The 72,089-nt window shown below is 41.7% G+C and overlaps 2 long non-coding RNA genes and 1 pseudogene across 3 annotated transcripts; 2 read left to right on the forward strand and 1 right to left on the reverse strand.

The window, feature by feature from the left end:
• The first annotated feature begins 6,461 nt into the window (after positions 1-6,461).
• Positions 6,462-29,589, forward strand: LOC311606449 (large ribosomal subunit protein eL15-like; annotated as a pseudogene). The gene is made up of 2 exons: positions 6,462-6,589; positions 28,827-29,589. The product of its transcript is annotated as a large ribosomal subunit protein eL15-like (transcript).
• A 184-nt stretch (positions 29,590-29,773) lies between these two features.
• On the reverse strand, positions 29,774-38,176 carry LOC311607242. Its single transcript, XR_014782568.1, has 3 exons — positions 37,841-38,176; positions 34,578-34,635; positions 29,774-30,179 (listed from the first exon to the last, which is right to left on the reverse strand). It is a non-coding gene; the product is annotated as an uncharacterized lncRNA (long non-coding RNA).
• On the forward strand, positions 35,860-53,974 carry LOC311607243. Its single transcript, XR_014782569.1, has 3 exons — positions 35,860-36,334; positions 49,264-49,365; positions 52,599-53,974. It is a non-coding gene; the product is annotated as an uncharacterized lncRNA (long non-coding RNA).
• Positions 53,975-72,089: the final 18,115 nt, after the last annotated feature.

Genomic DNA, 72,089 nt, shown 5'->3' on the forward strand with positions numbered 1-72,089 from the left:
AAGACAGAGAGAAACAGAGAGAACTGTGAGTTTTCCAAGGGCAGGAATCACTTCTCAACTATTTTCCTGTCCACAGTGCCTAACTCCGTTCCCAACACAAAGAAAATCTTATGGATATTTACTAGTGGATTGATGGATAGATAGATTTAAAAAATAGGGGAGATGATTGAAGGGTATGGCTCTGGTGTTACAAAAATTAAAACTAAAATAATAATAATAATAATAATAATAATAATAATAATAATAATAATAATAATAATAATGAAAAGCTACCCCAAAGTCCATGTAAAACTAAAATCTGTATTCAAAGCTACTTCATTGTGTACTTTTTTTACAATATTATCTAAATGATTCCACTCACTCATTTGAAATAATTTCTGCCTTCTCTTTGGAGGAAAATTACTTTGATTACATCCTTAACAAGATCCACATATCCCACAAGCTTTTTTTGGTGAATTCTTGTGGCTGAAAAGGCAGAAACCCATTTTCGTCTCAACTGTTACTGTGTCCAGTCAAAGCCAGGAAATGTGATTCCTATCAGGACTGTGGAGGCAGCAAAGGTACTTAGCTAACAGAGGAGCAGTCTGGGCCATTTAATTAGCTTGCCACAGTTTCCTTTTCTAGTGATAAAGTAAACTCATAGAAAGTAATTTAGATGATGGGGGGGGCAGTGTTTGGCTTACAATTCCAGGGTACAGTCTATCCCTATGGACAAGTCAAGGCAGAAACTTGAGGATTCAAACCATATCTAAGAGCAGAGAGAATAAATGTGTACATGTGGAATAGTAAGCTGGCCTCCCTTAGCCTCATCCTTATCCTCATACAGCCCAGGACCCCAAACCAGGAATGGTGGTACCCATTATTCAGGCTAGGACTTCCCATATCCATAAGACAATGCCAGGAAGATATGCCCATAGGACATCCTGGTCTAGATGTCCTTATTGAGAATCCTGGAGAGATTCTAGGTTGAATCAAGCTGGCAGTGATAACTAACCACGCCACAGTCTCCTGCCAATCATTGTGACCACCCCTGCCCGTGACATGAGGGAGTGTTCTTCATCTGGGAGGACCGTTTCTTAAGCTCTGCCCACTCAAGGCGTCTCATTGTTTGCATTAATCTCCTTTCATTCATAGAGGATAAAACTATAAGAATATTCTGGCATCTTTATAAGTCCCAAGTCCATTTTGCGTGGAAAAGTCGTAAGAATCCTACCCTAAAGTCAACGATCACAATTTAACCCAAAGAAAGTTGGTTAAAATGACTACTAGTTCAATCTCACATAGGCAGTTTCTTCTCCCTCTTCTCTACTCCATTTCTCCCGATGCCCTATGCCTTTGTCTCACCATCAGCCCCCCCCCCTAGACATTTCTTAACGCGTTAACAGCCCTCAGAACTAAAACAGTGTTCTGACCAATGGTCTAACTACATGAGTATCCATTATGAGTTATTTCCACAGTTGTCTTTCTGAAGGGTTTCACACATTCCACCACGGCTCAAGTATGTGCCATGAATCTCAAAAAAAAAAAAAAAAATCAAAATACAGGGAACCATACCGGCCAACATTTCAGTCACAGTTTCTCAACCTCCCAAAGTCCATCACCATCAACTCCCAAACTGTGTGTAGGGCCCCCCAGGTACCATAACTTAGAAAGAAAATGTGGTTTCTATTAAGAAGAACTGTGGTCTTGTGTTTGGAAACATTGTTTTTCCTTCCCCTTCTCCCTAGGTTCAAATTAAATCTGTGTTCTCTGGGTGTGGGGAGAAAAGGCCATTTCCATTTGAAGAGAAGAGACACAAATGATGGCATTACCACCCACGTGTGAGCCTAGACCTCATCTGCACTGCCTTGTGGCTAAGGGAGAAAGGACAATGGAGACACAAAGCCAATAGTGCTTTACTGGAAAAACATTCTTGCAATATGTCTCCTATGTCCTGAACTAAGAAGATAAAAAATAGACTGCCAGGGCCCTCATTTTTTTATAGCAGTTTAAAACTATTTATTCCTATAAACAGGCATTGAAAGAAAAACATGTGACACAGCAGAGTGCTCAGATTGTGGGGCAGGTGTTTTTTTGTTTGTTTGTTTGTTTGTTTGTTTTCTGATATATTTTTTTATTTAATTAATTTATTCAGATTACAACTCAGTAACAGAAATTTAAGAATAGCATAGAAGAAAGAAATTTCTTTAATTAATAGGAAGCTGTTCCAGTGATTCATCCTAAGATGCATGACTCTGACATGAACTCTGGTGTGCCATATTTAACCACTTCCTCTTGGTGGAGAGGCCTGGTGGCACTCAGAGAAAGTATAAGCAGGCTGCCAAGATGAGACTTGATAGCCTATGACCATATAGTGGGAGAGAAGGTCCCCCTTGGTCATAGGCCTAGGGGAGGGGAGTAGGGTGAAAGCAGGAGGGAGGAAGGAATGGGAAGATACAAGTGATGGGATAACATTTTAGAAGTAATCTGAATAAATAAATAGAAAAGACGCATGTACCTGAATTTCATATTACTCAGGTACCCATCACAGCATCAAAGGAGTCAGTCTCCTCCATCAGCTCCTGCCTTGAGCCATTTTATATGTTGTATTGGAATCTGGTTTGTGGTCAAGTAACCCATAACACAGACAGTTGGAAGACAAGTAGGAGGTTGGCAGGGCACACTGACCTTTTCAGCAACCAACTAAAGTCCCATGTTTTTGAGGAAACCTTTCTTAACAACTCCATTAAATCAGATTCCAACTACATCAAAACCAATTTAACACAATTAGAATTTAATGCGCCTCCAAGTGCTTGCCATCTGGGTTGCTTATCTCTTAACTATTTTTGGAAACCTTACACAGGACAGAGATCAACAATTTTATATTTCTAGCACAGCTTAATTGACCAGGTTTGTCTACAAAGAAAGTAAACCATTTTTTACCAAATTATTAGAACAAGGTTGACCAGAAATAATCAAAGTATCTGTTTTATACTCATGATGAAATTCCATTGTCATATTAAAAGGAACTTAATGGAAATGTGTATATTGGAATACCTCAAGGGACTTTGACCAGAAGAAACTACACCTCTGTATAGATGATGAAGTCCCTTTGGGCTCTTATATTTTTCTGTATGCACATCAAACATTTTAGAACTCAATATTGTTCAAAATTGTCACATTATTTCAATTATACTTCCTTTGATTCCACCCCAGTGTTTGAGTCATGCTTTGGAGTAAACGTATTCGAATGTTTTTGGCACAGATACAAGAATGCTGAGATTGCATGTCTATGGATCTCAGAAACTAACCTGAGGAGTTGAAAATCACTAGCCTTTCCTTCCAGCTAGCTTCAGAGGTGGAAAATTAGAAGCATGCGTGGGGTTTCAGCTCCAGCAGACCACAGGTGGCAGCACAGAAGTGGGCCCAAAACCAGGAGGAAGCCAAGCTGCTTCAGCCTGGGAGAGTATCGCTTTCTCTCCCAGCACCGAACCCAAGAAACAGCCAGCTAAGAAGCAAAAGGATTTATCCCCTAGAAATATTGAAATCAGCTGGTATCAAAAACTGTCTAAAGCCAAAATTTCAGAATGTATAATGTATCTGCGTGTGATGGCTCTCCTTGGTTTTTGACTTGACTACATCTGGAATTAACTAAAACCCAAAAAAATGGAAGGTACAGTTATGAGGGATTTGTGCTTAATTTGAAGTGGTGGTGGGGGATCTACTTCTGGTTCGGATATTTGAGGCAGGAAGACATGCCTTTAATCCAGATCTTTTGAGATGGAAAAAGGCATCTCTAAACTGGGCCACACCTCTGCTGGAAATGTGTGTGTGTGGGGGGGGTGTGGGTGTGAGTGTGTGGGTGTGGGTGTGAGTGTGAGTGTGTGTGTGTGAGTGTGTGTGGGTGTGTGAAGAACACTTTTGCTCTTTGCCTGCTTGCCCTTCCTTGCCTTACATGCAACTCCATTATTTCACTGGCATTAGAGCCTACTTCTTTAGGATTCTAACATCTACTGAAGACCAGCTAAGACCTTCAACCTCATAGATTGAGAATGTATTAGATTCTTGTACAGAGCCAGACATCATTACATTGGCTGGACCATAGTCTGTAAGTCATTATAATAAGTCTTACATACAAACATACATACATACATACATACATACATACACACACACACACAATCACACACACATACATGGGGGGGGGAGAGAGAGAGAATGTAGGATTCCACAGTGTTAGTAACCATAATAGGATAGGGTCTATTCTCTTTGTCAAAGGTGCACGCATGATCTTAAACTAAAAATGCACAGGAATGTAATTCTCCACAATCCTCATAAAAATAAGTAGAGGCCTTGCTAACAAATCCCTAACCATTTCTTAGTACCGGGAAAACACACCATCTGTGAAAGCCATGCTTTCCTGCTGCAGGTTATGAAGACTTGTCTTCACTCTTGTTGTTGGCTATGAGTTTTGGCTCCAAATTCACAACTTTTGAACTCATATGCTCACTTACAGCGGTTCACTTACTCAGAGCTTGGAGGTCAAAATCAAATTAAGAGAGTTGTTTCCACCTGAGGCCTGAGGTTGACGCTATTAATGCCTTCCCTTCTAGATTCTAGTGTTTACTGGCAAACTTTGATTTTCCTTGACTTGTAACATTGACTTGCTGTGTGCCTTCATCTGCAGGCATTATTTATCTATGTCCTTTCCACTTCTGAGTCTATATCCCCTATGATAAAGATAGCAGTTACATTGGATTGAGGTCCACTCTAATGACTCCATTTCAACTTGATTATCTTTTTATTTTTACTTTTTTGATTATCTTTTTAAATACTACCTTTAAATGCCACGTTCTGAAGTACTTTGAAATATGTCTTTAATATATTGGAAGGAAGAACACCAGTCTGCTAATAAAAGACAAAACTGAAAACCTGTGTCAGGAAGATATTAGAGTAGAGCCCAAGGACTTTGGTAGAGAAAAATCCAGAAACAACAGTTATGGAAACCATGGTCTGAGCCTGGGAAATGTCTCCGTGGTGGAAACCTTGCCTAGCACATCCCAGAACCACGCAACAGTTCCTTAATTAGTCCTTTACTCACCCTTCTTTCTCTCATTTACTTCAACCCTCAACATATTGCTAGGTTTCTTACCACATACACAGGTAATCATAGTTACCCTTACGCTCAGAATCTCCCATGGCCAAGCTGCTGTCACTGTGTAGGGACAGGATATAGGAAGTTCTGGGACAGGGGCCACTGTCCACATTCTGCCCATCAGGATGCTCAAGCCTGATGATGTCAGTTAACTCGGCTAAGGTCTCATTTGCCAAGCATGCGTCACTCAAGCCTCAGTTTTCTCCCTTGTCTCTCTTAATCCTTGATTTCTAACTGAAAGAGAATTCTAAGTCAGAATGGTCAGAATTATTCAGTAAAATTAAGGAATCAAAGGGCAGTAGTACTAAGTTTACCTAGCAAGATGAACCGAGGCATCAAGGAACAAAAAAAAAAAAAAACAAAAAACAAAAAACAAAACAAAACAAAACAAAAAGGCATCACAGGACACTGCCTTCCTGATCTTGGGTTATGTTTCCGTTAGACCAACTGCCCCATGGAGTATCACCAGGGTAGGTAGGTGTGTGCTACCTGGTTGCTAATAGAAAGAGAAAAATGGAGACATGAGGTCCAGTTGTGATTTACTGGGAAAACATCTGTGCAAATTGGAGACTAGGAATGTGTCTTCTATGTCCCTCACCAAAAAATAAATAAATAAATAATAAAGAAAGAAAGAAAGAAAGAAAGAAAGAAAGAAAGAAAGAAAGAAAAGCCTTCATTAAATTTTCTTTATATCTCAGAAGTTTGAGGATGATGTAGAAAATAGAAACAACCTTGACTAACTGGAAGCTGTTATCGTAATGACTTTTTAGTGTCATCGATTTGAATCTCAGGTAGGCAGGAATAAGAAGCAGTGCTTGTGGTTCAGCCTCAGCACCACAATCCACATCCATGCAGCTCAGCTCCATTGGCTTCTAAGCGCAAATAAATGCTGGAGACAAATGCTGCTTTGTGACGCCGCCAGGTGCATAACCCACACTGAGAACAAAGCCTGAGTTTCTTCTGCATCATTCAGCGTTTGTCATAATTGGGGGGGGAGGGGCATAACATTTCCAGTTTGCTTATCTTTCTTTTGTACACCCCTTCCTCCTTTTTTTTTTGCTCTTTTCCTCTGTTTTTGCCTCAGTAACACCATTTTTTTTTCTTGAATCAAAACTTAAGACATCTATTTGGGTCAGCAGTGCTTCTACTCGGTTAACTTGTTCCCACATAAAAATCTCACCTGGAGATTTAAGGCAAACTTCATAGCACAACTAATGGCTCAAACTCATGGAACAGCAAACAGGAAAGCTATGAGAACCTAAGCCAAAAGCCTGCTTCTGGTCATGGATTCCATTTGCTTTTGTGCGCGCCTACAGCCTTCAAAGGAATGCCGCACACTAGCAAGGCAGGCCCAGAGAGAAACCTAGAACAGCTGCAGGGACTACCCTACTGTAAGGCCAAATTCAGCCAAAGGTCAATCAACACATTTGTCTCTTGTTCACCTGCTCCGGGAAGGTGAGTGCATCACGTCAGACAAATGATTCTGCTGTGCTGACTACGCTCCGCTGCTGTCTCCATTTAGAGGCGATAATTAGGCCAGCTAGTCTTTTAATGTCAAAATTGGAAAACATGACTTCATGTGGATCTTTAAATGTTAATGACCAATAAAACCAGCACCACATTTGGTTCAGCTTATTAATGGGCTAAGTTAGATGAGCTGAAGTGAAAAGGGATTCCATTACCCAGCTTGCGGAGCTCTTCCCTGAATAAAATGTTTGTATCCAAGTAGAAACACATTCTCAATTTATTGAGCCATTTTAGGTCTTTGTGGGATTGTGGTTACTTTTTTGTTTGTGTTTAGTTGGGTGATTTGATTTGAATGTGAATTTTTTTCTTAGGTGATTTGTGTGTGTGTGTGTGTGTGTGTGTGTGTGTGTGTGTGTGTGTGTGTGTGTGATTATTTTTACAAAGACACAAGTCAAGATTCTGAGGCTCCTCCCTAATACCTCCACCTCATCTTGTTTCACCTGATCGTGGCCTCCAGGAACCCAGGCATACATGTATACTTCATGCTAAAGGGCCTACAGTTTTAGCTGAGTGTGGAGACACACAACAGAAATAGTAACACTCAGGAACTGAGGCAGGAGAATAGCAGGTTTGGGGTCATCCAGGCCTACATAGTTTGAAGATAGCCTAGGCTACATCGCAATATCCTATCTCAAAAGCTGATCTGTGTTTTCCAATCAATGATATCTATTTGCATGATTTACAGAAAACAAAACAGTTGATGTGCATTAAAGTTACCCAGGGACTAACATTTAAAGAGCCAACACAGAGTTACCTGACAAGTGCTTAGAAGTTCTCACTCTATTAGACATGAAAAATACAACGCAATTTAGTAAATGCAAATGGTTTGATTGTTTTTTAACTGAGCAAATATCTAAAGACCTATTGCCATCATCAGTGTTAATTATTAGTGTTATGAACTCGACAGTCAGCTGGGATATGAACCTCTGAGTCTTACAACACGTGAGAGGATCATCGTAATTAATGAATGTGAAAATATCTACTTTATTGGTGGACAGGACCTGTTGCTTGGGCTGGAGATCCTGGACTGTATGAGTGGAGAAAGGGTACTAGGGCAAACTCCGCCTTTATCTTTCAGCTGTTGATTGTGATGTGACCGGCTGCTTCGAGATCCCTCTGCCTTAATTTCTTTGCCATGATGAGCAGGACCTTGAGCTGCAAGCTAACATGAAGCCTTTCTCTCTTAAGTTGCTTTTGTCATGGTATTTTATTGTAGAAACAGGAAGAGGAACTGGGATGTCTATTGGGTCCAGCAATGCTCAGATGCTGACAGTGAGGAGAATAAGACAGATGACCTTCTGCTTCAAGGAGCTTATTCCTAGCCCATAGAAAGTCACAGACAACACATAAACACAAGGCAGAAAGTTAGGTGGTAATACACACACACACACACACACACACACACACACACACACACACACACCAATTAATCTGGGTAAAAGGTGAGAGAGTGCGGAGTTACTACCTTAAGTAGAAAAGCTGAAAAGAAGAAGCCACATAAAATTATAGAGTGTTCTGTGTGCTCATACAAGGAAAAAGTGAAAGGCTCAAGGGGGTAAGAGCATAACAGTGGTGGCTGGGACCACACTGGCTCAGCCACTGCAAGCTCCCGAAGAGTGAAGAGAGCTTCAGAAATGACTTGCACTGTGACTAGGTGAAGGGAGACAAGAATAAAAGCAGGAGAATAATTGAGATTATCTATAAGCAAGAGATGACAGAGCTGCTGTGGTCTGAATGTTTATGCTCCACTATGCTCTCAGTTCATATGCCGAAACCCTAATTACCAAAGTGATAACATTGTGAAATGGCGCCACTGAGAAACGACTGGGTGATTAAAGTGAAGCCACCATAAATGGAATTACTACAGCCATATGCAAGACTTTATGAAAAAAAATTGACAAATGACGCCACATGGAATTAAAAGCCTTATTCTCAAAGGGAACAATCAGCAGGTTAGAAACAGCCCACAGCATGGCAGAAACTCTTACCAATTACCCATCAAGAGTAGTTTAATATCTAGAATCTAGAAAGATCTTCAAAATTATATGCTGAAATGCAAAATCATCAAATTAATAAATGAGCTAATAAACCAAGTAGATTGTTATCAAAGGAAGAAGTGCAAACTTTTAACATCCTAAACCATTAGGAAAATACTGATTAAAACATAACTGAGCTGGGCAGTGGTGACAGACACTTGTATTCCCAGCACTCAGGAGGCAGAGACAGGTGGGTCTCTCTGTGAGTTCAACGCCAGCCTGGTCTACAGAGTGAGTCTAGGACAGCCAATGCAACACAGAGAAACCCTGTCTCAGAAAATAAAAATAAAAATCATTCTATCAACTGAGAACTCTACCAACTATCAACTAAGAAAGATTTTTTTAAAAGATCTTAAAAACTTTACTGAACTCCCGTCTTACCCTAGACAGAGTGGCTATTACCAGAAAAACAACAAACATTGGCCTTGATGTGGGTTTAAAAAAAAATTAACCCTTATCCACCACAGGTGGGAACATAAAGTGAACTGTACAGCCACTATGAAAATCAGGATTGATATCCCTCCCAAAACTAAAATAAATGTACCATATGAACAATATATGAAAATCCTGAGTATACCCCCTTGAGCCATGGGTATACATCAGTAACCATGGAGATACCTGGATGCCCACCTTCACTGCTGTACTATGGACAATAAATGAGACACGAAACCAGCTTAGAAGTCCATCCACAGGTGAATAGGTACTGAAAATGTGGTAGCTATACACGATGAGATTTACTACAGTTTAACATTTTCAGGAAAATAGATAAACCATAAATCATTATGTTAGGTAAAATAAGCCAAATTAAGACAACAACAACATTTCATCTCCTATGCATAATATAGATTTAAATATATATGGAGTATGTATAACATGTATAGATGTAAATAGAGAGAGTTTGCATGTGTATATATCACATACATGTTCAGGTTCAGAAAAAAGAAAGGGAACTATGAGAGGAAAGAAAGACGCCAGAAATAAGGACAAGGAACAATTGAGAATAACAAAATTCATGGCATGTAAAGAACTATTTTGAGCATGAGGGAACCAGCAAGAGAGATAGAGGGAGGTGGGAGAGCAGTCTGGAGGTGAAATAAGAACAAAATATAATTATATGCATATATATGCGTATGTGTGTACATTCACATGAGTGATGATGTGTGCACACATACTCCTTAGTTTTTGTTAGCTTCATACAAACCTAGACCTATCTGGGAGGGCAGCGATCTTGAAAAAAATGTCCTCCTAAGGGAATGCCTGTGGGCAAGTCTTTAAAGCATCGTCTTGAGTGAAGACTGAAGTGGGAGGCCTCAGCTCACTGTGGGTGGCGCCATCCCTGGACCCCGCTGAAGCTCGCAGATCAAACCAGCAAGCAGCATTCCATGACCTCTACTTAGTTCTGGCCTACAGGTCCCTGTCCTGCCTTCTCTCAGTGATGGAGTGTCACCTGAGAGTCGTAAGCTGAAGTAAACCCTTTCCTCCCCAAGCTGCTTTTGGCCATGGTCCTTAGTACAGCAATAGAAACACCAACTAAGACTATGTGTGTAAAAATATAGCCATGAAATTATGCTAACAAAAAGCATCGATTCAAAAGAGACCTCACAGAGCTCAGTTGTCCCATCTACCCTCCTGAGACAACAACAAAATGTCTGCTGAGAAATGGCGCTCAGCAGACCTCGACAATTGCTGGCATCTTGACCTTGACCTTCTACAATCACGAAGAGCAGTTTCTGTTCAGTTCATGCTACCCAGTGCGTCGTGTTCAGTTATAGCTATATGGCAGACTGAGGCAGTGGCTTAGCCAGGGTGGACAGGATCATAAACAACTGGGATAAATATGCCTTTCCGTAGTAACGCCAATGAGTGGTGCTGCTAAATTGAAAACGGGGCTAAAGAGTGGAATCTTCTCCTGGAAGTAAACAAGGATAATCTAAGATTTATCAGTGATCTGGTACCTCTTAGTTTACCATTTATTTTCCCATGAATTACTTCATTTCAAGTCATAATGACCTCCCTTCTCAAACTGTGACACTCAGATGAACATCATCAAAACTGCCCGGGGGCCTGTTAGAAATAGGGACTCAGGCTCACTCCAACCCCCACTACCTACCTGAGTGTTTTTCCAGGAAAGATGATGACCATGATGGTGAAAGCATTAATGATGAAAAAAATGGCATTATAATCTCCACAGATGAAATAGTTTTCTTGAAGCTACATTGTCATTGTCGCCATTCAGAAATTACACAGACCGATGCTCCTTCCATGCCTCGATGTTCCTCCGGCGAGAAAGGCCTGGAGGCCTCATTCCCTCTCAAGGAAGCAGATCGTGCACCATGCGACAATTCTCTTCAGTACCGTCCCACTTCATATAGAGGTACAATTTAGGAATTAAAGAATGTGCTTCTCCGAGGACACCAAATTCATCAACACTATGAAAGTAGCTAAATTTTAGATGAGGAAAAAAACAGAGAAAGAATTGCAGGAATAAATCAATCTCTCTCTCTCTCTCTCTCTCTCTCTCTCTCTCTCTCTCTCTCTCTGTGTGTGTGTGTGTGTGTGTGTGTGTGTGTGTCTGTGTGTGTGTGTGTGTCTGTGTGTGTGTGTGTACTTACATACTAGGGAGAGGAGAACCACATCAAACAAAGGCCACCCTCTGACACTGATAAATCACTCTCCCCATCACGTTCTGCCCACAGACATATTGATCCTGAACTAATCAAGTAGAAAGAGCCATTGGGGGAAAAAAAAATAACAGGCTTAAAACAATGAATCCTCTTTCACACAACTACTGTTTCTGGAGCAGCAAGCTGTGCCCAGTTGAGGGCAATTTTCTCAAAGGGCTGGGTGGACACACTGAATGGGAAAGGTGTGACTAGGAAGTGGTGGGAAGACAAAGCCTACTCCAACCGACCTGGTACTCCCTCATGTTTGTTTTTCAGCATGCATGCGCTGCACTTGGAGCCAGGGTAACATCTGGGCTCTGTGCAGGCCTGATTTAATAATGTGTTGGGAGCTGGCATTTGCTTCAGTCCCCCAGCAGCAGTAAATAGTATCGGGAAGACGTGTACCAGACCTAATTTGCCCCCTTCTTTCACTGAGAGAGGCACATTAATATTTAATAGAAGAAAAATAATTCATGCAGATTTGAAAGCAAACCCCATGAAAAGGCACATTAAAAAAAAACTGGGGGGGGGCAGGGAGAGGAACAGGTTTGTTTCAGGAAGGTTCTATTTTTCCCCTAAATGAACTAGAGCTCACAATTTATTCATACAGAGGCAATCGTTGCAGATTCTCCCTCCTGTCTCCTCTTGCATTTTGGTTCCACGGCTATAAACAGCTCCTAACTTTCCACCCAGGCTACGTGTTTATGTCCCCTCAATGATGCTGGAAAGTCAGCAGCCAGGCCGAGGGTGGGGCTCAGCATGCTAGACAGAGTGTCAATAGGAGCTGTGTCTTCCTGTCTCTGAGCTTCTCAAGATGGCTTTAGAGTCTGTGGTTGGGCCTCATGTCTGTTAACTAGAAAAAGGAATTAAGAAAACTGGGTGCTTGGGGTTGGTCCTCTTAGAAGTACGCTATGTGGGGACACTAGTCTGGGAGTTAAATGGCAGTACTCCAGCTAGCCATGTGCTAAGGAGAGACTAAAATGTGTTTCCAATGGTTCTTATATTTCTCAGCTGTCTGTTCTGCAGCTATATGGTGGCCTAGGCCCTCCAACTGAGACTTTCAGGTACACATCAGGGCCTTGGTATCTTTGGAATTCTACCATGTCACTGTCCCTGACTCCCAGAAGCACATCCTACATTAGGTTGCAAAGAGTCTCATGTGAGACATCCCCTTCTGCCTCTTCCCAACTCACATTGGTTGACAGAGGCGGTTCCATTCCTCTGCCACACCACTTCCTAGAAATCGCCTTCACAGAGTGCCCTTTGAGCCAGGCATGGTTGCATGTGCCCATGATCCCAGCACTTTGGAAATGAAGGGAGGAGGATCAAGAGTTCAAGGTCACGCGTGGCTACATAGCCACTTCAAGGCCAGCCTTTGTTACATGAGGCCCTGCGTCTAAACTTAAACCAAACCGAACTAAAAAGTACTGCTCAGTTCTACAGCTTAGAACTTCATTACACCAGTTAGTAGTGTCTACTGTATGTGTTTGGGAAGAAGAGGGCCTACTTTAATCTTTGAGTCAGAGAGCGAATCTCCTAGGCTGAGAGTGGAAACTAAACCTAACAGGCACTAATGGTAGAGTGTTCTGTCCTTTCTCAAGTGTGCAGGGTAGTCCTCGGTCCACCTCAGCACATCACCAACCTGGTTTCTGGAAACTGAGGTCCAGTCCTCTCAAAGAGCAGCGAGCACTCTTAAACTGCTGAGCTGAGGCATCTTGCGGGCACCCAGTAGTTCCTCACAAGCTCTGTTTTACCTCATTTCCTATAAAGCAGTTACTGTAGTGAGTTTATGTTCAGGCCTGAGAACAAGACATCTCCTTTCTCTCTCTTTCTGCAGGCCACCTTCCCTTGGGACATAACTGAAATTGCACCATGGTGGCCCAAAACTGCCTGAATAATCCCAGGGCAACAGGGCGTCACAGGGCAAACATATGGCTATGTCCTTCCCATGTAATTTTGTGAGGTATGGGCCTTGGACGCAGTTTTCTTCTGAATAGGCCCACTATAAGCTGCACCTGACCAAGAGTGATTTTCTTTCTGGAGCTTTCTACTTAGCAAATATTTCCTGGTACTAAATCACTATAAGCCACATTTTATGTCACTGTGAATTTGCTCAAAATAGGTCCCTCCCTACTTGCTTAGGTTCTACATGGACAGACTCTAAGCAGGAACTGGCTATTGAATGGTTAGTTCATTCATTTGTTTGTTAGTTACTTCATTATTTACTCTTTAAATCTAGGGTAATGTTAAAAGAAATCACTTAGGAACATAAAATATAAAGGAAATTCAGGATCCCCATTGGAGGTTTTTGCCATTAAAGCAACCCTTACTTGAAGTTTACTTATTTTTTGAAAGCTAACAAGAAAAAATTGTGCTTACAGAACGGGCTGCTGTCCAGCCTGGAGGCCCAATGGAACAATTTGCTAGGAGACTACACCATCTCAGCTTATCTCTGCCTCTACACAAATATTCAAGTGAGCCATAGATTCTCTAGGGCCCAATGTTAGCAGACAGAATGGAAATAGAGTATTAATTATCCCTTCCTGTGTTTTATACTATCAGATTTAATAGACATTGGAAGTCCAGACATTGATGAAAATGACAGGATGTCAGGTCTCACATCTGTTCTCTGCACCCTGCAGGAATGCATAGCATTAATATTTAATAAAAAATAATAGCTGTGATTTAGACTCACTAGCCATTTCACACTGTTCTTCCGGGACACTCATTTCAGACTGTAGACTTGCAAACCTTAAATGCATATGCCTCTCCCATGAGCCACACTCTTCAGCATTTGTAGGAAGCTTGACTTTTACTCTTGCTGGACTGCATCCTTTCTGGTCACATGACATTCATCACTGCCCTATGCTCAATGAAAGCGATATCACAGATTGCCAATGGACCACATGAACCTCTTAGAATGACAGCTCAAGAGAAGACCATGAGCTGTGTATGTGCAGGACGTTGCCATGCCAACTGTTCCTTGTTCTTATAATTGTGAGTTCTGATTTGGAAAGGGCTGGTCCACCAGTTTGTCTCTCAAACAATCCCTTCCATCTCTATCCAAGTCATTGTGGTGACCCACAAAAGATTCCAGTGGGGGTACTTGTCACCAATGAGCCCCTGTTCCTATTATAGATCCACTTTAGGATGTTCCTCTCAGTAAGTATAATATAATGGCAACTCTAAGCAAAATCCACTGATAAATAAATAAGATAAATAATTTAAAAGAAAATGAATTATTATAGGGGGATATGAGAATTGATTGCATCCAAATATCACATGCATCTATGAATAGTAAATAAAATAGTTAATAAAATACTAAATAAAGGAAATAAAGAGCCCTGTTAAGAAGATGTAACTGTTTCCCATAGGGCCATTGCCCTCCCCTTTCTTTCTTTCTTTCTTTCTTTATTTATTTATTTATGTCTGTCTGTCTTTTCTGAGATTTATGTTGCTGGGCAAATTTAGGTTCAGCCTTATGTTATACCTAACCCCAGAATCTTCTAATAAAATTCCCTACTTTCCAGAAAAAGTGTGAATATCTTTCTCCTTCAGAGCATGCTCTGGTAAAGTTATTCCTCCAGTAGCTAACCTTTTGCCTCTCTTGAGTCAATCATATTTTCCAAAGTCTAAGCCATGGCTGCATGTCACGCTGAAGCGGGAAGAGATAGACCTGCCAAGGTCATCGCCTTGTCTTTGAACAACAGCACACAGTTCCATTCGCTGAAAGCCTGCCTGGGCCTGGCTCTCCTCTGGTGCCGTTGAGAAGGAAGTGACGCTGGCTGGGTTCTTACATTGCTGGCAGAGTCTGAACGGTGACTTGAGCTCCCCTTTTCCTTCCCCCACCCTTGTTCTGACCAACTGAACTCACCTCTGATCATGAGTGCAAAGAATGACAGGGTAGCCATTGTATTAACATCTAAAGTCATGTCTATCAGCATCCACTCCCAGGCCAGCCTCTATGACAAACTGGACAAAGCATCATGGCTTGAATATAAACTAGCAGGTTGCTTCTCCATCTTCCACTCTAACTCTTAGGGACCATCAATAAAGAGAGAGTCTCGTCTAAGGAAGCCATTCTAACACATGGCCCAAGAGGGAGCAGAGATTCCTACCTGAACCCTGGATGTAATAAGGTTCTAGGCCCTTTGCTTGTTTGTTGAAACAAGATCTTACTGTATTTATTACTCAGACTGTCCCAGAACTTCCAGGCTCAAGAGGCCTCTCACCTCAGCCTCCAAAGCAGGTGGTACTACAGGCCTCATGCCGTCGCATCTGGCTTTGATAAGGTCTGGATCTCACATTTATTCTTCAACAACAGAAGAAAATGCCGTGTTCTTGGTTCCTAATTGATGTAAGAGGGCCCACCCCTCTGTGGGTGCTGCCACTCCTGAGCACAGAGGCTGAGGCTACAAAAGGGAAGTTCACAAGGCGCCAAGAAGCCTTCGCCATGGCCTCTGCCTCAGCTCCTGCCCTCAACTTCCCTCAGGGATGACTGTAACCCTGTAAGCCGAAAGCATGCTTTTCCCCCAAGCCTGCTTTGGCTACTGTGTTGACCACAGCAAGCAAAAGTAAACTAGAACGACACTGATCTTGATTGGCTCACAAGTGACAGACACCTGGTTGCTCAGCAGGAAGTGGCAGACACTTGAAAGAGACTAGAGACTAAATGGTTGTTTCAAGTCTGAAAAAGCTAGGGGAGGAGGCGTTTGCTTACAATCTTTCTTTTTCCCTTCCAGGGAAACTATAAATATGCTGCCCATCAAAACATTTTCCCTCACAGGTGAGGATTAGACAGAAGACTGAGGGGAGAGTGAGGGTAAGGGGGGGGGGATGGGACTGGGAGGCAACTAGGAAGGGAGCTATAATCGGCATGTAAAGGGAACAAATTAAAAATAAATATATAAATAAATAAATAAATAAAAAGAAATTTCTATTTTGTATCACACACATGACAGAATGATTTAAATGGGCGGTGGGAAATCAGCCACGCTGTTCATTTCAACTTCCAGAGTAGAAATTAAGGTCAAGATTTTTTGACTGCCTTAAAATTGCCTCTTCGGGAGGCTTGTGGCCAGATTCAAGAAGTCCCAAAAGCAGAAAAGCCAAAAAGACTTTTGTATTTGTGAACTTCTCTTACTTTGTCTTTTGGTCTCAATCAAGATCAGGGACAATCTTGGTTGAGTGTTAAAGGAGGTATGTGGGCTTTTGTTGATAAGCAATGATTGTGGCGGCTCATTCTCTGACCCAGCAAATCTCTAGTGATGCTGCTCCCTTCCGTTGCAGCCGCTGCCCCGCATGTTACCCTTTCTCGCAGGATTCTACCTGTGTCTGTTCAGCTCTTTAGCTCTCTTCTCATCAATCAGGTAAGATCTTCAGAGATAAGAGAGCCAACCAAAGCAATTGATGGAAAGCAATCTGAAAGACTTAGCTCACAATCAAGTGTGGAAGTTTATTAACTTCCAGTGTTCTCAACGATGAATGGTGTTTTGGAAGATGAGTGTAGCTAGCGCTTGTGTATCTCTATGGTTCCCCAAACTGAAACTGCCTGAGGTATAAAGAAGAATTTCAGGTGATAAACGCATATTCTGTTTGTTGGTTGGTTGGTTGGTTGGCTGGTTGGTTGATTGGTTGGTTTATTTTTTGAGACCAGTTTTCCCTGTGTAGACCAAGCTGGCCTCGAACTCACAGCAATCTGCTTGCCTCTGCCTCCCAGAGTGCCGGGATTACAGACGTGCACTACAGAGCCCAGACTGGTTCTTCTTTTTTATTAGTGCTGATATGCATTCCTCTTTTCTGCAAGCTTTTGGGAACCAAGCTCTGATGCAAAAACACAGTGGGAGAATTAGATTACCAACTCACTGCCTGCACTGCACAATGTGTATTCAGGAGAGACTGCACTGTACTGACTAGGGGTGGGTAGTGATCATAGCTTCTATTTATTGGGTAGTTCAATATGCCATATGCTGAATGAATGTATTCCATTTAATGGTAAGATGCATGCACACTATGTATCAGTATGTCCATTTAACAGAAAGTAAACATTGACTAGGCTGTTGGGGTCCCTGCAAGCATCATGGCCAGCAAGGAAACCATCAGTGTGAGCTGAAGAATGAGACACACATCAGCATCCCTTTAGCAAGTGCTGGGTCAAAAGCTTCCAGAGTCTGACCAAGGCTTTATCTCCCTTATACATTTAAGCCCAGTAAAACTTTGACAAAGGTTTCCACCTGACAACTATCACAACAAAGCCTTAGACATAGCTCCATGAAACTCCCTTGGAAAGTACAGCTCTTATTGAAGAGCTTGTGACTTTTACCAAAAGCGTGGGATCTTATTCACAGAGAAACAGTGTTCCGGATAAGGGCGTGGGTAGAGGGGGATTTGTAATAAGGATGAGGACGTGGGTCCTCTTTCATAAGGATGGGTTCTAATCCCTGGGAGGCAATGCTCAGAATTAGGGTCTAATGGATTTGGTGTACGGGGGTGTGCGACTAATGAAGCTGGTGCCATAAAATAGAAAAAGATCCACCAAGTTGTTAGACAACATTCACTCCAGCCTTCTGGGTGAACAGGTGTCAGCCATTTTCTTCCCTTGAAGAAAAAGCCTGTGTGTTTAATAATTCTGTTTTTTCCACTGCTTTCTGTAAGCCGTGCTTCCTACAGTAGGCACAATAAGCCATTTGCCTAAGGTTGAATGGCTATGTCAAGACAGGTTTGTCCAATTTCAAAAGGCCAGACGCAGTTTGCAGAAGATACAGATCAAATCCTCAATTCCATATGCATATTCTCCATGATCCAAAATAATGCTATGACAAGTTAGAGTGTTTCTTCAGGTTTACTAGGATATAATGAACTATATTGGGCATTCTTCATTTGGAAGAAACTTCTGGAACTCAGGACAAACTGACCCTAAGCAAATTTACTAAGTGGATACTGATCACTTGCTTACAAGTCATTATTGTTGAACCCTGCTCCTATGGATATTTTTATTTCAGGCCTACCAGCCACATCATCTCAGCTCACTGATGATATAAAATAATCTCGATACAAGTTCAGTTTGACCATAAGCTATATTTATGATCAGCATACCCTATGGTCTTATTAATCAGCAAAAATCCCCCAACCACAAGCCCAGCTGCCCCCAACTATCAGGCACACATTAGCTAGAACTTCAAGGTTAGCTAGAACTTCTTGTTAGCAAAATAATGACACAGAACTGACCACCCATCCCACCATCCACCTCCTGTATGAGTTAATTGCAGTTTTCACCTTTAAATATGCAATACAACTTCCCCTCAAGGACATGGTTCAGATCCCAAACTGGCTGTATCCCTGAGCTCAGAAAATAAAGCGTTCGTTTTAAGCATCTGCGTCTGAAGTGAGTTTTCTCAGCTTCCACTCCAAACCCAACAATTATCAGTACATATGGGGGAAAATGCACCACAAATGCCTCCTGCATCCAACTCATGAATCATGGGATTAGATACCCACCCAGTGCAGGGTTAATGAATGATGTAATACGTACCTTTCCATCCAACAATGTGGCAGTTAATAGAGTGATTAGAGTCATCACTGGAGTGGGCATTGGAGGATTGCTCCAAGGCAGAATTTAGCTGAGGGACTGATCCAATTACACTGGTCCAGCAAAAAAAGATCCCGAAGTTTTAAAAGCTATTTGTACAGCATAATTACATCACCGGGCTTTTCCTTCAGTAGATTCACGGAATTCTAAATAAGAAACAGATAAAATGTAGAACTGGACTTCCTTGGTGTCCTTCAACTAATGTACACAATTTAATTTCAGAAAAATACTAATATTATTAACCATAAAATGTTTTATGACACAAAAACATTTATATAGAAGCTATAAGCATGCAGCGATTTAATTTCATCTATGTAATTTCTGTGATGGTTTATCTTTTTTTTTCAAGGTGCAGATCTATTTTTATTGAGCAGCAGCAAACATTTTTATACAGCCTTTAGACCAAGGGAGAACTGGCACAAGCTCTGGGATAGTCAACCGTCCCACTGGCACAGTGGGGAGGTGCCACGTTATCAACACCTTCCCTAAAGACAGGGGAAACAGTCACCTCCATGTTCCGGGCCCATTCTGAAGTTCTACTAGTTCTATTTTGTGTCTCTTGATATGCGAGTGGACATGGACACTCATACTAATACAGTGGTTTGGAAGCCTCCCTTATCGTCCACTTCACCACACCCAGGGGCCACAGCTCTCACACCTCCCCCTTTCTTATCCTTTAAAGAGGAGCTGTGTCATTGTAGGGAACCTTCAGTCAACTTTAGGGCCATGTACTGTGCCATAACACTGCCGTTGTCACATCAACTCTGACAGAAACTGAAGCCGACAGGGGCCAAACATCATGATGCAGCATAGAGCAAGCACAGGGGTCAATACAGGCAGTAACCAGGTAAGGAGAGGGATTTGGAACCAGGACATTGGTTCCTATCGTTGGTACTGGGTAAGCAATTCTGTGTGCAGGGTTTTTTTAGGGCATTTATATTGGATTCAACAATATTGACTCATTATCATAAAAGCAACATTCCTCCCCTAGCACAAGACAAGTTCCCCCATGTTCAGCGCCATCAGATCCACGGCTCTCCTATTCTGTACCACCACTTTAGCCAGAGAGTTCATCTAGGACTAGACTGATTCCAGGTGATGGTTTATCTTGATTGTCAACTTCCTAAGGTCTAGAGTCACCCTGGAGACAATCTTTGGGTAGGTCTGTGAGGAATTTTGCAGATATGGCTAACTGTGTTGGGAAGATCAGCGCTAACTTCCCGGCGAAATACAAAAGAAGAAAGCCCTACTTCCTGACTGTGTGTGCAATGTGACCAGCCGGCCACCGTGTCTTCCCCACGGTGATAGAATATACTCCCTCAAACTGTAAATCAGCACAACTCCTCTGGCTTAAACTTCTTCTGATCTAGTCTGTCCTAGCAACAAGAAAAGTAGCTAAGACCTAGGGTTTAAAATATTAGACCAAGGAGGCTGGAGAAATGGCTCAGCAGTTAAGAGCACTCACTGCTCTTCCATAGGACTGAAGTTTGATTCCCGGCACACACGCAGTGTATATCATTTGTAGCTCTAGTTCCAAGGGGTTTGGATAATCTTTTCTGTATTCTAAGGGTACCAGGCACACACATAGTCCTCAGACATAAACACAGGCAAATTATCCAGAGCAATAAGACAATGAAAGGAAATCAAGGGGACAAAAATTGGAAAGGAAGATCTAAAAACATTTTAAACCCTAAAGAACTAAGTTGATAGAGATGAGATATGATAGATATTGATTTAAATTCGGAATTTTAGATTCATTAAGATAGAAAAGATGTTTTCTCCAAGGGTGCCAAATACAAATAGCCAAAACACTATAAATGTAACATATATGTTACAAAGAAGCTAAATATATATATGTATAATTCCTGATTGTCCTGTAGTTCTTCTTGCTATATGTAGTTTATTGCATATATGTGTAATAATACTAATGCATAGTACAAAAAATAAGTTCTCTAAAAACAAAAAAAAAATTGGAAAGGAAAAAATCAAAGTATCCTTGTTCACAGATGACATAATAGTATATACACATGTGACCCAAAAAAATACTACCAAGATACTCCTACAGTTGATAAACACCTTCACCAAAGTGACTGGATACAAAATTAACTCAAAAAAATCGGTAACTTTCCTGTATACAAATTAAAAAGACACTGAGAAAGAAATAAAGAAAACAACACCCTTCACAATAGGTACAAATAATATAAAATATCTTGCTGTAACTCTAACCAAGCAAGTGAAATACTTGGCAAAGACTTCAAGTCTCTGACAAAAAGAAAATGAAAAAGATATCAGAAGATGGCAACCATCCATCATAATTCAAAAATATATTTTTAAAACTCAATAAGTTATTCATCAACAAACCAAATAATCCAATTTAAAAATTTGGAATAGTTATACCTCAAGACCCAGCTATATACTCCTTGGAATATACCTAAAAGATGCTTCACCATACCTCAAGGACACTTGCTCAACTATGTTCATATCATCTTTATTCATAGTAGCCAGAAACTAGAAACCACCCTGATGTCCATCAACTAAAGAATGGATAAAGAAACAGTTATACATTTACACAATGTAATATGACTCAGCTATTAGAAACAAGGAAATAATGTAACTTGAAGGCAAATGGAAGGAACTAGAAAAGATCATCCTGAGTGAGATAACCCAGACTCAGAAAGACACACACAGTATGTACTCACTTATATGTGGATATTAGCCATATAGTACAGGATAACCATGCTATGGTCCACAGACCCAAAGAAGCTAAATAGCAGGGAGAGCCCAAGGGGATCTATTTCCCACTCAGACGTAGAAGTAGAATAGACTTCAAAAGTAGATGAAGAGAGGGAATTGGGTGGGAAATGGTGTGGGGAAGGGAACAAAGGTAGGGATCAGACGTAGGGAGGGGGTCATGGGGGTGTGGTGGCAGGCAAGAGGGCTGAGGTGGGAGGCAAGAGGACTTAGAGAAATAAGGGAAAGTGAGGGCTGACGGCATCTTTAGACAAGATAAAGACCTGTGGTAGGGTTGGCTTCTGGTAGGATATAGGATGACTCTAACTGAGACTCCTAGCTCTGGGGGTCATAGAGACTGAAGAGGCCACCTTCTAGCCAAACAGGACTTCTAGCTTCTAGAGGCATGAGGGGGACACCGACCTACCCACTAACCTTAACCCAAAATTTACCCTACCTACAAGATGCATAGGGAAGGAGAGAATGAGAGAATGGCCAACCAATGACTGGCCTAACCTGAGACCCACCCCATAGGAGAGTGCCAACCTCTCACACTATTAATGATACTCTTCTATGCTTGCAGACAGCATAACTGTGTTTTGAGAGGCTCCACCCAGCAGTGGATCGAAACGGATGCTGAGACCCACAGCCAAATATTAGTTGGAGCTCACAGAGTCTTGTGGAAGAGTAGGGGAAAGGATAGTACACCCCAGAGGGGTCAAAGACACCACAACAAGACAAACAAGAGTAAACTAACTTGGGCCATGGGGGCTCACAGAGACTGAACCACCAGCCAAAGAGCATGCATGGATTGGACCTAGGCCCATGACACATATTGTAATTGATGGGCAGCTTGATCTTCATGTGGGCCCCCTAGCAAGAGGCGCAGGTATTGTCTCTGACATGGTCTCTGTTGCCTGCTTTTGGATCACTTTCCCCTAGCTGGGCTGCCATGTCTGGCTTCAGTGGAAGAGGCTGCGCTTATCCCTGATGTGTCTTGATGTGAGGTGGATTAGTACAGGGGGTGGGTGAGGGGAAGGGACTCCCTTTTTCTGAAGAGAAGGGAGGTAGGAAAGGGGGAAAATGGAGGGAGGGTGGTACCCAGAAGAAAGGAGGGAGTGGGCTGCAATCAGGATATTAAATAAATAAATAAATTTAATGAAAAAAATTTAAGTGACAACTCTGAATTTTTACATGGGAGCTAGTACTTGTCCCTTTAGAGGTGGGGGAAATACTAGGGACTTGTTTTGAATTGTAAAAAAAAAAAAAGGGGGGAGGGGAAGGAAGGAAGGTCATGGCTTTAAAGTGATGTATGATGTCACAGTTGATGAAGTGCTTTCTGCATAAGTAAGAGGACCTGAGGTCAATCCCTAGCAGCAATGTGAAAAGGTTGGCATGTTGAAACAGTGTTGCCTTTAACAAAAGCTCAGTCATTTGATTTTACCAATGAAGACTCTGGACCCAGATGCTGAGGTGCAGGGTTGCTGGCTCAGCAAAGCAGACAAAGCCCCACTGACCATCCTCCTCAGCTGACATCACAGAAGGAATCATTTCCCTTACTATCTCAAGAACGCCTCAAACCGAATGTCCCTCCCTTCTACTTCCTGTGCATCTCTTTATCTGTCCTCCTGACTTCCTCATATTCTCAATAGCTTTTTCCTATGTTCGCTCTTTGTCAACTGGTCGCTTGCTCTGCCTCTTGACCTATGGTTGACTATTTCACCTTAGAGCTTACAAGTCCACCATGACATAAAGTCAGGACAGGAATTCAAGGCAGGAGCTTGTAGACAAGAGTTAAAGCAAGACCATGGAGGAGCACTGCTTACTGACTTGCTCAGCCTCCCCCACAATGGGTTAAGGTCTTCCACACCAACAATTAATTAAGAAAATTCCCCTACAGACCTACATACAGGCAAGCACTTTCTCAAGTGAAGTTCTCTCTTCCCATATGACCCTAGCTTGTGTCAAGTTGACAAAAATCTAGCCATCACAATGACCAACTGCCTCACATCCCTTGCCCTTATACGTTCTCCATTAAAATAGTTCCCTAAAACTGTAATCCAAAATGAACCATTTCTCAATGTCTTTATCAGGTATTGCAACCCCACAATGAGAAAAATAACTAACTTAGAAATATGTCAAGCACCCAGTCAACTTGCTATTGAGTCATTCCCTAAATAAAGTCTCTAAATTGAGAAACATAGTCAAAAGAAGTGAAAAGAATAATGGGAGTTTGGTAGGACAGGCCATCTGAGGAACAGAAGGAAATGGGAGACAAAATGGAAACTACTGTCCTTGCATAAATAAGACACATCGCATCCCATGTATAAAATAAAAAGCTATAAAAAAGAATACTTCAGAAATGGGCATGTCACTCAGCATCCTGAGAAAGAGAGACACAGCAGAGCCTGGTGACACAATGAAATCTACATATCCCATATGGGTTCAACAGTGTGCCAACTTATTTTAATAATAATAATAATAATAATAATAATAATAATAATAATAATAATAATAATAATAATGGTATCAGAGAAGGAAAATTCATCACATTCTTTACACTGAAAACCTTTCCTCGAAATGAAGTTATGAGTGCCTCAAGACTGGGTTGTGTTTTTATATTATCAGAGAAGACTTTAATGAGAAACCAAATTATTTAGAACAGAAAGTTTTGACTGTGGGTCAATTCAAAATCCACAGACATCAACTTATTCCATGGGAAGATGTGTCCTGTTCCAGTTCATGTGGTCATTCCTTCTTCAGGAAACACATACACACACTTGGAGTATGAAAATACACTCTACATTAGCTCAGGTTCAGCCACTGCAACATAGAATGTCTTGAAAACAAATACAGTTTTGTCAATTGTATTTCTGGACATCCATCCATTTACAATGATCACTTATATCAACCACTTAGAGATGATGAAAAAGAAGAATGAATTGAACACAAAGAAACCGCATAAACCCAAACCTGCTGTGATAATTTCCATTTGCTTTCTTGTCTTTCTGATCAAATCAAATAGTTTGACATCAAAGTGACACACAATTATATCACTTTAATAATATTTTGTAGTAAAAATTATATTTTGTTAATACGTAACTGCTCTAGGTTTCTTACAAACTATAAGAATATAATTAGTTTGTAGTATATGATTTTATGAATAAAAATCCACCACACAGGAATGTTACACTCTTTTCTCAGACAGCGGGATGGGAAGAGGGAGCTAGTAACCTCCTAGGATCAATGGTTACTTCTGGTGACACCTGTGAATTAAGAGTTCAGAAAATCAAGACCCCAAAATAAAATAGCATCAATTCCTAAACCTGAAATATCTTCCATGGGTATCAGATGATCTGAACGGAGTTTAAGAGCCAATCCAATCTTCTTTACAAAACAGAGAGCTTGGATAAGTGGAACCTCGATGCCTCACTCAAGACAAGTTAATTAACAACAGAGACACAACTTGAACCCGAGACTCCACTCTTCCCTTTCTCCCCCACGTGCACTGTTGCTGCTTTATCTTCCAGGTTTATCAAATCAGCATCAGTGGTTCAGATACTTCCCTGCCAGGAGACAAGCCAATTAGGATCAAAGCACATCTGTGAAGTAATGACGGGCTAATTCACCGTTGGCAGAAACGTAGGTTTCGGAAAAAAATTGCAACAGATTGCTGCAGAGCTATCTGGAGCACATTGTTGAGAACAGAAAACACTTATTTCACTTATGGCAGGACGGGAAAGGGGAGCTGGCAGTCCCTGGTCATCCTGCAAACAGTTCTGCCCCGTGATTGGTTGATTCCCCCCAAATCAGCAAGCTTCTAAAACACATCTGCTGCCACATGGAGAGAAGAGGACCTGGCCTCTGCTAAACTCATAATAAATTTGCTTTTTTTTTTTTTTCAAAACAGAGGAAAGAGCTGGAGAAACTACAAAATCAAAGGAGCATGATGTAATCAGTGCCTCCATGTTCCAAAACCCAACTGCAGTCCGTGATCTCCGCAGCGATCTTGGCTAGCTTCCCCTGCCTTCCCAGCTGTTGTCTATGTCTACCTCATGTCTTCAAAGCAAGAGCTTAGCACTAGTCCCCTTTTCTGGCTCTTCACAGAGCACTTCCTTAATGACAAAGGTCGTGTTAAGTCACCCCAGGGGCTCAACCTACTACAACTCTAGCATCTAGACTAATTGCCAAGGTTTCTTAAGGACTAGGTGAACAGAGCCTGATATTGGGGTACACAGATGAAGTCCTTGCATTTGGGAGGTGGAGGCAGGAAGGTCAAGAGTTCCAGGCCATATATATATATATATATATATATCTCCCATTGGAAGCCAGTCCGGGCTACATGACATCCTCTCTCGAATATTACCAGAAGTCAGTAAAGTGCCTGTCAAGTAAACCCGTGGAGTACACTAAATACATAGTACAACATGACAGAGTGGCCATTTCAGAAATTGTTGAAATTTCAATCCTAATCCCAAATAAAAATTTATTTACCATGAACTCAAGTCAGCAAAAGTGTCTATTTTTAAAAAGGGAAAAAGAAATATTGTAACACAATACAAATTGATGGTTATATAACAGGCTCCAAGGCCCTAGTAGACCCTCGGACCTTACCACAACTGTCCTCATGATTGGAAGTACCCAGCACATAGGCAGCATCACCTCCCAAAATGAAAACAAAGACCCAACCTATCAAAGCCCATGGTTCTTGGAAAGTTACTAAACGTGCTAACCTTGCTTTTTGGCTTCTGTAGGTCTGCTTCTAGCTAACTGTGTTTGCTAAGTGAGGGCTGTCAGCCCAGGATGTGGTTTTGTACTTAAAGCTCGCTCCAAGAACGCTCTGGAACATCAATGGGAATCCCAAACACCCAGAGCAGATGCTGACCAGCTAATAAAGACTTTCTATTGCCTTAAGCCTTTGTCCAAGTAGTCTTCTCTGGTGGATACCTCAAAACACTTACACACTGAGGACAGTTGCTAGGAATATATTTTCTCTCTGTTCCATAATTAAACTACCATTTCCATAAAAGCAGAGCAGTATTTGTCCAGTAAAGACACTGCAGTTCATAGCATATGAATCTGGACAGCGGTGTCTCCAGCTGTGTTCACTGTACCCACATGCATGAAAGCATACTCAGCTCAAAGTGTTCATGTTGTGTGTTCTAAACCAAAAGCTACAGGGGGGCGGGGGGGGGGGAGTCACTGCATGCAACACCCGTGAGCACTGCCAGCACCACTGCTGATCCACTATGCACTTTTGTTTGCATCAACATTTGGTCATGGAGCATTCGGAGGCCTCTTACTTTGGCCGAATTTTGTGAACCCCACACTCGGCTGCCTTGGCTCACAGTCTAAGGAGTTAAAGTCTAAGGAGCCTTCCCACCATCCCCAGTCATACCACCGGCCCCAAATCATCAGGTCCTCTAGGAAAAAATCAGTTTTCACATCTAAAAGCCCATACTTGGAATTTGGGTTTTCAAATGCTGAGGTGAAGAAAGCGGTCTTATAAAAGTCAGCAGCCGTCGTGACATTACAGCCATTTCCGTGGTGACTGGGTCTCAGCTTTTCCTAGTCATGAGCAAGAACATAAACTGATCTGGGTGTAGAGCTGTAATTCCAAGTACTCCAGAGTGGGAAGCATGAGCGCCCCAAGTTCAAGGCCTGCATGGCCTAGAGAGGCAGTTGATGGCCAGTCTGAGCAATTAGTAAGATCTTGTCTCAAAATAAAATGTAAGCGAAGGTTCTGAGATGTGGATCAATGATAGGGCACTCGCCTGGCATGCCCTGGGCCCTGGGTTCAATCTTCAGACTCACAAAAACCAACAAAACATATGCTGGGGTAGAATTTCTTGGGCTCAGATACTGACTTTACCTTTTGACCTTGGGCCATGAACAGTGCCTGAGTCCAATAACTTCTATTTACTGTATGTTGCACTATTTCTATAAGTAAATTCAAAACCAAAATTTTGATCCTTCTTACACCCATATGTGTATGAGAAGAAATAGAAGCAGGATAGATAGGATGAGATTCTGGAAAACACCTAAAAAGATTTTTAAAAAAATAACCACATACACAAATATTACTGTGATTTTCGAGTCATATGTGCTAATAATATGTCATCCTGTTGATTAAAAGACACACGCCTTTCACATTTTAATATCCGTGAAGTTGAATGCTGAAGAACTAAATCTTATTATATACTTCACAAACAGAAATCTGAGGAAATAATGCAAGTAAAGCACAACTCTATGCTTGTTTGTTTCCATTTCGGTCTTGTTTTCTGCCTGCCTTAGACTGCCTAGCTGTGGAGGCATTCCTTCCCAAATGCTATCTGTTTTTGTGGATCTCACCTCTCCTCCCATTACTTGAAACCTTCCAGATCATTCTAGCCTGTGGTATACAAGCGATGGGATACAAAACAAGAGACTCTTATGATCTGGGTTCTCTCCACTCCACCTCAGATTCCAAGTCCCTCTCAACCTTCTTGAATCACACTGAGGAAATCTGAGTAGATTTTAGAAATTAACGCAGACATGAAGGCAAAAAGAGAGCAGGCATCGTGTGCGGAACGGGATGTAATAAGCCGCCTTCTGTTTTGTGTCTTGGAGCGGAAGCCTCTCGCCTGGAGTAGTTAATGCTCTAATTTGGGTTGAATTTATCAGCTCTGTTCAGGATCACGTTCTCAAGAGCTTAATTAGCTACTTAATGAAGAAATCTACTTTGCTGTGCAAGCTCATGCCTCGTTAAATCCTATGTAGAAACTGCTGCAGGCAGGACCGACCGGGATGCTGTGCTCAGGATCTGTGTAGTCCACTCATTGTCATTTGAAGCCCTAGAACATGAGCCCCAGCTTCAGAACCCCAAGCTTTGTAGCTCTGCTCTAGACAGAACACAGCACATTTACCCTCTGCCCTTGCTGGCCAAAGAATCTGAGCCTGGCACCCCAGCCTCTCAGGACCGCTGTAGCCCTCAGCAAGCCAACTGTCTCCTTGGTCTTGTCTTTCAACCAGGTGTTTTCTGGAAGTGCCTCTGTTACATGTTTGTGTTCTTTGCCCTTTGCTCTGGAGACTGGCAGTTTGTGTTCAAATGAAGCATTTTTTTTTAATCTAATTTAATGAAGACTTTAATAAATGAAGCTTTAATAAAGCTTATCTCTACTTTTTTTCAATGTAAACAATAACATCTGGGTAGTGAATTCTTTAAAAAGAAAACCAGCTATTTGCTTCCTTTCTTCTGGCTGCAGCCATCAGGTGGAGCCACACCTGGGTGCACACAAGTACATCCAGGAGCTGTGGAGGAAGAAGTCCGGCTTGGTGTGCTTTCTTCTGAGGGTCAACTGCTTGCAATACTGACAGGCACTGTACTGCACAGGACTCCCTGCTTCACTCAGCCTGACAAGGCACAAAATCTAGAATACAAAGCCAAGCCAAGTTATATCATTTACAGGATTCATGTCCACCATGGTGGCCGGTCATACCCAGAACCTAAGGGTGCAATGTATGGCAAGCCTGTCCACCATGGTGTTAACCAGCTAAAAATTGCCCAAAGCCTTCAGTTTCTGAGGAGATAGCTGGGGGCCATGGTGGGGCTTTGAGAGTCATGAATTCTTACTTGGTTGGGGAGATTTTCACATATAAATTTTTGAGGTTATCCTCATTGATCTATTCCATAAAGCTTTCAGAAGAAATCCTGACACCCTGTGGATCACCAAACCAGTCCACAAACACAGAGAGATGCATGGGCTGACATCTGCTGTCTATAAGAGCCATGAACTGGAAAAGGACCACAAGTTCCACCACACTATTGGTGGCTCTCATCGTGCAGCTGATTTTCCACCATCACTGCTAATACATGTAGTGGTTGTAAAATTCATACCTAATAAACAATTTACGACAGTCGTGTCTGATTAAAGGTGTTATTTGTCTCTTAAAACTAGTCTGCAGACTGTCTTGGGTGCTTTGTGCAAGTATACAGGTTAAAGTGCAGTAACTGAAGACTACAAGTGATACCGTATCTTGTTTCTGATAAACTTTCTGTCTTTGCATTATCTGCTTAGTGGATTCGCTGCATTCTTTTTCACTCCATGTGGTCTCCTGTGTGTAAAATTCTGTAAAAGGAGTCCTGAGACTTGTCCTAGATGTGGTTGGTGCATGTCATAGAACCTACAGCTTCTTTGGCATGATGGGATCCCAGTGAGCCCAGAAGGTTCTCTGAAGTGGCTACTTGCTTGGGAGTTTGGGAGTACAAACGTAAGAGTTGGATTATTTTACTTAGAAATGTGTATGGAGAGAAGCTCTCAAGCCTGTTTTGTGAGCGTGTATAGAAAAGTGAGATCAACTACAACCTTACAACCCGCGTTGTGAACTGAAGCCAGTGTTCTGTTTTCAGAAGAGTCGCATAAACTTGTTGCAAGAGGTTTCCTGTTCGGTTGCATCTCTGGAGTGTGGGATTGATGTCCAGTAGTCAGTGTTGACATTTGTGGTCCTGAAGCTGGTGGAGACTGAACATTGGACGGGGTGAGACATGCTTAGGGGTGGAATGGTAAGATAAGAGTGTGCTTGGGGCAGATTATCCCCCTGAGGATTTGTAAGATAGTTATGGCTGCCATGTGGGGTTCCAGTTAATACTAACTAATCCAACTCACAAAAGGGTGTGATCAAGTTATTATGCCACCATTAAGAAGCTTCTAGCAGCTGGGAGGTGGTGCACACCTTTGATCCCAGCACTTGGCTGGCAGGATCTCAGTTCTAAGTTCCAAGACTGCCAGAGATAAATACAGAAACCTTGTTTCTAACACTAGAGAGAGAGACAGAGACAGACAGACAGACAGACAGACAGACAGACAGACAGAGACAGACCAGACAGAGACAGAGAGACAGACAGAAGAAACAAACAAACACAAGTTTCCAGTCAGTTCCTCTTGGGGGGTAAGAAAAGTCAGTCAGCAGTATGATTTCATTGTTTACACTCTACCTTTTGGTAGTGCACAGGGTTACTTGTCCCTGATATGTTACCTGGATGTTCTGGACATTTCACAAAGGCCACACATACCACCACATTGTCCTATTTCTGTTTGTGTCATTTCTTTGACTAGTTTCCCACAGTGACTTTGAGAGTGGAAGAAAGAGACAATATTGCCCTTATCGTAGACATGGGTTTGCTGTGTTGAACATCTGGCTTGATTTCAAACTCTAATTGATGCTTTTCTTAAACTGATTTTGCTCTTGAGACTTTAAAATGGTGATTTTATTGATTCCTAGAAAAATACTGGACTTAAAATCTTGAGACTTAGAGTTCTTTTTTATTCAACAAAACAAATCATTGTGTACAGAGGTTGTTCAACTAAAGTGATGAATGTCTATTAAACAAGAAAGTCAGTTATTCTATTATTTTATGAAGTTTTTTAAAAGTTTCCAGGACATGCATAAACCAGGCTTATTTGTTCTCTTGAGAGTTGTTGTACAAGGAGTGTCAGTCAATCCAGGCTCTATCAACAACCTGTTAAAATATCCTGGGGAAACTCTACAAATGTTCAAATCAAAGCCCTTGGTAAAGTTTGTATTTAAATTAAAGTTTGTATTTAAATCTGGAATCTGGGAGAACCTAATACTATGTTTTTACTACATGGGCTTGATATTAAAATGACTCCTAAGGCCTTGTTACTATGCCCGCATGTAATGAGAATGTTAGAATTTTTCTTTAAAAAACACAGAAATATTATAAGAATATCTATTTATTTTAATCCCAGGTGTGGGAATGTGGGACAGATTCACAGCAGCTGACTATGATTTGCCCCATTCTCTGGCGGGGGTATGTTTTTGCCAGCTGCAGATAGTTTCAACTAACGTGTGGCATTTGGAATACTGGGAACTTCTCAGAGGCTATATAAATTCTAGAGCCCAGACAGTGTGTGTTGCTGGTTGGTTGTTGGATGCTGTTGGTTTCTGTGTGATAAGTAGCAGTATGCAAGGGAGAAACAAGAAAAAGAAATTAGATATCTTGATGGATGGCAAAGATCAAGCTTGCCCTACAGGTGCTCCACGCCCCTAATCAGCAGGAAATTCTCTAACAATGATGGCTCCTGCTTCCTCCTCTCTTCTGTTTTCTCTCCTACCTAGTGTTAGGGGGTTGAAAGGGTGGGAAAAGACGGGTGAAAGAAGTGGAAGAAAAAATAACCCACGAAGAAGCCAAAATGCAGGCTGCACCCACAGGTCAGTACATCTCTCAACCCTCGTCAGAGGAACTTCTTGCAGTAGTGGCAATTAACACAGGGAGGCACAGCTGGTCAACACACAGAGTATGAGACTGGAGTGTGCAACCCAAATGGGGCATTCATGTCATACGAGTCCCCCAAAGGCTTGAGTCACTTCGTGGAAGAGGAGGCAGAAAGACAGTGAGGGACAGAGATAGAAAATGACTTCAGAGAACTTCATCTTCTGAACACAACAGGGCAGCTACACAGATAAACAAACGCATAGTGCTTGTGACTACGTATCCAAGACCTGCACAACTCAAGCCAAACAAAATCCCAGCATACAAGGGGAAAGGAGGGCATGAAATCCCACTACTAGCTGAGGAGTTATTGACATGTAATAGCTGACGGGCAAGGAAGAGTCAGCTTTCTTTAATGTTGTGACCCTCGGCAGGTCGAGCACACTCCAGGGCTGGCCTCAAACCCAAGAGAACTGCATAGGGGAGAAACAAACACTGCAGAGAGGAGAAAATGACATAGAAAACTCGAAGTTGGGGTGGGTGGTGGTGATGAAAGAGCACGGATCTGGGAAGCACCAAATCGGGAAGGTAAATATGATCAAATACATTTATAAAAATATTATTTAAAACATAAATCTGAATTCTGTTTAAACTTGGGTAGTTTTGTTTAAATTTCACTGCAGTTAATATAAAGAGGAAAACAGCAGGGTTCATTTAGATTTCTTACAATGGACAGATTTCTTCAGTGCTGAACGGCTATTTTCTCAAGTCAGACCATCTCAGCCACGGGAGCCAGCATCGGCACAGTCTGGAAGGCAGAGCCTAGTTCAGCCCAAAGGGAGATGGAATGCTGTGGAAACGCTGTCTGGTTTCAGGAACAAGGGTTTCTTCTCCTATCTAAAATCAGTGTGTGGCAGCCTCAAGTCAAACCGCCTTCATTGCAAAGTGACTGGAGTTCATTTACATCTACGCAGAGGATTGAAGAAAACGCAAACCCGTCTGTCCTGTGTGTTTTTAAGGCCTTGTTTTGCCAGCGTCTATTGATGAGAGTGGAAAGCAGAGCCATTGAAAGATGGTGGCTTTGTTAGCTTCAGAATAGGGACCCAATTAAGTAAAGGCCTGAAGGAAGGTGTGTCTTTGGGGTGTTTATTCCAAGTGCAGCATCAGGAAATTGTATCATTTTTTCTCTTTGAAAGGGATCCATGTGTTGCTAGCCACTTATGAGAAATACATGGTTCCTTAGCAACTCTGTTGGACTCTGCTGAGATGGCTCACCGGGTAAAAGCTTTGCATACAAGCCCCAGGATCTGAGTTCAGTCCTCCACAGATCCTACTGTGAATGGAAAGAGTTAACTTCCCGAAGTTGTCCTCTGCCCTCCAAATGCCTAAGCACCCATATACAGGCAATAATGAAAAATAACTATGTTTTAATTTGAAAATCGCTGTGTGGCATGAAGCTTATTTTTTTGCAGTTGTAGCACAGCTGTGGAACACTGTTCTTCCAGGGCCCTTTCTGGATTGTACAAGTCTCTTTGAGAAGTTCAGAGACATGGGAGAGAAATTTGCATTTAGTTACAAGTACCACCGAGCAGTTAACAATGGTGACTTATACTGCTTATAGATTTTCTTTTTCTTTCTTGTGCAACAGAAGCCTAGAGACAAGCCATCTGGGTATGTATGTAAGTCTGCAGTATTATCAGGGTCCGAAAGTCCTCCCATCTTTCTTTCCCTTCACTGTTAGCACATGGTTTCCATCCCCAGTTCTGTGCCTTGATGGTTCCTTCTGACTTGGAACATTAGTCATCCTCACTTCCCTATCCAGGAAAGGAGGATGAAGAAGAAAGAAGGGCTGGGGAAAAGTAACAGCTGACTGCACCACAGTTAGAGAGAAAAATCACTCTCTGCAGTCTCCATGTGCATATGCCTGTCCACCCTAACCTGTGAGAAAACATTTTAGCGGAACATCTGCAACTGAATTTTTTTCCAGTAAAGGAGAGACAGGAATGTATACTGCCTGGGCAGCCAGCTGTCTTTCACAGCAAGAGTCTTTGTAAAGTATTTCCTTACTGCAAGCCCGCCTGGTCACAATTCCCTTCCTGGAAGCATCAACACCTTTGCCCCCACACAGTTAGAGCCTCCCTGAACCCTACCTAATGCAGGCAAAGAAAAGGGCCCATTCATCACAAGACAGATGGAGCTCAGAGGCCAATGTAGGCGGGGGTGGAGGAGTCGATAGGATTAGAAGTTGGCACTCAATGCTTTAAAAAGAAATAAAAATCAAGAGAGAAATAAAAGCAGCACCAGAAATGTCGTTACTGGTATCACCAGTTTACCAAGAATGGCAGAAAGCACACATGCTTAAGGTTTAGTTTTCCTTGGCACTGGAATCTCCACTGCGCACTGAACACTTCATGTGGGCCAGGGTTGGCCATCTGTCCTGTCCATTTCTTACGTGATCCTGTGTTGACACACGGAGGTTTCTCAAGTAGCGCCATGTTGCATTAGAACCGCTAGGTCACTTCCTCAAGCTGCATGGTAAGGGTGGGATTCGGACTCACATTCTGACCTGACTCTTCAGTTGCTTATGATACTGTGAGGTTTTCTCCTTCTGTTCAATGCATTGCTCGCTGGCGCCTTATCACGATTTCTAAACCCACACAAGGTGTTCAGAGCGGCAAATGCCTACCTGGCTTATTCTCTCCATTGGGTCCCAAGCTGTGCCTCTTTCCTCCCCAAGTGCCACTCTAGAGTGAGGAAAGGCATAACAAAAGCCATCAGTATCTTCTCATATATTTTCCTGATGTAGAAAAGATGAAGTCATGGCATATGGTCAGATTGCCAGCACTGTTAATAATAAACCTCATATAATTAAGCACTGATTTATTTCTTTATAAATGTGAGACAAATAGCCTTAACTGCTTCCACTCATGATTGTCCGGTCAGATGTATAACGTATGAAAAATTGAAACTAAAGATTATGGGCAATCACATTTCCCTGTGGTAGAGCGATTGGGGTATAATTACAACCCTAACTAAATGTGTCCTTCATTCCATTTGATGCTAAGATCAAATATTAACCCACGGAAACAACCAATCCTCAGTGCGGATGCTTTTGGTTCAAAACCTGGAAGCACTTTTTAAAAATCGACCCAAGTTTATAAAAGCAATAATCACCTCGAAATTGGTTGTTGCTACAGTTAATGAACTGAGTCATGTAGCATGTGCCTCCCCCTAAGGTCTCTTGGACCTTTAACAAGCTAAAGTTAACCACTGCTTTTCTTAAAAAGAATAATCTGCCTCAGGGCTTGAATTGGGGGAAGTAGAGGGCTGGGTGTTAGAAAATGTATCAGAATAGAACACCCCAAGACCAAGTTCTCAGCACAAAGGAGTTATATTTGTCCCAGAGTGACAGAGAGCATTTAATAAGAGACAAAGACAGGAGATAGAGGAAGAGAAAGAGGGAGAAGAGGAAGGGAAGAAGAGAAAGGGAGGAGGAGTATTTGTCCCAGAAGAGGACAAAGAGCTGCCTCTGGATAGAGAGGAGACAGACACGGTACATAGGGAAATGGCAGTTTATAAAGGTGCAAGGGAAAACCCAGTGTTAGGATGAACTGCTTAATTGGGCATGTTAATTAGGTGAGCCAAAGAGGGGTTTTGATTGCTAGACTTCAATACTTTGATAACTGGACCTTGGTAGTCAGCTTCAGGAGGAGGAAATGGCCAAATAACGGAAGAGACCTTGGTGGCTAGCTTTAGGAGTGTAATCTAACAGTTTTAGCAAGGCAGAGGGAATGGGGAGAAAGGCCAGGCCTGCCAGAGCCGTGTTTGCCGTGCTTGAGGTGGCCAGAGTCCCTTCACTGGGTGTTTTTTACTAGAGGGCCCGCTGACATCCCAGCCATCCCCGCGAGCCACATTTCGTCTCAACTCACAAAGTTCTAAGGCTAGAGCAACCCGTAGGAGATGGCGTTTTTGTCCTCCAGAGCTGAGTCTTGCTGCTCAAAGAGCGACCTAGGACCCTTTTCAGCAACACACGAGTCTCCAGCTCCCTGAGGGACTTGCAGAGTTAGTGTGCATTTTAGGAACAAGCCGTGTTAAAGAAGCCTTCAGGTAGCTGTCTCCTCTTGCTCCAAGCTCCTGAATGTAAAATGCAGACCTCATCTTGGACGTTTCTCTTTAGGCTCCCTTAAGCTCACAGCAAATCCTCCTGCCTCTAACGGCATCTCTGTGGGTCAGTTACACATACAGCAGAGCACCGCACGAGACACTTAGGAAAAAATAGATCCTTAATAACTACCTGCCCAGAAGCCATTTCCCCAAAGGTGTATTTCCTTTCAAGGAAGAATTTCTTTGAGAAAGGCAAAGGAACGCTCAATTCGAGAAGTGGGGCTGTAAAGCGGCCACAGTGGCCAAGGCCTTCTTCCATGGGGTTTAAATTATTACCAGGTAAGAGGCTCGCAGCCCTAAAACAATGTTGTTCTGTCTTAAATGTCGCATGTTGGGGTTTGAATTAAGGTACGTTCCCTCTGTGTATATGTGGCCTGCGTTTTGCTGCTCAATCTCTAAAGGAAAACATTGATTTTCATCGAGCCTCCAGATTTCCTCAGCCGCCCCACCCCCCCACGCCCACGCTTGCCAAGCGAGGAGGGTTTCATTCTAGGCTCTGCTTCAGGCCTAATGAGCTGGTGTTTATTTCTTTGCTCTGTTTCCTTTAAATAACTATCCACAGAAAAAAAAAAAGGTCCCCTCAAAAGCTTTATGTAACCCGAAAGAGGCTTCTGCAGTTGATGGATGTGCCACTGGTCTGCAGCGACTGGACACAGCTTCAGCGAGCCCCAGAGGACTATGGGAATGATGTCATGGGTTAAAGGCTACAGAGCAGTTGGAAAAAAGAGATTCGCCTACAGTGTAGGGTCTCCAGAGAAGGCCTGCGAAGAAAAAGGGGAAAAGATGTAGACACATTCCAGGTTAAACCGAACATCGGAGATTAAGGAATATTAACTTCCTGGGTCAATCCACTCCCGCTGAGGCCCTATAGAGTCACTTAGGCTGGGAATCAGGCACAGAGGTAGTGTCCCATACAACAAATGTCTAGGATCACACTCCCCCAGTGAGCTTGAGAGGAATTTCGGCGCCCTCCACCAACACACACACACACACACACACACACACGCACACACACGGTTGTGACATCTTCTTTCCAGATTTACTAGAATTTAGTGTAGGGAAAGTAACCCCTGAATGCCAGGGTCTATTTTAGTTTTCGTTGGAACGAGGCTAATCTCTTGATCCTGTTGTTGTTCACCCTATGATGCCTCTTTTAAAAAGTGAAGTTGTAAGTGAGGAGTCCCATTTTGGATCGTATGGCGCAGTTGTTAGGAATCTACACAAATCAATTCTCTCCCCCTGGTGTTCCTGTATGTGACCATGTTGGTAGTGGAAAAGCCCTGTGTGCCTATGCAAACGGAAGCAGAGCTGCAGAGACACCGCAAACTAGTTGGCAGCTCAGATGAGATCCAGCGTTCCTTTCTAGAACTTAATTTTGACCATTATAAACCGATGTGCTCCTTAGGAAATTAGCCTCTGCCTCCAGGGCTCTGTCCACTCCAGGTGGGTTCACACTTTTAAAGTGCCTAGGTTCAATTCCTGGTCGCTTTGATTTTGTTTTTTGGACAGCACCTTACTGTCTGGCCATCACCTCTCCACCCTCTCACTTCCACCTCCTAATTTCTGGAATTTTATTTGTACACAGTAAGGCCCTAGTGACTCAATCATCGTAGTCATTCATGCGAAAACTAACAGCTCCCTGCCTTCACTTGGAAATTTCAAAGCAGCATTTTCCCCATCTGGTGTGGTCCTGACAACACAGCAGATCTTCTAGAACGGTGGTGATAAATGTAATAATACACCAGTAAAAGGGGAGGATCCAAAACGGAGGCATCTAACACGTACCTTGTTTGATCAGCGGGACAGGAGTGACTATTCAGCAACATAAAAAACCATTTAAGAACCACAAAACACCAGTACTGGTGACCCACAGGTGAGAGGGGTCCAAACTGTGTGGAGCACAGTTGGGTCCAGCCTCAGGCCACCTGAGAAAACCACAGAAAAGTCCCGGGTCCCTGTAGAAACGGCACGCAGCCTCTGAAGGATAGCAACACACACCTGGCTGGCAAGCAGGTCTTGAAATCCTGAGGCGCAGAGGGAACCACAGCCTGCAAAAACACTAGTGTCTGTGGGTTCCAGCACCGATCAGACAAGACAGTCTGGAACCTAAGTGGATCTGACCTTAGGTCACTCAACAAATCCACCAAAAGCTCAAGGGTCCAAGCAGGCACTGGGAACACACTCCAAACAGAGACATCACAATGGGAACAGGTCAGAATAAGAACACAAGCAACAATTACCAGGACCATTTAATACCACCGGAAACCAGCAGTGTCCTACCACCGCAAGCAGGCCCTGGAGATACTATCACATCTGACACAAAAGAGAAGAATTTCAAATCTGAGATTATGAAAGTGATGGCTGCCTTAAAGGAGGAAAATAAATCCCTCAAGCTAGAACAGGGATACACAAAGAAAGAGATGACAGAATTGAACAACTAGCTTAAAGAAATTTGCAAAAGACAGGAAACTACAGTCAAACAGGAGAAGGACATAAATAAAAGGTTTCAAGACCTCAAAATGGAGATAGAAGCAATGAAGCAAACACAATCTGAGATAATCCTGGAAATGGAAAACCTAGAGAAGAGGACAGGATCTACAGACACAAGCATCAACAACAGAATTCAAGAGATGAAAGAAAGAATATCAGGTATAGAAGATATAACTGAAGAAACTTATACAGCAGTCAAAGAAAATGTTAAATCCAAAAAGTTCCTGACACAAAACATTCAAGAAATCTGGGACACTATGAAATGACTAAACCTAAGAATCATAGGAATAGAAGAAAAAGTAGACTCTCATCTGCAAGGCCCAGAAAATATATTCAATAAAATTGTTAGAAAACTTAAAGAAATAATGCCCATAAATATACAAAAAGCCTATAGAACTCCAAATAGATGAGACCAGAAAAGAAAATCCTCCTGACACATAATGAACATACAGAAAAAAAGAAAGACTATTAAAAGCTGCAAGAGAAAAAGGCCAAGTCATATATAAAGGCAAACCTATCAGAATTACACCTGACTTCTCAAAAGAGACTATGAAAGCCAGAAGGGTCTGGACAAATGTCATGCAGACACTACGAGACCACAGATGCTAACCCAGACTACTTTACCCAGCAAAGCTTTCATTCACCATATATGGAGAAAACAAGATATTCTATAACAAAACCTAGTTCAAACAGTACCTAACCACAAGTCCAGCCCTACAGAAGATACTAGAAGGAAAACTCGAAACCAAGGAGGTTAACTTTACATAGGAAAACAAAAGAAAGGAAGCACACACACACACACACACACACACACACACACACACACACACACTACCACTACCAACATAAAAAAAAACTAGAAAGCAATAACCACTGTCATTAATATCTCTCATTGGCCTCAACTCCCCAATGAAGAGATACAGGCTAAAAGAATGGATGCAAAAACAGGACCCATCATTCTACTGCATACAAGAAACTCACCTCAGCAATAAAGATAAACATTACCTTAGAATAAACGGCTGGAAAAAGGTATTCCAAGTAAACAGAGCCAAGAAGCAAGCTGGAGTAGCCATCCTACCATCTAATAAAATATACTTTCAACCAAAACTAATCAGAAGAGATGAGGAAGGATACTTCATACTCATCAAAGGAAAAGTACACCAAAATGATGTCTCAATTCTGAACATCTATGCCCCAAAGGCAGGAGCGCCCACATTCATAAAAGAAACATTACCAAAGCTTAAATCACACATCAAACCTTACATATTAATAGTGGGAGACTTCAACACTCAACTTTCACCAATAGATAGATCATTGAGGTGGAAAATAAATAGAGAAATAACGAAACTAGTAGACGTCATGAATCAAATAGATCTAACCAATATATACAGAAATTTTCACCAAAATATGAAAGAATTCAACTTCTTCTCAGCACATCAATGAACCATCTCCAAAATTGACCGTATACTTGGTCACAAAGTAAACATCAACAGATACAAAAATATCTAAATAATCCCTTGTATCTTATCAGATCACCATGGATTAAAGCTGGAACTCACCAACAACAGAAACAACAGAAAGCCTACAAACTCATAGAAACTGAACAACTCCCTACTCAATGATATCTGGGTAAGGAACAAAATTTTTAAAATAAATTAAAAGCTTCCTATAATTCAATGAAACTGAAGGCACAACATACCCAAATTTATGGGACTAAATGAAAGCATTCCTAAGAGGATAGTTCATAGCACTAAGTACCTACAAAGAAACTGGAGAGATCCCATATAAGCAACATAACAACACACCTGAAAGTTCTTGAATAAAAAGAAGCAGACTCACCAAAGAGGAGTAGACAATTAGAAATCATCAAACTCAGGGCTTAAATCAATAAATTAGCAACAACAAGAACAATTCAAAGAATCAACAAAACCAAGAGCTGGTTCTTTGAGAAAATCAACAAGATAGAAAAACCCTTAGCCAAACTAACTAAAAGTCAAAGAGAAAGTATTCAAATCAGCAAAGTCAGAAATGAAATGGGAGTCATAATGACAGACATTGAGGAAATCCAAAGAATTGTTAAGTCATACTTCAAAAGCCTATATGCCAAAAATTTGAAAATCTATACAAAATGGACAATTTTCTTCCCAGGTACCAACTACCAAAATTGAATCAAGATCAGGTAAACCAATTAAATAACAGTATATCTCCCAAGGAAATAAAGATAGTCATCAAAAGTCTCCCAACGAAAAAAAGCCCAGACCTTTAAAGAAGAGCTAATACCAATTCTCTTTAAACTATTCCACAAATGGAAACAGAAGAAACATTACCAAACTCATTCTATGAGGCCACAGTTACTTTGATACCTAAATCACAGAACGATTCAATAAAGAAAGAGAATTTCAGACCAATTACTATTATGAAAAAATACTCAATGAAATACTCACAAAGCAAATCCAAGAATACATCAAAAATATCATTCACTATGACCATGTAGGCTTTTTCCCGGGCATGCAAGAGTGGTTCAATATATGGAAATCTCAATTTAATGCATAATATAAGCAAACTGAAAGAAAAAATATGATCATCTTTTAGATGCTGAAAAAACATTTGACAAAATCCAATACCCATTCATGTTTAAAGTCTTGGAAAGAGCAGGAATACAAGGCACATACTTCAACATAATAAAACCAATATACAGCAAGTCTATAGCCAACATCAAACTAAATGGAGATAAATTTAAATCAATTCCACTGAAATCAGGAACAAGACAAGGCTGTCCACTCTCTCCATATCTCTTCAATATAGTATTTGAAGGCCAAGCTAGAGCAATAAGACAACTAAAGGAGGTAAAGGGGATGATACAAATTGGAAAGCAAGAAATCAAACTATCACTATTCGCAGATAACATAATAGTATATATAAAGGACCCAAAAAAAATTCTACCAAGGAGACAGCCTACAGACTGAGAGAAGATCTTCACCAACCCTACATTCAACAAAGGACTAATATCCAAAATATATACAGAAGCCAAAATATTAAACACCAACAACTGAAATAGCCTAATTAAAAATGGGACACAGAGCTAAACAGAGAATTCTCAACATAGGAATATTGAATGGCTGAGAAACACTTAAGGAAATTCTCAACATCCCTAGTCATCAGGGAAATGCATATCAAAACAACTCTGGATTTGATCTTATACGGATCTGGATGGCTAAGATCAAAACTCAAGTGACAGCACATGCTGGCAAGGATGCAGAGAAAGGGGAACACTCCTTCATTGATGGTGGCAGTGCTGATTTGTGCTACCACTTTGGAAATCAATCTGGTGCTTTCTCAGGAAACTTGGAATAATTTCTCCTCAAGACCCAGCCATACCATTCCTCAGCATATATCTGAAAGACACTCCATACAACAAGAACATTTGCTCAATTATGTTGATAGCAGCTTTATTCTTAATAGGCAGAGTCTGGGAAAAACCTAGATGTCCCTCAACCAAAGGACGGATAAAGAAACTGTGGTGCATTTACACTACTCAACTATTAAAAACAGGGAAATCTTGCAACTTGCAAGCAAATAGATGGAACTAGAAAAGATCATCCTGAGTGAGGTAACCCAGACCCAGAAATACACACATGGTATATACTCACTCATAAGCAGATATTAGTTACATAATACAGGATAACCACACTACAATACAAAGACTTACGTGCCAACCAAGGACCATGTATGATGTGGACCTAGACCCTTTGCTCAGATGTAGCAGACAGGCAGCATAATCTCCTTTTGAGTCCCAAAATATGAGGAGTAGGGACTACTTCTGACATAGACACTGCCCCCGAAACCCCGCCAATGATGATCACTTCCCTCTGGCAGGATGGCCATGCCAGGCCACAGAGGAAGAGGTAGTACAAATGAGACTTGATAGGCTGAGGTCAGATTTTAGGGGAGGAGGGCTCCTCTTTATGAGGACTAGGGGAGGAAGGGATAGGGGACGAGGGAGGGGGCTACAATTGGGATGTAAAAATTCAAACTTCAGAACAAGCATATCACTTATATTGTTAATCCCACTACATGGGAATAGCTCTGAGACTGGCTGAGACATGAATGTCTATGCATAGACAATGTTTCTTGTTGGTCACAGAATCCCTATGACTTATTATTAGCTACATTCTTCATATGGCATGAATGAAGATTTACAGATGTCTTTCTTCTGCTCATACAAAGAGCAGAGAAGCAGCCTTAATCGTTCTGTGCATCACACACACCTCATACATTTATTATTTTAGGACTGTATAATGCTTGTGAGAAATTATATGTTTTCAGAACAAAAGAACTGGACATTGGCACTGGATCAGACCTGACAGGATTCATTCCTCTCAGCATGCTGGATGCTGACACCCTGCATCCTCAAGTGCTTCCAGCCTCAAGTGCTTGAGTTGTTGTTCCTCATCAGAACAGGACAGCTCCCAGGACAGCTTCAAAGAAAGCTTGATCCCAGTTGGTCCAGAATTTTAGACTGTCTCACACAGGACTTCTACTAAGCCTGGAATTTCTCAACATTTAGAAAGTAGACCACAACTGTTATTCCTGTCTTATTTAACCATTTTCTCCAATTTTATTTGAGCCCCTACAAGGGTATTAATCATCCCAAATCAGCCAGAAGAAACCTTAAGAGAATGACACCCCATTTCCCCTGAGTGAGGTTGGGTAGGTTTTTGGTGCTTTCATGGGCTACAGATAGTTATTTTCATTGCGAGTTGGTTATAAGTTATTACTGGTCTTATTCAGAGAGAAAATGAGGTTGAGCTCAGGGATGTCCCTTTCCCCCCCCCTTATCTCTCTTTCTTAGGTTTGGAGATAGGGGTTGAAAAGAAAGAAAGGAGAACATAGAAATATCCAGGTGTCATAGGACGAAAAGTAGATTATTGAATCTACTCTTCAATTTACGGCCTTAATTGTTACTCACAAGTAAGGTTATTTTTAATTCATTGGTATAGAATTTTGTGTATTGATGCAAAATAAGTTTAATTTTGATACATTGCTATAGAATTCAAATTTAAGATCACTCACATTATATATATATATATATATACTAATATGAGGCATTGTATCCATAACATTCAATTATAATATAAGGTGTATTCTAATACTTTGAAAGTGCTATTGAAAGCTGTCTAGGATAATTAAGTTGTACAAGTTAATTGTTAGTTGACCAAATCATTGTCATGTCAACTACAAGTCCATTTTTATCACAAGAATATACATCCTAGGTTTAACAGATAAATATGACTCTACAGATAGATAAGGTAAAATAGATAAGGTCTTCAAAAACCTCAGAGACCTACATAGTATGTGACATTTAAAGATGCTTTTATTAGTTTAAAACTTCATTTACAACGAGACAGGTTAACCCCTGACAACACGCAGTCTACTTCAAAGAAGATGATGAGCATCAAGAACCTTCTTGTGGAGATGGCTTCAAATGTGGCAAACAAGCCACTGGGCAAAATGTCCTTGTTTTGGCCACAAACAGAATTCTGCCTAAAAATGCACAAGCTTAGATGCAGGCAGAGTCAACGGCCAGACTCTGCCAAGACAGGGTAAGCAAGGCCTCTATAATTCCTGCCTCACAAATACAAATATGTCAGATATACGGGCCAGAAGGCTGAAGATGATGCTCCAATATAATACAGAGTTTTATCTGATTGTTCAGGCAGCAAACTGTCTCTGTCATTTTTTTTTTTACTGTGAAAGCTGCTAACCTGCACTTCCCGTTTACTCGGTAATTAACTTTTATTCCTTCTCAAGTCTCTGATGAGACTAAAGACCAGATAGCTTAGTTCTACAATTAAGTTTAGTTGTTTAGGGCCTAAGATGTTTTTAGATCTAGATAGATGTTCTAAGTTGATAAAAATGAGATATGATAGATATTGAGTTACATTCAGAATTTTAGACTTACCAAGATAGGAAAGATGTTTTCTTCAAAGTTAAAACATTTTATGAATGTAACGTTAGTATAATTCTTAGTTGTTCCATGGTTCTTCTTGCTGTATGTAGTTTAATGTATTTAGGTATAATATACATATAAATGTACATGTAAAAAAGAAAAATAATAACTAAAAAATAGGAAATAAAAATATAGACCAATAATATAATTAGATGTGAAAGCAACTCTTTCTAATGATATTTTTTTTACATAATCATTAACTTTCCTCCCCTCCCACAAATGTACCATGTCCCTAAGAAGCCATATAAAAAGCAAGCAGGGCCTAAGAAGTATCTCAGCATCTGAGAATGCTTGCTGGACATGCAGAGGTGCCTGCCTTCAATTCTCTAGAAGCCACATAAATAGCTGGGCATAGCACAGCTGTAACCACAGCACTGGGGTAGGGAAGGGAAACAGAGCCAAGAGTTTCACTAGGGATTGCTGACTGCCAGCCTAGCTCCAGTTTTGGTAAAAGATGGTGTCTCAGGTGAATAATTCACACAGAGAGAGAGAGACCTAGTGTCTTTCTCTGGCCTCTGTATCCATATACCACACCGCTGCATGCATGCATGCACGCACACACACGAAAGCACGAACGCAGGTGCATGCACATACAGTACCCACAAGAATAGTCGATTCACTATATAACATTTTGATGTGATTAAAATTTTTCTCTCAGAGAACTCTTCCTCATACCGTGTTAACCTTGCAGCCTTTTTTCTCCAGTCACCTGAAATATACATCTAATTTTAAAAGAATGATACCACTTTTAGCCCTCTTTTTACTATGGAATATATACTGAGCACGTTCCATGCCATTAAATATACAAAAAAAGTTTGGAATGATTGTGTGATATCCCAAGAATTGTTTATAATTTCAGCAAACCTTCTATTAGTAACTGTTCAGTTTTTAAATTATTTACTGTTGGATTCACTACTTCAACGCCTATCCTCAAAAGTAAGAAGGACATTGTTCGCCTTAACACTCTGTGGGACAAACTGTTAGATACACAGATTTAAGTACTTATACCTGTTGGTAAATTTCCCTACAAATGAGCCATCAATGTCACACTCCACAAGAATGTAAGAAAACATTCCTGCTGTATGGTCCATCTCTGGTGTCTTTATCAACTCTTGCCTTTTGGTTCTCCTTTCTGCCTGCTTATTAGATAAGGAAGACATCCATTAAAATTATTTTACTGCTACTGAAATCGAACTTACTTCATTCGGTTGCTCAGTGGTATCCCTTCTTTGTGCGGTTTTGTGGCTTACATTCATATTCCTGTTAGAGATTTGCTTCCTGGAGCAATGAGAATCTGGTGTGCATTGAGGGCTAGCATCTTCAGTTGACGTAAAGATTGCATATGGTTTTTCATAGTAATTTATTCTTTAACTTTGCTAATAGTTTTGGCACAGACAGATTGTGTAGGTATTTTGTTATTAGGTCTATCCTCCCTCATATCTTCATTCTTTTTATAGAGCCCTTCTCTGCCTTGTTACCACTTCTTATCTTCATTAATATTGTCTCCTGTTATATTGACTGACTTGTGTTTTGCTGCTTATAACCTGTATTCAATCTGCACGGAATCCATTCTGTCCTGGGAGGAAGAAGAGGCTCTCTTGACTTTTCTCAGATGGCTAACCAACACCCACAGACTTTAATACTGATGTGATATGCAGGGGCAAGCTTCTTGCTGACAGTGGGTATTGGGTAAAAGACTTAAGAGCCTTGGAGGATTTGGATTCTGCAGTCTCACCCTTCATATCTTCATGACCTCAGGCCTGCTAACCATGTAAGCATCACCTTTCTCATTTGTAAATTATCATGAGTCTGGTTGCTTGTCTAATGAATTAGATGGTTTCCCAAAAGCTTAATCAAATCCTATAGATGGGGTGTCTAACCTGTTGACTCCTCTGGGCCAGAATGGACAAAGAAGAAATGCCTTGGACCATAAGTTAGAGTCACAACCACTAATGAAAGCTGATAAGCTAAAAGAAAAAGAAAGAGAGAGAGAGAGAAGTATGAAAGAACAGAACTATGCATATAACACTATCTGTGGTATCTGCCACCACAGATAAGCAAAACAGCCCTCACATAACCATGCTAATTATACGTTGTCAGGTCTAGAGTCTTTCCGAACCATAGAACAGGTCCCAAGTTTGTGAACAGTAATGACAAATATATGTGAGTAATGAAATGTCTCTGATTTTTAAAATATTATTCAATATAAACTAAAGGGACAATATGAAGCCACTAGAACATTTGACATCATATTTCAAAACTCAAGCACCAGAGCCTGTTCTTGTGGGAGTAGCCATGATTCTTGGGGAGTCCTCGTGGTGCTCACCAGATGTTCTGGGTTACCTTTCACTGCCTGTGTGCTTCATTCTTGGAAAGAGTTGCTCACACACGTGGGTGCTGTCAAGAAACGAAGCCGCGACTAAAGCAGGACTATCCAGCTGGGGGGGGGGGGGTATTTGTCTCTGAAGCAGAGGCCTCACAGATATGCCAGGGTCTGTGCTCTAGGCTGAACGCTGGCTTGCAACTGCATACGTTCTATTGGTAAACTGGCAGGCAATGTTTTGTCAAGTGAGATGATGCCTCTTACGTAGCAAAATATTGATTCTGCCCCCAGCGTCTTGAAGTCTGTTTTAAAACTCTCTTGTCAAATCAAACGGCAAGGCTGCGCGTTCTTCTCTGCTCACAGGGATGCGGTTAGCCAACATGTCAAACAATGTGAGAGGTTAAGCTCATCTTCACCTGAGTTTGCACAATTTCACTCTTTTGGTTCTCACCTTGAAGATGCAGGGTGACCTCATTTAAAAGAGCAGTTAAACCTACCAAGTGTTTTCAAGTCTGGAGAATCTGATGGCTTCAGGTTTAAATCCACTATCTGTGGAGACTGGAACTTAAAAGGCAAAATTAGCTTAAGCAGAACTTCAAAGTCTCTAAAACAGGGGCACTTGCCAGGACATCGGTTTCCAAAGCTCCCATTGTTCATTAATGTTGAGATTCCAGGATTTAGCTACATTATTTACTCAACAGTGAAGCCAAATTGGTTGGTTGGTTGGTTGTTTCCTTGCCGTGTTCAGGTGTTTTGCTTGCTTGTATGTCTGGGTACCATGTGCATGCCCGGTCCTTACAGAGGTCAGAAGAGGGCATTGAATCCATGACACTGGGACTTACACACCATCGTGAGCTGCCATATTGGTGCTGGGAACTGAACCTGAGTCCTCTGCAAGAACACCAAGTGCACTTAACCATGGAGCCGTCTCTCCTGGGGCCGCTATTTTATCATATCATATTTTGTATCTTGCATAATCAAACTTCTTATCTTTGAAATATATATACACAAGTCTTCATGACCCTGCAGGAAAAAAATCCAGTAAAAAATGATAAATTTGTAATGTAGTTTTCATCATCACATTCGGTTACAAATTTCATTTCTGACACAATAAATGGCTTGCAGCTGTGTCACAAATCATGGAATCTTTTCAGCGTTGAGCCTCCACTTAGACATCTCACTTAAATGATGCCGCACTGACAGCACTAGCACTTTTGAGGGGTTCGTGAAAGCGAAGATGATTCAAGCTCTGGCCCTTGTGAAACTCACACTCTTGACAATTTGCTTGACATTATCCGTTTTAACACGCTGCTCATAAATCTTAATGTGCAGTCCATGGTCTTTCTCCACAGCACCCCCAGCCTTCCTCTCACCTCCTCCCGCCTTTCACTGGGAAGTGGCACAGGAGAACAGAATCTACAACCTTATTATCACACTGCGCTCCAGCCTCCTCCCTAACTCAGAAAAAGGCAACTTTGTCCCATGGCTCCCAGTGTTTTTCCTCATAAGGAAGGAACGGTGTTTCACTAGGAGGCTGCTCTGGTTTGAATGCATTCCTTAGATTCACACGTTGGGGAGCTTAGCCTCAGAGCAGCATTGCTGGGAAAAGAGGCCTAATGCGGGGTTACTGGGTCACGAAGGCGGTGCCCAGAAAGATGGACAGATGTATTATCACAGGAGTGCACCAGTCATTTAGAGAGTAGGTTGCTGGTTGGACCCTTGGTATATACACTTTGCCCTTTGCCTTTTTAACACGTTATGATGTGACTCAAAGGCTCTTGACATAAATTGTTGCTGTGTCCCTGGGTTTAGGATCCTCAAGTCTGATGAACTACGTAAACATCTTTTCTTTGTAAATGACCCAGATTGTGTTATTGTATAATAGCCGCAGAACAGTGACTGTCGGGGGGGGGCCTCCACAGATTGTAACTGAGGGGAAAAAGTAAGGCAAAGAAAGATTTCTGAGTAATATACACAGAGCTTTCAATGAGTGTGCAAGTAACTCAGCTGTGCCCCAAACTCAGATGCTTTCTGACAAACAGGAAGCTGTGCCTGCCTGAAAAGTCCCACAGTTGCGTCTGAGGCATGAGTTGGGTCTCTGCTGTGAGTTCTACACCTCACGCTTAAATCACGGTCTATTTCCTCAGCACTGACTGGATGAGGTAACTTGATGTGGAATAGAGAGAAGTCAGCTTTGGCGGGGGGGGGGGGGTTAGGCATAACTCCCAAGCTACTCAGATGCCTGTAAATCCCTGTCTCCTCTCCCCCAACCTATTAGTTTCAGCATCTACTATGAACCATATGTTACGGGAATACGATCAGTAAGCATCTTTGCTTGGGCAGCATGCTCCAGTTCTTCTCTGGGTGTCTGTCTCCTTTCATTAGGTGAGAAGCTTCTCATCTGGAAAGACCGTGCATGCTACTGCCTCTTACAACACTGCAGGAGTCAAAGTCCTATCATGCATCCAGCAGTCACCCCGATGCATTGTAAGTACTGGGTCACTCCGTGAGTCCTTGACACACTGATCTATTCTGGATGAAGAAATGCACCTCCCTCCCCATGTAACTCAGAGTCCTCACAAAAAAATCAGACTCAACAGCATCCGGCCCTTTCATCACATCAGGTCCTCTAATTTAGAGAAAGCAGATGCTATAGGAATGCCCATTCCTTGAGCAACAGGCAAGAGTGTGGATACATGGCTCTATGGTACCATGGTGTTAGGACATTACAAGTAAGTGTTTTGATTTTCTTGTGTCCTTTTCCTGAGCTAATGCTGCCAATCATTTTTATAGATTGACTGCTAGATTCATACATAGGGCTTTGTTTTCAGAATCTCTGTGTCTGTTGCATCAATGGCTGCAAAGAATCTTCTGGAAGCCAAGCCTTCCCAGCCAATTACCCTGGGGTCCAAGTGGCTCCCTCATTTTGGCAGATGGTACCCATGACTTCCTTCATTTTCTAGTCAACAGGAGATTATAAGCCACTTCCAAATTGCTTACTCCCAACTGTGCATATTTCGGCCTTCTTCCTCTGCCTGGAGTTGAGAGAGCCAGGGAAGGAGGTATCTCTCTCCTCTGCACACAGCCACAGTCTGATGCCCCTCTCTGGAATACATATAGGGAATTGCTGAGCCAAAAGTTTATTATCTGGCTTAGCTTAAATGTACAGTGAGGAAAGCTGAGTACAAAACCAAATGTTCGGTGTGTTCCTAATTCCATGCGTTTCAAAGTGCCTGAAGCAGGAACATTATGGAACAGAGCTGGAGACACTTCCCTGGTGGCAAATCAAGAGTTCATCTCTTTAGCTTTGGAACGCCGTCAAGCCTTCAGCAATCAGCTGCTTCTATTCTCTCCTATTTCCAAATTGTACTCTTATTGACAAGGCTGAACCTTTCTCACAGTATCGCAGGCCTTGATAGTAAAAGCCACTCTGTTCTAAGGCTCTCGCTAAAGCGCATCCTCACTTCCAAGGGTAATGAACTCTTTTATAATCAATGCCTTGCTTTATGCACATTCTCGTTGGTTTCCAGGAACTGCCTTGTAATTATGCCGCTCGGCATTGCATGTCAGAGGTTTGCTTTGCCTTTTAATATTTTATGAAGAAATTCAGATTTTCGACAGTCAAAATATTTAACCCAGAGGACCCAAAACCCAGACTATTATTTTGTAAAGTAGCCATCAAGCTGCACACTTGTACACCACCGGCTTCCCCAGTGCATACTCATGCGCGCTGATACTCTCTGAGCAGACTCAACCACATGCTGTCCAGATGGAAACCTGGCTGCATCATTACATTATATTGAAATAACCCAATACCACCTGTTTCTGCTGGGGCTCCTGCCAACTTTCTCCCATAAAACATTTATTTTGCTAATATTTTAGTTGGTCACCACAGAAGGACACTTGAAGTTAAAGATTTACCATGTGTTGCAGCCACTTGCAGCCAAGAGAGGCAAATAGATAAACAAATAAATAAATCAATTAAAAAAAACCTTCCTGAAAGGAGGCAATGGAACCAGAGAAGAGCAAATGTCAATCTGTTCTCTCTGACCATGATGCCTCATGTAGGCATGATGTAATCACAGGCTGGGGAATTCCAGGGCGAGGATTCCTGGCAATCTTCATGAGATGAATTATTCTAGTGTCTCTGGTGCTCCTTTTTAGATCGTAAAAGTGTTTTCAATTTTGGGAGGAAGAATTTTCTCTTCCTTGGCAAGTTTTTCTCCTCCAAAATAGTTGCATTTGTAAACAAGATAATGGGATGCATAGTTCATTTGGTTAATCTACTATATAGAAATACAGAGGTCGAGAGAGAAGAGGAGACACACACACACACACACACACAGAGAGAGAGAGAGAAAGAGAGAGAGAGAGAGAGAGAGAGAGAGAGAGAGAGAGATAAAGAACTGGATGAGAAGACAGAGGTCAGCTTTAGAAACTAACCTTGAACATGACATTCAAGGTCTTTAGATATCCTCAGAAGCAGATACAGGTTTGCTGTCTTCAGGATTAAAGATCCAACTGGACCCACCCTATTCCAACCTCACGTTTAGAATGTTGTGCAGTGTCCCATCACTCTCCTCTCTTCTCTGAAGCCACCTCACAGTATCTGCCCACAGTCCCCAAACTCTCAGGCCATTGGCACAGTTTTCCAAAGATGTCATTTCGACCTAGACCTGGGAGGAGAACCCTGGGCACCCAGCTGCCCTTTATCGGCTAAGTAGAGAGCCGAGACCACTGAACCCGGCTTCTTAGCTGTTCTGAATGTCCCCAGTGCTTCCGAACTTTCTCCTGAACTCAGAACATCTCCTCCACAGTGAACCCCAGAGGAATAAGGGAAAACAGAAATTAATAGATTTGATCGCATCTACTTAACCTCTTTTATCTTTAAGCTCCCGTGACACCAAGAATCTCCATGATCTCTCAGAATTTCAATTTATTGCAAAGTGGTCATGCTTTCTTTCATTATACTTGGTGATTTGCTGACCAAAGTCAGAGCCTTGACCTGGTTAATTAAGAAGCTAGCACCCTCCTATCCTATTATATCCCCACCTCCAACTTCTACACAAATGATCACTACAGTCAGAGAAAAGGGAAAGAAATAGTGTTAGACCAGAATGCCACTTCATATAAAGGGTTAATTTTTTCTGCTCAAAAAACCCTTATCACCCAAATAGCCAGTTGGCAATATAGATAATTTATATTTCAGTTATTTGTTTTAAAAGCCCACTTGTAACCTGTAATGCCTGTAGACATAGATTAAGGATCACAGAAAAGCAATATACGTCTCCTAGCAGCTCCTATTCATGTTTATGTATCCTCCTTAAAGACAGATAATCACACAATTAATAGTCTATCGCTCAACATGTATCTTCTGTGCAAAACACATTGACATAGTCAGTCCTGGTGTGTGGTTTGGTCCGAAGTATGAAATATTAAACAGTCGCTTCCTAATGGAAGCACTTGGCCTTTAAATTGATATTCCTCAAACAGATTAGAGCTACTATTCTGAGCAGGGTTGGGGGCGGCGCAGGTAATCCAAAGGTGGCCTGTGTCCTATGCAGCTGTTACACCCAGCGTCCAATGGACACTAGCAGCTCATTGTAGCTAAAATGCTAAAAAGAGAACTTTGGTTTTCTGTCAATACAAGCCTTGATTTTAGATTCTTAAGGTCAACCCAAATTTATAAATATCGTCTGTGGTTTCGTATCTCCCCTTAGAGATCAATATGTAACAAGAACAGGATCCAGCTTCCGATTTACCTCGAGTCTGATGGAATACCCTGTGTGTTGTCTGGGAGCTCTACCTGGAACATCAGTCTTTGGTTCTGATTGGCACCACTGACCCCCGTTATCCTTTTTCTTCAGTGGAAACATCAGATGTGAACATCAATAGCAAACACACACAGGGCACTTGTTGCCCAAAGCAAGGACTGCTCCATATCAACTATCTACCAGCCTCTCTGCATTTGCTTTTACTAGTTACTGATTGGACTCTTTCCCTTTTCGGAACTGAACAACTCTGAATCATTGCTCTGGTTCCCAGGCTCCTTTTTCAAGAACAAGACCCAACATCTTTCAGTCTGAACAAGGAAAAGAATTTGAACTTTGCTGATATTTAAATGTATCTAGTTACTCTGGCAGAACCTGTCTGGGGAGCTGCAGTATACAAATTTAGCCCAAAAAACTTTCCAGGAGATACAGTAGTGTGTGATACAGTCAACTGCAGGCTTTGGAGGGATTTGAGGGCACCAGGAACGTACCCCATCCTTCCTAAACATGTTCTTTTTGTGTTCTAGACTCAGACAGTGTCCAGGGGAAAGGCTGGGGCCTCCAACATGAGCAGAAAAATGAAATCTTCCACTAGGACCTCCAGGTATGACTGCCAAGCCAGGAGAGTGCATCCTACTAACTGTCTTTTTCCACCATGGCTGCTCCTCTCACACAGCCTGCAAGACAGAGTCATGGATACCACATCCCTTGGAAAGGCCACTGGGTCCAAGGCTAGGAAAGACATCTATCTCCCTGGCTTTCTTCTTCCCTCCCCTCCCTCATTAAGGGAGTCCCATAGAATAGATAGGAAGTTTGAGTGTATCAAAGGGAAGCAAAACTGAGAACCTATGTTGAAGCACAAAACCAAGAAGAAGCCTACCTGGACTCACATGTCTCTTCCTCATTGACTGGTCCAGCTGATGAGATCTGATAGCCTTTTCAAATATTTCCAGTTCACAGTTAATGTAAGATGAGAAGCAAAAGAGCATGCTCACTTACCTCATTTCATATCGTGCTGGTTTATTGTTCTCAGGGAACTAAAGGCTACTTCGGTCAAACTCTAAAAGGGACCAGTTTTTCTAGCTAAGTAGATCTAATCAACATCCACAGCAAGCTGACCTGTAAGCCTGTGTGCATCCACACATTAACGCATACACACAAAAAGGTGAGAAAGAGAAAGATGCGTGCATCATGCGTATAGGTGCACATAGAGAAACACACCTACAAGCACACAGCACATACACACAAAGGAAGAGACAAAGAGAGACATGCTTATCACATACATACACACACAAAGACAAAGAGAGAAGTGCATACATCACAGAGAGAGACAGACAGAGACAGAGAGAAGAGAGACATGTTTATAACACACACACATACAAAAAGAAAGAGAGAGAGAGAGAGAGAGAGAGAAACAAAGAGAGACATGCTTATCACACACACACACACACACACACACACACACACACACACACACACACACGGACTTTTTGGAAGTGCAAGCTGTGGGGCCAACCCCAGACTCCCACACCTACTGCATCAGAAACTCTAGGACAATGGTTGTCAACCTTTCTAATGCTACTATCCTTTAATACAGTTCTTCATGTTGTGGGAACCCAAAACAATAAAATTACTTTCGTTGTTAATTCATAACTGTAATTTCACTCCTGTTCTGAATTGTAATGTAAACATCTGACATGTAGAAGATCTGATATACAAACTCCACAGAAGTGTCATTGGACCCCTCCCCCAGGGGGTCGCAAACCACAGATTGAGAACCAGCGCTGTCGGATACCCATAAATGTTCTAGTACATTCCCTTGTGCTCAAACCCCTTGGGAATCACCATCCTTGCCTGCAAGAGACTGTTCTCATGGAATCTCAACTGTTTTATCATCTAAAGCACATGTTTAATCCTGTATTTCCAAGCATGATCTACAAATTCTCTCCCCTGCCCCCTGTCCTTTTCCCTCTGCCCGTCTCTCTTTCTCTTGCTCCCAGGGCTCATGGTGAACTTAGACTTCTGTGCCAAAGTTAAAGGCAGAGACTCAGGAGCTCTCCACAATAAAGCACAGGACCCTTCCCACACTACACTCTGCCAACTTCAGACATCTCCCTGGTCCCTCCTACTCTGTTCTAGGATTTACTGCATGGCCTATAGTTTTTTTTTTTCAGTATCCAGAAGCACCTTTTTTCCTTTTCAGACCCCTAAATACGTGTTGCCTTTCACCCGATGCCAGCATTAGTTTCTGAAACCCAGACTCCTGGGTCTCCTTCTTCCCCACTTCTAGGTGGCCTTTTTCTTTCCCATGCAAATACACCTCTGCCAGGATCCCACCGACCTCCAAACCCACCCCCACCCCCACGTCCATCCCCACCCCCACTCCCACGCCCACAACCACGCCCACAACCACACCCACACTCACACCCCCACTCACACCCACACCCACACCCACTCCCACCCACACCCCCACACTTACCCCCACCCCCACCCCGACTCCCGCTCCCACCCACCCCCATGTTCATCTGTTCTGCTTTCCTTGTTGCTTTTGTTCTCATCTCCACATTTGGTCCTTGTTCCTCTCCTCTGACATCACCCAATCTTGGCTCTTGGCTTTGAACTCTTTTTTTTTTTTTCCCTACAAAACACGTATTTTCTCCTCTGAGGGTATCCTCTTTTCTCTGTATTACCCAACCACTAAAGGCACTTACCACCAAGCATGATGACCTGAGTTAGATCCCTGGGACCCACATGGTGAAAGAAGAGAACAAACTTCCATAAACTGACCTCTCACTGTTGTGACACACACACATGCACACTCACATGCAGGCACACATGCACACACACACACACATATACACACCATATATATAGTTTCTTTTAGTTTATTCTTACAAAAAAAGTATAATTCTTTTCGTTTTGATTGGAACAGAATTAGTTAGCTTTATGCATTCCTTTCTTCTCTCCAGCCCCTCCCAGCTTTCCCCACCACTTTCAAGTTAACAGCTTCTTTTACTTTGATGATTATTGGTGTGTGTGTGTGTGTGTGTGTGTGTGTGTGTGTGTGTGTGTGTGTGTGTGTTTGTGTATTGTTAAACATGTAAATACAACCTGCTAAGTTTCAGGGTTGACCACTCTATGTTGGATAATCAATTCCTGGAAGAAGCTAAATCTCTTTTCCCACTGTCATCAGCTGCCTGTAGTTCTTTGACTAGAGGTAGGATGCTGTGGAATCTCCCCCTTACATATTAGCATGTTCATTGATATTGTTGATATTTCAGCCATCTTTGTGCAGCCATTTCTAGGAGAAATGTTCTCACAGCAGACTTCCTGATATTCTAACTCTTAACATTCTTTCTGGGCCCTCTTCCGTGATGTGCTATGAGACACAGATGCAGGATTTGTGGTGTAGATAAGTCTGCTGGGACAGATTGGGGTAGTTTTTAATCTTAAAATAAACTAAAATAAAAGTACACTTACATATTTAAAATAACTGGTTTGAAAGAAAAAAATCCAGGTAATTAGATGATTCTCCAGGTAACATGAGGCTATTAAACACTCTGGAGATAGTCACACAAGTGGTGGTGTGAAACATCTAGAGAGACCAGCAAACAAGAAGTGTTGATTAGTATAGGTAAAGGTCTCAGGCAGAGCTGAGCATGTTACTGCAGACACAGACACCGTGGAGATGCCAGCCACAGGGAGCAGGAAGGCAACATAGCCCAGCAAAAGATTTCTCAGTCAGTTATTCAAAAAAATCCAACAGGTCTCCATTTGAAAATGGGAAACAAGCAAAAGCTTACACTTAGATACAGGCAGTTGGAAGGACCCCCCACAGAGAGAGGGGTGAAGTCCAGAGACCCCCAAATGAAGGAAGACTATAGGCTTGGAACATGAAAATTGAACACCAGCCAAAAAAGCTCCACCGTCAGAAAATGTGAGGACTTGGCCACCATCCAAGCAACAAAGTGGTCTGTGCTTGTGTTTTAGGATGTCAGGCTTGCTGAACCTTATCTAACACGTCTCGTATCAAACATTTAGTATGATTTTGTAAAATCTATGTTTTGACTTCAGAAACTGCAGGCTGGTCACACTGACTTCATGCCAGAAAGATAAAGTACGGACATACTTTAAATATGATGTCATCGTCAGAGCACAGGAAAGGATTATCACTGGACAGATTAAAGGAAAACATCTTTAGAGAGAACAGAAACTAACAAGATAAAAATGTCAGTGCATCAGAAAAAGGAAACCCAGAAATGTGTGCATGGGTGGTTTGCATTTTCACGGGCTTAGAGAACACACACACACACACACACACACACACACACACACACACACACACACAGAGCAAATGAACTGGTTCCATCTATTGAGACTCCTTTCACAAACCTTGAAAAAAAGTTCCTTTTGTGTTTGTTGTGTCTCAGCATTAGTTAACAGTAATCCTGTGCTACTTTCTAATTTCATTTTCTCCTCTATCACCTCATAAGATCATTACACACCCGAGGAGTGAGGCCCATGGCTTAAACAAAAAGTACCTATGTCACTCACTGTCCTAGAATCCAATACTAGTATGAATTAGACAAACACTGAACCTCCAAAAACCATTCTGCTTTCAGAAATTGTTCTTCCTCTAAACGGATATGATTCCAAACTTGAATTTTCATATCAAATTTATTTCCAGCGAGTCCCCAAAATGATGCTTGGATTATACACTTCTGAGAGAGAGAGGTGTGCAAATGGCCACTCATTAACCTCCTTAGAAACAATAGCCTTTCACAGTAGACTCTTACAAAGAATTTTTATTTTAAGAAAATAATTAAAACATGATCATGACCCTTGACGTCTTTGTTGGTTTCTGCCAACATTCACTTCTGTTCATTTTCCCAAGGAAAATATGTAGGTCCTCTCATATTAAAAATAAACTAACCTTCAGTTCACCTGAGAGTGAGGGCAAGTGGCTTCCATGGGGAAATGACATGAAAATGGTGTGATTTCTGTAAAATCCCCAGGGGTGCTGTTAGGCTTTTAAGAACAATGGGCCTCCTTTTCTACTGGTGATTTATTATTTACACCAGTTTCTCAAGTATTTGTCTAAGTATTGAAAAATTAGTTTTTAATCAAACAACTTTGTACTTGTAGGGCAAAAGAGTTCTTCCGTATTTAATAAAAACTAGGATTACAGCAAAACAAAACACATATGAAAACAAAATAAAACATTAAAATAAACAAAGCACATGTATGCTTTCTCTCTGGGTAAGCAACTAAAATATATAATAGGGAAATGTCCTCAGTGGACAGTGGGTCTCAGAGACTGGACTGGACCTCTGAGCCCAGAGACTGAGGATAATTTTATCTGAGCATCTCTTTCTTGGCCCTTGCCCCGAGTTTCCATGCATGCTAATTATTTTTAATCACTGCTGGAAAGTGTGGTTGAGACTGTCCTTTGTTCAGTCTTCAGTGTTCTTAACAGTAGACAGTAGCAGTAAGAAAACATTAGCCTTTGCTCAATAGAGATTGTATCCAGTGTTGATGAGAAGTCCAGCTTATTGTTCGTCAGTTGTCACACTGACGTGAGGTGGATGATAGAGATGGTTATGTGCATAACCACCCCCCTCTTCCATCCATATAATAGATGGTCCATTAGACAGGAAGAAAGGAGAGGCGGGAGGTGGCCAGGCTCCCAAGAGAAGGAAAGGATTGCTCACCATACTGCCCAGCCAACTGTGGACATCAAAGTGAAGGCCAACCAGCAATGCAGTGGATCACCTTGCAGAACTTCAGTGCCTCAGTTAGAAAGAAGGAGACATGAGAGGGGTTGACTAGCTTTTTGGGGTTTTTTTTTGAAAATATGACCAATTTTATTTTTTTCCCTAAATGCCTCTTATTAAACTATGCCACAGTAGAAATAAGGAACTCACATATAACTTCTTAAAAAATGAGGGTACAACTGGTGACTAGATTTCAGAGTTCCAATGCAGTCGGCGCTGCATTCACGCACATCAGGATCCAGGGCACTATATCGTCCTGCCATCTGTTTACTTTCAACCACCCTCTGTACCCAACCTACAGTAGATACCTAATAATTGCTTTCCAGATGAATCAATATCCATGGATGTTGGGTTGTTTTAGTAATTTCTAAGTTTCAAATGGGTTAAGGTTATTTTAAAAATCTGGCTTGGATGACCAATTTCAGTAAATCAGCTTTAAGCAGGAAGTTGGAGTCTTTTCTACTGACCTTTTCTTCATATTTAAAATGTCTCTGAATCTGACAGTAGATACCAAGAGATTTGGAAAAGGTCATACCTCTTGCCTGAGTAGCTCAACTTTCAGTTATCTACCCCCAAGGAAGTAATAAGAGGTGTGAACAAAAGATTTATGTCCAGAGATGTCCATCCCAGGACTATTCAGAACATCCATGGATGAACATGTCCAGGCACAAGGTCAAGTTTAAATCAACCTGGGATCAAGGTTGCCATGTAACGGCAACTCCATGATCATTATATGGGACAGTTTTGGCAAGTTTTTCTTTAAATATTGAGGAAACATTTCATGGCGCAGTGATAAATGAAAATTACAGAATAAAACTTCTATTGATAAAGTATGGTCAAAGCCACAGTAGAGAGATAAATACAGGAAGAAGGAGATCTACACACAAAGAGGACAGACAAGGAGGGGTCAGGTTTGTCCCTAGTGATGAGGTTAAGATGATTTTTGTTTTCTTCTTTTCAAAGATTTCTCAGCTCTAAAGTTAAGGGTATACTAAAAAAAAATAATTACTCTATAGTCCACAGAAGATCTTTTTAATATTTATTATACCACAGATTTCTAGCAAAAGGACCTAGTAGCTCAGATGTCACTCTATTCTCAGGACGAGTGCTTCCAGACAGAGCAGGCTAGGGTGTCAGCTGAAGCCAGGTCCCTGTCTATTTGGCATCCTTTGTTTCGTCACATTTCGGAGGCTGCCTCTCGTATGAGTGTCTTGATGAGACTCTTGTTCTTCTTTGGAACACTGCTAAGAGGACACCAGGTAGCACTGTGGTCTTACAGTTCTGTTCTGGGGACACAGCGAGGTGTTGTTTTTAAAAGGAATTCTCTTCCAATTTCCATTCTCTTAATGTCTACAGCATCATCTTTCTGATAGATTGGCATGCATGTCATTAAAGAAACAATACCACGTTTTCTGAAAGGTTTAGAGAACTGGATGCCTCTCTCTTTCCCTTTGGGTTTACTGACAATTCCATCCAAAAGGAAAACAACTAAATCCTAGAACTGTCAACTATTTAAAGCAGGTTAGGAAACCTAGCCTTGGGGAAAATGAGTCGTTCTAAGTTCCAGCATCCTCAATTACATTTATTAAAATCAAGAATCTAACACATCTGCCACCAGACCAAGAGCACAGATGTCTCTTAGCTTTTGTGGGAAACCTTGACCCTCTCCTTAGAAAAATGTTCTTTTCCATTAAAGTTTGGCTGACCAGATCACAGGATCATAGACAGCCTAAGGCTGGTAGATGCTAGGTTATATTTCTGTCAGCAAAACATTAGACAATGTTAATGGCTGCTTGCTTTGTTTCTAATTTTAGGATATTCTTTATGACTAGAAGATGCCCATGTGGCCTCCTGGTGTGGAAAAAAAATACAATTCCAGCAATGACCTGTCTTAGGCCTATAATGAGGAGAAAAAGATGGAGAGAAAACTCTAGAAACCTCTCCCAGAACCAAAGCCTATCCACAATTCCTAGAGCTACAGTCACTACCTCAGTCTCATTCATAAGAATGACAGCATCCTTGCATGGAGCATTATCACGTGCCACATGTTTTCTCATTCAGCCCCCTACAACACTCTGCAGTGCCCTCGTGCCTGCCCCTGCGTGGTGCTCGATGCCTCCATTATAGAAGTGAGCCAACTGAGTATGAGAGAGCTTAGCATTTCCACTGTTACAAAGTCCTCAACGTCATGGGCAAGTGTCATGGTGGCTCTGCGCATCTCTATGCCACTCCTTTGAGGCAAACTCTTAGCAACCAAAATCCTTGCTCAGTTCCACCACTAGATCGAATTTCCCTAAAACACATTGGCACAAGCTTGCACAGTGATGCAGAAGGAGACCTGTACAAAGTCAGTAAGAAGTGGGAACTGTGACTAGATATTCACTCCCAGTGCCTCCTGAAGCTTTGCCTATGTAAGAAATGGAGAAGGGAGATTTGGTTTAAAACAAAACAAAACAAAACAAAACTTCCCTTTTTAAAAAAGTCTCCCTCCCCTTTTTAGGCCTATGCTTCACTTTAGGCTTCTGTTAAAACCTATCCTGTATAAACTTCAACTCTGCTTCAAAAAGAAAAGAAAAATGAAATGTTTATATCCATGGAATAGTATGACACACTCTTAATAAAACAATATCCATCACTATATGTTAATGGATATGTGTTAATGAATAGAAAAAAAGGAAAGTGGCAAGAAGTACTTACTAGATGATTCCAATTTTATTGTGTAGAAACACAAGCCCGATGATGGCTGATTCACTCATCGAGGTAATGTGTAAAGAGAGAGGTTAGGTCATAACAGAACATTCACGTGTTGGAGAGGTCAGAAAAGGCTATGATAGAAACAAACATGGAGGAATTTTCTAGAAAATTTGCAATATTCTATTTGATAAACAATGTGGAGAACTCGGGATTGTTTGCCAACTCGTACTAAAGATACAGAAGCTAGTTAGAACAGTAGTTCTGTTAAGGTGGTTAACTACTGTTAACAGTAGTTGTTAAGTAGTTAGAACATTCTTACCTCAAGGACAGAAAAATATGTTTAAAATGTTGCTAAAATGATATTCCTAGGTAGCTTAGCCGTAGAGAGTGCTTGCTTGACACTGATAAGGACCAGAATTCAGACCTCAGCCTCTATGTACAAGCCAAGCATTGCTATAAAGCTTCAAGGAGGAAAGAGACAGGAGGATCAATGATGCCTGCGGATGTTTAGGGCAGAGAGGACAAACAATCCTCCAGCAGAATAGACACAGAAAGCCATATCAATAAAAACCATAAAGACAGAAAAATCATAATGACAATTCCAAAACCTCACTGGTAAAAATGAAAAGTCCCACCAAAGACATCTTAAACACATAAGGAGACAGATTAAAATGTCCATGAGGTACTGCACCAACCAAGGACAAAACAAGCAGTAAACATCGAACCCCTACTCAGATCTAGCCAATGGACAGGACATTCTCCACAGTTGTGTGGAGAGCGGGGACTGACTCAGACATGAACTCTGGTGCCCCATATTTGACCACCTCCTCTTGGTGGGGAGCCCTGGTGGCACTCAGAGAAGGAATAAACAGGCTACCAAGATGAGACTTGATAGCCTATGACCATATAATGGGAGAGGAGGGCCCCCTCGCTCATAGACCTAGAGGAGGGGAATAGGGTAAAAGTGGGAGGGAAGGAGGAATGGGAGGATACAAGTGATGGGATAACAATTGAGTTGTAATCTGAATAAATTAATTAAATAAAAAATAATACCCAAAAAAAAGTCCATGAGGAGTTGAAAGAGGGGGTGACTATAATCAAAAAAATTGTATGAAATTCTCAAAGAACCAATAGAAGGAGGAAAAAAGAAAAGGAGTCCGCATGCTAGGAGACCTCCATTGTCTGCTTTGACATCTTTAAAATACTACAAGAGAACAGAGAAAGCTGTCAAGCTAGCCTTCAATACCAAGCACGCACATCTTTCAAATCTGAAGACAAAGATGTTTGGGTGATAATAAAAGCTTATATCATTCCTTGTCAAAAAGACATGCATTACAAGAAATGCTACAAAAAATTTTTAAACAATACAAAATGATATCTAATAGAAATTTAGATCTACAAAGAAGGCTTTTTTTTAAAGTGGAACAGATAAAAAACAAAGCTAAGTGGGAAGGAGGAATACTGGAGATGAAGGGTGCAACAGGAAGAGGAGAGCAGAGAGACAAAAAGGGGGGAAGAATCAACCAAACTGCACGCCTTAGGAAAGAAACTTCAGAGGAAAACCTACTTGTTTAAAAGCCGACTTTTTAACTCAGATTTTAATTTTAAAAAATTTCCCTCATCTTGGTAGCCTGCTATCCTTCCTCTAAGTGCCACCAGGCCTCCCCATCCAGGGGATGTGGCCAAATATGGGGTACCAGACCTCGTGTGAAAGTCAGACCCCACTCTCCACTCAACTGTGAAGAGAGTCCTATCCATTGGCTAGTACCCTATGAGCATATATGGGGGGAGGAGGTCCCCTCAGTCACAGTCTTAGGGGAGTGGAGTAAGGGAAAAATGGGAGGAATGGGAGCATACAAGGGATGGGATAACAATTGAGATGTAATAGGAATAAATTAATAAAATATATATTTTTTTAATTTCCCTCAATTAGATCTGAACCACCATCCCTTTTTCATATAAGACGACATTGTCAGAGGATTAGGATGTGGGGAAAAGGTTTTAATAAATCAATTTATTAAAAAGTATTAATTTATTAAAAATAAGATGGACAGTAGTTGAGAAAGACACCTTAAGACCTTAAGATAACCTTCAGTGCACCTGCACACATTTGCACATACATGAACATGTATATGCATAGGTATGCACAAACAACTAGGTAGACAGACATAGATATGGATACAGATATAAAGTATTTAAAACTTTGTCAAAGATGTGAGTGGGATTCCTACATCCTATAAACTGTACAGTGTTGCCAAAAGAAATTAAATGTCTAGGCAATTCCATGCTCACAACTGAAAAACTCAGAAATGCCAATATACTTTTTTTCCTGTCTTGATTTAAATATTAAATGGAATACTAGTTAAAACGCCAGTTGTCTTCTTCTAGGAACTGTTAAGGTGATTCGAAATTTTATAGGGAAATGTAAATGACCAGGAATTGAAAAAAGAAGAAGAAAAGACACATGTTACAAAGCATTCAGCACATGGTTCAAGACTTGCTTTAATGCCATAATGACTGATTTGTAACAATACATAGTGATAAACGTATACATGAACAGAACATGAGTGGAATTTAAAGACCTACCCAAAGTGTGATTTGAATCAGAGTGGTCCCTGTATGTTTGAATACTTGGTCTCCAGTTGAAGGCCTGTGTACCTGGAGGTGGGAATTTAAAGGTTTTAATAGGACTCTTGGTAGTCAGGGTGCTCTCTCTGCCTCCTGCTATGGTTCAAATTGTGAGTTCTATGATGCTCCTGAAGTCTGTGACTTCAGCTCTGACGTCATGAGCCCTAATGCTCTGAAACCTTTTCTTCCATAGGTTTCCTCCTTCATGGTGTCTTATCACGGCAATAGATAAGTAACTAAGACACAAAGATATTGTATCTATTTGAGGAGGGAAGTATACTTTTTTTTCAAAAAATGTAGGCACCTGTTTTCAGATACAAAGACTTAGAAAGCATGGCAAACCTAACCATAAGAGTTAAAACTATAGAAGTTCCCCAGAGCAGTGAGAAAAAAAAATTTAGGCAAAAGTTGTAAAACTTAGGCACTTAAAATACAGAACATAAAACAAATCACAATAAATTAAAGTACATCAAATTAAAATATTTGACCTTCAACATATACTGTTTAGAAAAACCACAAATAAAAGAATCTATCTTTCAAAATAAGTGTCTCATGAAGAACTTTTCTCTAGACACTTTAAAACAATTCAATAGGAAGGTAAGGACTTTATTTCTTTAAGTGAATGAAGCATTTGAACCAAGAACCAACGTGAGGTCCGAGAGCATGCTAGGAGATACGCAGCGCCATCAGGCAATAGAGACGTGCAAGTTAAAAAACCACCATAAAATATCACTGGAATGGCTGGTAAAATAAATTAGAGAAATAAAATCCCAAAATTATTTAGTGGAAAAAGACCCTGGCTCGCTCTTCCACTTCTGTGGTGCTCAGCGCTTTGCAGACACACAAGCTCTGGAATGCTTTTACTCCCGACACCCCCTGCGAGGAGTATCATATAGCCTCCTGCCTCAGCATATGAGTGAGGAAAGAGCAGAGAAATGAGAAAATTCCCTTGACGGAATAAAATCCCATAGCTACTTGGCAAGCCTTATGATTGAGCAATGCCAGCAATCAGTTGCTTCTTTTGAGCTGTGGACGTTGCACACAACCAGGCTGTGAAGAGCACCCAGCATCCCCGGTAGTGCCCTCCCCAGACATGTCAGACCACGGTAGAGAAAGCGAAGACCGCACATCATCAGTTACCTGCTCGCCCCTTTCCATGCTTCAGAGTACTCGTATTCCACATTGATATTGTATCAATACAGTCTCTGATTGTTTTCTCCAGAGAGGTAAGTAGCTGGCAAGCCATCACCTACCATCTCCGTTTTAGGAATGGCTCAGGGAGCGCCAGATGTATACACCCATTCAGGGTAGGTGTTGAACAGGATCAAGGCACACATAGAGCACCGAGTCTCCTTGATTACGCAAAGCAGAGGCAAGTCCTGTTCATGACCCTGAGGAGGAGGATTTAGTCTCTGGGCACATTTCCCACATTTCCATTACAGAGACCCAGTATGGCCTCCCTTGGGTTCTACTGACTGCCAGCAAACAAACGTAAGGTGAGTGCGGTCCAATGGAATTCCACACCACAAGCCAGTAAGCAAAGCTCAGAGCTGGAGGGGAGCTGGCCTCAGGCAGCCAGGGAAGCAACTTCAAGTGCCTTCTGCCCTCGAGGGTTTTTCTGCATTCACAAGGTAGAAATGTGAGGCGCAGGAATTTGGAGTAAAGCTTTTGGCAAGGAGTGTAAAGCCTTCCTCTTTCCCTATCTTTGAGGAACCTATTAGCTGACTTAAGGGCACCTCCAAACCTTAGTTTCCTTCTGTGTAAAACAGTTGCAGGCAGTGCAGGTTGTCTGTGACTTGTTTGGCCATCACAGAACAGCTCCAAGGACGTAACGGTATTCTGTAAAGCGTTCAGCTTGGCAGAATCAGCCCAGACCTCCTGGATCCCTGTCTCTGCCTGTCTATGGGCTTCCTGTGGGTATATTTCATTTGACATAGGAGCTACTTGCTCCTACAGAGCCTTAAAACTGTAAGAATAAATGGCATTGGTATCAACAAAAGCTCTTCCTACACATACTCAGATTCCCTCTAGGTTCACCTCAGAAGACAAACCATTATAATAAAACCCATATCTATCTATCTCTCTCTCTCTCTCTCTCTCTCTCTCTCTCTCTCTCTCTCTCTCTCTCTTCACTTTACCATCCCACATTATAAAAAATAAAAGTGGATATGGAGAGCCCCACATACGCATTGACTGATCACCTGGAGAAATGTATATAAAATTGGATCTTCATCAACTATAGCTATTGTTTCTTTCAGGGCTATAATACAATTTATCATTTGAACATGGTGGCTGAGAGGTATTTGCATGAGTTTTCATTTATTTGCTTTCAGTCGTCAATCCTAACCAAATGAATCCAATTTCTACAGTTAGGCTTTTTTTAAAAAAAAAAAAATTCTTTTCAGACTTATACGTTGACAGAAGTGGGAGGGGGAGACAAGGACAGAGGTGAGCATAATCAGAATACATTATGAAACTATTAATAAATGTAATTGCTTTTTTCAAAGATGAGCTATAGTTAAAGATCCTGATATAAGCTTATGCCCCTCTCTGATTTTTTTTTTTTTACAAAGAGACCCAAAAATCATTGGAGGAAAAGACAGCATCTTCCACAAATGTGCTAAACAAACTGGATAGTTACATGTAGACAAATGGAACTAGACCCTTATCTCTTAGCCTGCACTAAGCTCAACTATAATCGGACCAAAATCGCCCACCTAATACCCAATGGCCAGACTCTGGTTGAGGGGAAGTAGGCAGTGCACATCAACCGCAGAGCCTAGGACCTTCTGAATGAAACTCTGCCAGCATGGGCATTAAGACCAACAGTTGACAAATGGCACCTCATGAAACTTAAAAGCTTCTGTACAGCAAAGGACACAACCAATTGAGTGCAAAGAGAAGTCTTCAGAATTGGAAAAAGAAATCTTCTCCCACTATACATACGGCAGGATACATGTCTAAAAACACAAAGAACTCAAAAAACCAAAGACCACAAAAGCAAACAACCTAATTTTTAAAATGAGATCGAGGGACTACAGAGATGGCTCAGGATCAAGAGCACCTGATGTTGTTCTGGAAGTTGAGGTATCCACAATGGTCACCTCAAAACCATCTGCTACCCCAGCTTGGGAAGATCCGACAGGTACTTCCACTTTCTGCAAGTACCTGCTTACATACACACACACACAAACACAACCATATGCACAAACAAAAATAGTGCAATAAATCTTCAAAAAGTGACTATGGAATTAAACAGACATTTCTCAAAAGCGGAAATACACATGGTTAAAGACAGTTTTCAAATGTTCAACATTATTAGCCTTAAGGAAATACAAACTAAAATAACACTGAGATATCACCTTACTCCAGTCAGAACGGCTAAAATGAAGAAAACATGAAATACAAATCCTGGCGCAGGTGTGTTTAAACCTTTTCACACCCAGCATCCACTTCTGTATTTTCGTTTTACTTATCATCTCCCCTCCTCCCCCCTTTAACATACAGAGCCTTTTTCATACCTTTATTGCTCATTTTTTTAATGTTTCAAGAGTTATCTTTTTCATTAGCTCATTTACTTATCAGATTGCTAGCTTTCTTAGTATTTGTCTGCTTGGATTCTTTATATATGCTGAATATTAATTCCCTATCAGATGTACAGCCAGAAAAGATTTTTCTCCCATTCTGTGCCTGTCTTTTCACTAAGTTAACTGTTTCTTCTCCTGCCCAGAAACCTTCCAATTTTTAATCTCCTGACAATACATTTGTCAAATGTCACCATTGTTTCCTGAGGACCTGGAGTCCTGGCAGGAGGCTCTTGCCTCGCCTCCACTTTGAAGTAAGTGTCTTAGTTTTTCCTCTGCCAGTTTCAGCGTTCTGGGTCTTAAGTTAAGGTCTTCCATCCATTTACAGTTGCAAAAATCAGCTCCCATTATCTTACAAGCAGTCCCCTGTTGAGTAGGCATTGCACCATGTGCATACAAATAAACAATGAAACATAGCAACAAATAAACAATGAAATGTAAAATAAGTGCTCAAGGTGCTGAACTCTTCCTACATGAAACCATACCTTCAGAGCATGGCCCTTAGCTTGGCATGGCTAATCTATCTCTCCAGTCCTGAAATCATACTTTTTTCATGGCTCTTGCCCCACTGTCTTATTTGCCCACGAGATTTTAATTAATCGGTCAATAAATAGTTATTTGAATTTTTGGTGGCATGGCTTTAAAATGCTTCTAGCCAAAGTCTGGATTTCCAACCTCCAAACAAAATTTACAAAAGGACCAGCCACTACCCTTGGGAAGTTCAGTCACTTTAGAGAGGCGGGCCGCTACTCTATTCACTAACTCTCCGATGAACAGTGAAGAACTTTCCATACATCTTCAGTGACAATTATGCTTCTAAAAGCTACTGTGGAGGCAGAAGGGCAGCATACTCAAGAAATGCATGGACTAAAGCCTCGTTATGGCTAGGCACTCTGCAACCAGCAACAGTAGTGCTGGGCTTGGTGGCATGCACCTTTAATCTCAGCACTTGGGAGGCAGAGGCAGGCAGATCGCTGTGAGTTCAAGGCCAGCCTGGTCTATAGAGCAAAGGCTAACATACAGAGACCCTGTCTCCAAAAACAAAAACAAAAACAAAAAAACAAAAAAAAAAAGAATATGACAGTATATCAGGCAACCAGATGGCTTGATCTCATGTCACGAGACATCATTAACCAAGTAGATGTGTTCCAACTAGACACCATGCCCAAAAAGTGCCCCAGCCTCCCCGAAACTGTGCCATGAGCTGGAGACAAATTACCCAAATACATGAGACATTGGGAGGGGACACCTCACATGCAAATTTTAGCTCACTGCACAGCTCTCTCATAATGCAAAATGCATTTATTCCACCCTCCCCTGATACATTAAGTGTCAGGCCTTCACTGTCCACATTCCCACTAGCACGCTGAGCTCCCAATTAGAATGCCCCATTAACTTCTTCTTATAGAACTCCAGTGCTTCTGTAACTCACAGCTGAACATTCCAAGTTCCTCCCACAAGCCTTTTCCAAAGAACCACATAGCTCAACTCTTTTTATCAGTTTTATGTATTAGCTGGGTTTTTTTTTTCATCATTGTGGCCAAATACTTGACAGACATAATTTAAGAAAGAGATGTTTATTTTGACTCAAGGTTTAAAGAGAGTCTACAATGGCCAAGAGGGCATGGTAGCTGGGCTCGGTCTGCAGCTGTGGGGGTTTGCAGCACGTCATGTTACATCTTAGCAGATCAGTACACTGAGAAATAGACCAGAAGTCAAACCAGCCTCGCACCCTCAAAGGCAAGTCACATGTAACGGGAAGGCACTGCACAGAGCCTCTGAAAGGGCATTCTCTGAACCTGTGAATGGGAAGCCCACATTTTAAAGGAAATCCCAGGATATTAGAAATAATCAAGAAATTTAGAATATCAGCTGAGGAATGCTCCAGGCACCCTGTGGAGCTGGCCCAGGAAAGACCCATTGTTTTTGTAAGTACGGGAGCTGTAGGAGCGAGGCTGCATAAGGCTGTTGGAACCCAGGTGATGTCATCAGAAGCCATGAGGGCTAGATATAAAGCTACAGAAGCTAGTGTTCACCCTGCTGAGTTTCGGCTCTGTTTTGCTCCTGGTTTTCATTGCTAGCTTTTCAGTCTCTGATGGAGTGACCTGGAGAGATAGGAAGAAAGCCAGCCCACCCCAGATAGGTCACTGAAGACAAAACAAAGGAACAACTGTATCACGTGTCTAGCTTAGTGAATAAATGAGATTGTGATACACAGTATGGCTGAGGGCTTGTGTATGGGAGCATGGACATTAGAAAGATGGTTGTAGCACCAACAAGCCTACCCCAGCCTGCAAATATCTTTGAATGCACCCTGGAGGGCTGGCGTGCAGTCAGGTCAAAAAGTCATCTCTCCTCCTCAGTAATTGTTACTGCATTTCTAACGTTCGCAAGGGCCTAGTGCCTTCAGAGATTCCTTCTAAGAGAGGATGAATCTACCCCAGGCAAACAGCTACTCACAGAAAGAAATGAGGCATTACCCTGTGCTACTGTACAGTGGAAACAGGAAACTTCCAATGTAGCCAGGGCACACAGCTAAGCGTTTGTCTTGAGTGTCAGAAGTGAGTGGACTTTTGAACGGTGTTACAGGCGTTAAGACGATGGAGATTTTGAATGCTGCAGCAAAAGGGAATAAGCCCAGTCTGTGACACTAGCTCTAGGAACAGGCTTACCGGAGGTCAAGCCATATATTGGCTGGCTTGGAACGAAGTGCCCAGGCCCTGCAGTCCTTACAGCTCTGTGTTCTGTGGAATAGCATCTGGGTCTACACCTGGGAGTTTTCTAGAGATGCTGAGTCTAAGGGAAACGGGCAGGGCCAGGAATCATCACACTGTCATAGCTTCTTTGCCTGTGATCTAATACTCTAACAAAAGCGGCTTCAGGGAGAAGGGCTTGATTTTAGCTTACATTTCAAGGTATAGTCCATAATATCGGGGAAACAAAGGCAACAGGAGTTTGGAATAGCTTGTTTTCTCATCCTCAGTCAGAAGAGAGAGAGGGGGGCGAGGGCATGTTGCTGCTCAGCTGTCCAGGGGATGCCTGGAGGACTACGTCCCAAAGGACTGTAGAGTCTGTCAAGCTGACAGATAACACTAACCACCACACATAGTAAGCCAAATAATCTAGACATGGAAAGACAGAGATCAAGTTTGCTATCATATGTAGAAACTAGATTATGTATGTATGTTTGTATGTATGTATGTATGTATGTATGTATGTATATGAATGTAGATTAGAGGTGGTGGGATGGGACTGTTTGGGAAAAGGCAGTCAATGGGAGGGGTGACAAGATAGAAAAATGGACGGTGAGTGTGGTCAAAATGTGTGTTATACTTAAATAAAAACGTCTGATGAGATGGGTGTGGTCAAAACGTATGCTATACTTGAATAAAAGTGTTTGAGGAAATCCTTCATCTTGCAGGATGGATATATGCTAACTTTTTTTATTTGATCACATCGTTTTGAAAAATTAGAGGGAAAGGAGATGAAAGATAGAGGAGAAAGAGAAAAGGAGAAAGGGAGGGAGGGAGAGAGAAAGAGAGAAGGGAGAGGGAGGGAAGGAGGGAGGGAGGGAGGGAGGGAAGGAGGGAGGGAGGGAGGGAGGGAGGGAAGGAGGGAGGGAGGGAGGGAGGGAAGGAGGGAAGGAAAGAGAGACTGGAGTTCTGTGTAGCACTTGCTGAGTAGGAGCCTACATTTACAAGATCACTAACAAGATCATAAGAATTAGAAAAGTGGTGGCTGAGAATACAACCCAAGCTTTGGGAACTGCCTTGAACTACTTTACAAGCCTACAGCTGTGGATGGTACTGATGACACAGTACCTGGTCAGGTTGACCAATAAATAGCATTGTGTCTAGTCCTTTTCTTGGGGACATCTGCTTCTTTTTGTAACAAACTCTAGGACATCACTAGTGTTTGCATGAAGAGAATAAAGATCTACTTATAGCTGGAGAAGAAGCAAATCAGAGTGGGTGATTTGTTGATTTGTTTTAAAAATGGAGTCCTTTATCATCCATTGAAGTCTCAATAAAAAGCCACTCACCCAGCATAGTAGTCTGTCCTGGGGAGTTAAAACAGCATGACAAGGCAAGTGTTATCAGGTCTATGTTTTGAAACATTGTTGCCAACTCCATATAGAAAGATCCTTCTAAGCTCTTCTGTTCAACCTTTTTATTATACAGACTGTCACCTGAAGGCAAAAGGAAAAAGACGTGGAGATGGCACTATAGAGCCTGTGAAAGCCCCATGTGGGAAGCAGCAAGCTCACTCATCCTGCAAAACCCCACCATGCTGAAAACCTGAACTCCATTCTTGGAACTCTATGGGGGAGAGAGAGAGGAGCCTCCAACAAATTGTCCTCTGACCTCCACGTGCCCGCTGTGGTGTGCACCCACGCCCCAGCGTACATAAAATAAATAAACAAATGTAATAAAAGCTTCATGTGATGTCAGCTCCCAAGAGGTGTCCCTTCACTAAAGAAAGCTGTCATAGGACAGGGGCTTCTACTTATAGACACATGGCATGGGGTGTGAGAGCATAGTGAGGCTATGTCTAAGACAGCATGTCACTGAAGACAAATATTTGCCAAATTTGGATAAAAGCCTGCAATCCAAGAGGCTGTCACAAACACAGTCTCGGGTAATGTAGATTCCACAGGACCTTCTAGATTCTTCTTAAAAGGGATCCAAGAAAACGATGAGTACAAAATATGAAAACAACTGCTCACAGCTGCTCCTGGGTCTCTGTACTCTTAACTGCAG

Source organism: Acomys minous (assembly GCF_964271855.1).
Source record: "Acomys minous genome assembly, chromosome: 10".
Classification (NCBI taxonomy): Eukaryota; Metazoa; Chordata; class Mammalia; order Rodentia; family Muridae; genus Acomys; species Acomys minous.